Genomic DNA, 61680 nt, shown 5'->3' with positions numbered 1-61680 from the left:
TCGGAAAATCATTCTTTACGACATACTCAATACATCAAACATTTAAGTGCTGTTCCTACGAGTAGAAAGTAAACTCGCGTATAGAAAAAGGAAAACTAAAAATGAAACTATAGTTTAGTGACTACATTAAGAAACTGAAACTGCAAATGCCACAATAGTAATTGTTAGAGGTAGTCTGGATCTGTGAGTCCGAGAAACATGTTGGAAGAAAAGTAAGTAAGTAAAAAAAAGTAAGAAAAGAGTAGAAATAGGTAACAACTTTTCTGTAACAAGTAAATATTGTGAAATAAAGTGTAAAACTTTGGTTGGTCCACTAACCATAGTTGACACAACTTCCGAAGAACCGTGTGTAAGAGTAATAAAAGAAATCGCCAAAATACTGGAATGTTCTCTTGCGTTTTCGAGACTTCGGCTCAGAGTGGTGGAAAAATTGGTGTAGCAACAAAACACCACGCGTATGAATGGTTGAAGTTCGTGTGCCTGTTTGCCAATTTACTTTTCAATGAATGAGAAACATCCACACACAACTGCACACACACACACGCCCGCACACAAACCCATGTATCACACGAATCAAAACAAGCCCAAAACACAAATGTAAACCTTCGCAAGGCAAGTGGAGTTCGGAAAAAGTTGGTGTAGGCTTTCCGGTGCCGCCGGTGCTGTGAAGGAAAAGCCATAATGAAAAGCCGTTCCCTCCCCGAATGGAAACGCTCGTCGGCCACTCGTCGAATGGAAAATGGGTAGCCATTCGATTCCAAAAAAGGTACACGATGTGTCGATGTGTTCGGGCAACAATTCCTCCGAGAATTGTCGGCTTTTCGGCTGCGACGCTGCGTGCAACCAGTGTGAAAGTCAAAGCTTTTCCGGAGCGCAAAGCAGAGGGCAAAGTGTGGGAAATGTTTTTTTCCACTCATAAACACATACACACACACACACACACACACATACTAGCAGACAATAATGTTCTCGTCAATTGAGAGGAGCAGGACGAGGAGTGGAAAGGTAATAACAATACCGAGCTTTTGCTTACGTCAAACGAAGGAAACGAAGTCGAGCGATACCTCCAAAGCTTTCTTCCGTTCTTCCTCGCACCGCTCGGTTCATTCTAACCCTCCCTTCCCCTTTCCCATGGGGTTTTTTTTCACCGGTTCTATTGTCTTCCCCTAAATCGCATCAAAGACTCTCACCGACCCGCGACTGTATCACTCATATTTATTACTTGGCTGGTTTTTCCATTTTTCCTTGTTTTTCTTGCGTGAGCGAGAGGAAAGCTTCTGGCTGCCCGTGGGCAAGGAGGGGGAGGAAAATGGTGGGTTTTCAGAACGTACGTCACTTGATGACTCGCGCTGGCGGAAAACAGTCCGAAGGCTTGCGTGGGTGTCAAAATGAAGCAAGCAAGAGCAGAGAACAACATGTTCGAAAAACCCGCTCACCCTGTTAGGTGTTGATTCATGTTTTACGATAGCTGGAAGGGGCAGCTTGCAGCGAGTGAGTGGACGATTTTCCCTAACCGAGGGAACATGGGGAAAAGCTGTAAGCTCATTTCGTAAACGTTGAACCCATTTGGTGGAGTTGAGTTACTCCCTCCTGTATCGATGTGTGGCTTTCTGTGTGGTAAGTACACGCTTCTAATCCAACTCCTTCACAGCTCCCTGTTTTCCCTCCGTTCCCTTACCTGGGTTTTCTCTCTCCCATTTTCTCGCCATTTGTTCGGTCAAGGAATGAAAAAGGTTGAATGGAGCGGAATCGAGCTTCTTCTTCTTCGGTCGCGGAACTCACGGGCAACGCGCCTTAATTTCCTTCTTTTCCTTTCACCGAAGCTTTCACCCATCTCTCTACAAGTACGGTTTCATTTTCCTTAAATCACTCCATCTCCCTTCTGCCAGCATGTTATGCCTCGAATATCCCATCATCGCCGAAGAAAACAAAAACATCGGAACAATGGACAATGTAAATTGTGCAAAACAAAGGCCAACGCGTGGTATGGATGCGATAGGTGTGGAACATAGAATGGATCAACCGGAGGCCAGCATTATCCCCTCGCAGTAACAAAACAAAAACACGCCCGCCAACAGCGCCAAAGAATATTCAAATGAAAATGGTATTTTTGGCTGGCTACAGCGAATTTTCACTTCGTTGTCCGAGGTTCACTCACATGTCCGTCTTTGTCAAATTTGCTACGAAAATATTCTTGTCAATTTGCTACGAACCTTTTCATCAGGTTGCAATGTGTTTTAATTTAAGCCGCTAAGTAGCTTACCAGAAAAAGAGAAATAGAAAAATGTAACAATTACATTTCTCAATTCCAGTAAGAAGCAGCAAAATGGGGTGTGTTTTACTTAGCATGACGCAGTAATATAAACACGTTAACAGTAAATGTTTGGAACGTAGAAAATGCGTCCTTTCAAATTCATCCGTGTCTTGTAGGACGCATCATAAATTGAATAATTGAATAAGAAGCTAATTTACGGCACTATATCGAGATGATACAAATTGTTGTCCCACATGGAGGGAGGAAGCACTGTTTGCGTACGCAATATCAGTCCGCAGTTTACGTCATTCAGTTTTATCACTCCGGCCACAAAATGGCTAATGAGTTTGTGCCAAACGACACTAAACCGGAGATAGTGACCATAAATTGGTAAACGCTATTTATATGATGCGCTACGGTGCGCTCCACGGCTCCTTTTCTCCCTTTACGATATAAAAATGTCTATTTTTACTTTTACTTTGCACATCCATTCTTTCGTTCGCTTTTCCTCAAGCAATTGCAACGATTGGGATCTATTTTTAAGTGCGTAAATATTCAAACACTGTTTTGTTTGCCCCTTTGATTGAGCAACGAAGCGCGGTTTCATCTTCTTTAAATGTTAATGAAGTGTTGTTGCGGGAGACGATCCTTTAGTTTTTTCGACACAAAAACCCGGCCCCTGATGGAGGCGCCTGGTGTTTTTCTCCTCTTGCTGGTAAATATATTCTCAACTAAGAGTTGGTCATTCTTGGAGTTGGTTCTCACCTTTGTCACACGAGGAGGAGGAGGAGGAGGAGGAGGAGAGGGGGAGAAAGGGAAGGAGGAAAGCGCGGAAAAACAAACCACCGTACAAACACATCCAGCGGCAGCGGTGAGCAAACATCATCGTTGAGTGTACACGAATGAATTCGAAGGGATGGAAAATTCCATGGCATCGACGATGAAGAAGGGAGGGGAGGTGGGTATAGAGAGGAGGGTAGAGGGAGAGAGGGAGAGAGAGTAGGAGAGGGATGAAACCTGCTGGTCCGGGTCTGGGCCCGTCGGAAGACAGGAAGCCCGCTTGGTGCTGCTGAGAACAGCCGATGACGATGACGACACGACATAACGTCGCGAAAAACACGCCACACCCCAGCCCACCGTTCCACCCGCCAAGCCCACCCTCGGCGGAGCACGTGCAAAAAGAACCGTTGCCCAGCGGGCGAGACCTTCCTGAATGGACCTGTCCCTCGCGGGTTTTGCGCAGGCGCGTACCACCGAGAACATCGTATGCGCTTTTGCTTCTGCCTACGCTCGGAGTCCACTCCGGGTCTTTACCCACCCTCACCCTCACCCATTCCTGGCCGCGTGCGAGGGGGAAAAAGCTCCCGAGCCCGAACGCAACGGGCGCTCATGTTTCGTTCGTTTTTTTTCCCCTGGGGGTTCGTCGTCGGGTGAGTGTTGAAAGCCGAAAACAACGACCACGCGTTTGGTTCCCTCCGACTCGGATGGCTATACGGCCCTGGCTGTGAGTGCCTCGGTGCCCGAGCTGGAAGTCGCCGCCAATCGCGCGAGCCGCCGGACGATGAGAGCTGCTAAAAACCGAACGGAGCTACGTTCGCGTCCGTTCATTCGCGTTCCATCCCTTGACGAGGCTAGTAGCGTGTTCACGGTTCCGGCAAGCGCGCGTCATGGCCAAAGCGGCCTCCAAGGGTGGTCACACTTACCCCCTACTCCGTAGTACCGCCAGCAGCGGTGAGCGCAGAGTGGAAGCACCAGCGACGACCGCCACTCCAGCAGCAGTCCAGCAGTGAGGGAGCCACCTCTCAAGCGCAAGCCAAGGATAAACTACAAACCCGTGAAGTGTGCGAAGTGTGCTGGTTTGTTACAGTTGTTCCCGTTCGTTGTTGTTGTTATTGGGTAGGAAAAGTCCCAAAATCCCTAGCTGGTGACCCGCTTCTCCGGCTGCCAGCAGAACAGACAGACCGACAGACAGCTACAGTTCCCCCCAACAAACGGTAGTGCAGGAATTCACAAGCGATTCACAACTAACAGAGTGTCGGACTGGTGGATCGATTCCGTAAATAAAAGGAAAAAAACGAGCACACAAACACACAAATACCGCAAGGATACGCTGCCACGACTTGGCAGCTTACACATAATCTGTAATTATCTGGTCCCGTGCTCCCGTGGTTGGTGCCTGTGTTCCGTTCCTTTCCGTGACAATTCCGCGTGTGTCTGTGTGTGTACGTGTGCGTGTTGTGTGTGTGTGTGTGTCGGTCGGTGGGAGTGTGTGCGGGATGTTCGCAGCGGTGGCAGTGAACAACGGCGTGCAGTTCGTGTGCGATGTTGGGCAGAGGCTCGCAGTTGCGACATCAGACGAAATCCCATAAAAACGGAAGGTGAAAGTCCTCGCGCAGGATAGCGCCGGGCCATCGTCTCGCGGTGTGGGTACAAAACTACATTGTACGTGCTGGTGCGAAAGCCAATCGACGAAAGGTGTCCACCAGCCTGTTTGAGCTCGGGAACGGAAAGCAAACAAGTAGACAAGTGTCTTCTTCCAAGCGGAGTTGCTAAAGTTTGTTCGTAGAACCTCCCGGACCTGTGACTAGAGGAACTTGTGCTGGGAAGGGGTGTCCGTGTTGCGTGATGTACGAACCTGCCCGGGTCAGGATAGTCGTTGCCTACCGACGGCCGAGAAGCGGTGAGCGCTGAGCGTGAACGTGTTCAATTAGTTAGACAAGTTGGCGTTGCTATTTCCGGAGACCGACCGACTGACTACCGTTGTTTGACTCAGCAAAAGCGTCCGGAGTACTTGAGCGCGTGTCGAGATCCCACAAATGGGATGCATCCCATACGAACCGAGTCACCACCAGTGTAGCGTTCCTCCTTTCTTACCTAGAAACCCGCAACCCCGGCGGAAGCAGTGAAAGTTTTTGGAAAGAAAGCGTGTAGTACTTACCTTGTCGAAATTAGATCCACTCCCTAGGAACCTTCCCGCGGTGTTGACCTTCGAGCGTACCGAACGTCCGTGCAAAGTCGGAACCGCTTCATTCCTACGCCTATTCCAGGGCTCAAGGTTGAAGGCCCATCTTCGTCAATCCCGAAGGAGACGGGTCACGAACCCGGGAACTTGTAGTCTCGGCCGGAGCCGGAGAACCTGTTGAATTCGGACGGACGGACGCGACCGACAGGAGGACAGGGGACAGGGTCGGTTTGGGCTTCTGGAGTCCGGAGTTCGCCCACGCGCAGATACACGCCAGAGGTCCGCAGAAGTCCCAGAGGGAGCGTCAAAGCGATTTGCCCGACAGCGCGCGCGTGTGTGCGAGTGTAAGTCGGTGTGTGCTCGTGTGTGTGTGTGTGTGTGTAGTACGGGTTGCGTGCGTACGTTCGTTGGTGCGTGCGTGCGTGCGTGCGTGCGAGTGGCAGAGGTGAAAAATGATGCGAGAAATTCTACCGATCCTGGCGTACATGAGCGTGCTCTCGAGTACGTACTCGCTGCATATGGCACGCGATGCCTACATCAAGCCACCGCCCCCGCCGCCGCCCGCACAGCTCCTGGACGACCTGGACGACATGTCGGAGCTGCTGGCCGCCGAGAACAGCGTCGACCTGATGCGACCCGGGGCGGGCGGTGGCGTGCGCGCCATGATGGGTTCGGTCCACCAGAAGCTGGGCGCTCATCTGGCGCACGGAGGAGGAGGAGGAGGCACAGCAGGTGGCAGCAGTAGCGGTAGCAACGGCATCGGAGGCAACGCCGTCCTGACCTCCGCCGACAGCGTCCGAGAGGGGATGCTCCGTCACTCCGGAGGCGGTGGAGTCGAAGCGGCGGGCATCATCCACGGAATGACAAGCAATGAGCTGCCAGAGCTGAGTCCTCCGCCGGCGCACCTGTCGTCGGCGGGGATGCGCCACGGTCCGATCGGTCCCCTCGTCGGCCAGCCGCCCCGGGGTCTTCAGGAGCTATTCGGGGTCCAAACCAACTTCGACATCCGCGCGGCGCAGCAGCAACTCTCGCGTGAAGGTGCCCACGTCAGTGCGCCCTCGTACGGCATCGCCAGCCAATCGGCCGCCTCCGGCAGCGGCACGTCCAGTGGCGGCTCATCCAGCATGGACGACCGGGACGACGACGACAACGGGGGCGAGGTGGACGACGGCCTGAGTGGCGCCGCGGGAGACGGCAGCCAGCAGCAACAGCAGCAGCAGCAGCAGCAGCAGCGGTCGGCGACGAGCAGCAAGCGCGCGTCACCTACCGGCGCCCGCAACAAGATGATGGCCGACTCGGCGCAGGACTCCGGCGCCGGCAGCAGTCTGCCCTCGATCCCACACGGCATCGCCAACCAGCTGATGCTGCGCAGTACCCGCGGCCAGCGGCAGTACGACGTTCCACAGATCGGTAAGTACCTGATACCTGATGAGTTCTAAGCCATTCGCTTGGTATATTGGGAGGAACTCCAATGCCTCTGATTTTCAATTGTAGAGCTTCTGAAACTGTAAGTGTATAGTTCTGAACCTGTAAATATATAAATCCCAGCCTAATACCAAAGACTGTTGGTAGTCAGAATATCTGACATTAACTTTTGAGAATTTCGCTTTGAACTGTTAAAACATAGCATCAAGTTTTCATTGCTCTCGGTTTACCTTGTCTAAGTAGCTTCTGACGATGTGAGTGATCCACTTTGCGTTGCAAATCGAATTTTTTGGCACTCCTACTTGGATCCCCGGGTGGGTTTTTCCATGAGGCCATCTTCATCAAAGCAGGTAAAGTTCTTATGTGCAGAGACTGTGGGTGAAATGCCAAGTTCTTGTCGCTAAGCAAATTCTGGGGAACGCTGCCATTTGGGGACTGTGGAAATTATTTGCTAAAGGAAGAACTTTCCGGAAAAGTCTGCTGTCGGCACGATTCTTTCTATACGACGGAACGCTTTGGGGGAAGACGAACCAGTGATCACTTCAGAGCAGGGATAAGTTTCTGGTAATTCAGATAAAGACATCTGCTCTTGGTTCTGGTTCCGGAAAGCCAAATTTGAAAAGCGTGTGCAGTTACCCAACAAGTTTATGAAAAGCCCTCCCTCATTCGCCATTCCGTTTGTGCAGGAGTTGGGAATTAAATCAAATTACGTACTAAAAATGGTTACGACAATCAAATCAAAATGGATGCCATCGTTCATGGTGACCGTTTGTTGCACCGACGCTTCCTTCCGGAGGGATGTCACATCACACGGTCGTGCCACAAATCCGTGGCTAATCCCAAACTCAGGGTCCCGATCCTCGTCGACGTCGACGGATGTCGGTGGAACTGACAAAAAAGAAAGGGTACGGCAAGTCGTCTCCCTCTCGTTTACCGACGACTTCTATGATGATGGATGGATAAAGTGCCCGATGAGGAATGCCAAGCGTTTGCCGCGAATCCGACGATTTTTCTTTACGACGGGACGACGAATGTCACGTCGCAAGTGCGGAGTCGGACACAAACGAGAAAAAAGAGAACTTTGTGAAAAGCAAACATGTGGAAAACGGTTCCGTCAGCTATGTACCGATCAGCTGGAGATCATTATACATGCACACACACACACACACAGCCCCGAAGGGCGATCGTGGAAAAGGCAAAGAAAGACGTGTGCTCAACGTCAAAGGCAGCCGTGGTCGGCATCGTAAATTGGCATGCTCGTTTGTCGCCCGCACACAGTCAAATAAAAGGGAAAACCGAAAATACCCCAAAGAGCATCCGGCCCGTTCCACGACGACGGATGGCGGCGCGTGGGTGTGTGCGCGCGCGCTCGGTGGACGAGGTGATATTTTATTTCCACATTTAATGATCTGCCGGAGGCTTTCGTTTGCCAATTTTTCTCGCGCTGCGTTTCTTTTTTCTGTTTCGTCGTCGTGCTAGCGAAAATTCACCAGATCCACTCGACGTCGCGAACGTTCCCGGCCCGGTGCCTTTTTCCAACAATTTAATGCCACACTGCCTAGGGTTCGGCGCTCTTTCTTGGTCTGGATCGGGTGAATGTATGGACGGGTATTTTTGACAACATGGATAATAAAGATTCTCGGTTCGGTGCAATGAGAAGCGGTGGGGTTGTTTCGCTATTCCACGCCGTTTGCGTCGCGGATAATGTCGGGCTTACCTGTACCTGCAATAATGGTGTTCAGTTTAGCCATCCCGCAACTACGGGAGCCTCAGATCTCGGTCGGTACACGATCCAGGCTTATCGGCGACATGCCGGGAGCAATGAGACGCCGTTATGGTTTCTGCATTCCGATGAACTGGCGGGGCGTTTTTGTGTCCGCTGTACAACCGGTTGGACGTACGTGACGGGATTCATGTTCGATGGAAAATCTCCCACCGCGTAAGCCGGTGGAAAAAGCATGCTCCACCTGTGTGTTTTAGGATAAACGGTTGTGGTTGAACAAAGTTGATTGTGGTGGCGGCTTTTTCTGAGACAATGCAAGGAATACTTATTGGACTTTGCTGTCTTTCTAGTTCGTTCTTCTGTGACTGGAGTAAAGTTACTTTACATTGTCATTTTCTTAATGATAAATTATTGAAAGTCTGTCAAGCATTGATTGTAGTTGTCAATGTTGGAAAACAACGTAGAGTAAATAAATAGATGAGCAGATTTCATAAAACCTAGTTTATGCTTAGAGAAATTACTCAAGTCAAAAGACTTCGCTATCTTTCTAGTTACTTTTCCTGTGGATGGAGTGAAGTTACTTTACATTGTCGTTTTCTTCAAAATAAATTATTGAAAGTCTGTCAAGCATTGATTGAACTTGTCAATGTTGGAAAATAATTAAGAATAAAAGCATAGATGAGCAGATTTCGTACAAAAAAGTTTAAGCTTAGAGAAGCTACTCAAGTTTTCAACTAAATCGATCGATACCTTCACCATAATACCTCTGTGTTTAAGCCAAGTTAGTTTTATTGATGTGCCATTTATGATCATACATATTTGTGTATGTTTTTGCTGATATTAGTGAAAGTTCTTGGGTTGTCTATATATAATATACCGTCTTTCGGTCTCAATTCATGGGGAAAATGATTTACAAAGGTTAAGGAAATGGCAAAAGAAATGTGAATCGATATTTTGATAACAATATTTTTCTGAGTTAAACACTTAACCATTCCACGGAAATAGTTAAGCGTTCCTTTTTATTTGTGTGCTCTCTGAAGGAAACGAAAACATTAGGAGGAACCAAGCTGTGCGTCTTTACGCTCCAAATTGTCAATTTTCCCTAATGGCGTACCTGTGATGCCTTTCACATATCATTTTCCGATAATCTTCGTCACGATAGCATCGCTCACCAGGAGGGTTAGCCCGTGGAATGAGTGAGAAGGAGAGAGAGAGAGAGAACTAGATCTAGATAATTCCTACATTTCTAGGAGGAATTACTTCCCGCTGCTCGTCCCGTGGTTTAGCGCTCATCATTTTATTCCTCGTTCATTGTTTGGTGTGGTGAGCATAACCTAACCTTTGGTGCGAGTCGTCGTCGAACCTTCGAGGCAGCATCGTTTCGGCAAATTCACACACATTCCCAGCAGGAGCAGGATGATTTGCATTATTTGGCCTTGCCGAATTCACCAATTCCCGGTGCGATAGCCCTTAGCGCACGCATACCATCGCACAAAACCGGGGAGCAGCAACCGGGAGTGCCCATAAAGCGAGTGGCAGCTACGCCGGGGAAAAGCGGAAAACGCTCACCTGTTGCGCAATTTCCTTCTATCTGTCGGTGATGCTTGTCACACGGCCGAAACAAAGGAAAACATCGGGAAAACGCCTACTGGTGGGGATGGTAGCGGATGGGGGGGAGGGTGCGGAAATGCGGAACTCTCTGATGGGAATTGCTTCCTCTTTCCTTGGTCCACCTCGCCAACCCGAGGGCCATTCTCTATTGTCCAGGGTCGGCCGGTTTTCCGGGGGGTTTTCTTCCCGTGAAAAATGAGAGACGGGACTGTGCTAATGCGGGTGGGTAACAATATTCATAAAACGCCTCATCTAGCAGCAACTGTAACGGAGAGGTGGAAAAAAAAGATCGGCACGAGCGATTCTGAGAAGCCCACAGATACACACACACTAACAGATCGGCACATTTGTGGGAGGTTTTATCGAACACCTGTAAAAGCGGGCGCTTTTTTATGCTTTTTCCCCGCTACGCAAGATAAAAGCAACGTCTTGCGTTTGCATGAGATACATATCCGGCATACACTGACATGACCTGTCATTTTTTTCTCCATTCTATTATCGTTGTGTGCGTGTGATCCCGCTTCCTTCCTGTTTATGGTTCCGACGTATTCGATTTCATGGCAGGAGAAATAAAGTATCATTTGATTCCGAGTAGTTTACCGGGAAAATGATGTCTATTTCTTCTTGCGATACGAATTTTCCTCGATTCCGGAAATGGAGCATCAAACAAATTATATGCACAATGAATAGGTTTTCCGATGACGACAAATGTTTAAAGCAGTCTTTTCTCAGAAGCTGCAGAATGCCGTTATTTAAGCCATTTTCCAAATTACATCACGTGCGCGCGATAAGGCAGCGGGAAAACCCCCCACGATAATGTGCCAACGCTTCACATTCCGACACGTTAAACTTTCCCAGAGTTCGGCAAATTATTAGCTCATCCAACCAGCTTTGTCAGAAACTGTGGGGGGAAAACTTTGTGGCCTTGTCCGGAATCTCGCAAAATGTGGAGTGCATTTTCTCGGGCACTAGTTTCCCCCAACCGGGACCGAAATTAGTAAGAGTATCCGAAACTCGCGCCCAAGGAAATTCCTGCCCAGGGTCGGCTGCGCTAGCGTTCGCCCGCACATGTTGAGGGACAACTTTTCCCGGGGGGGAAAGTTTCCACCAGCGTACGGTGCGATAAAAGGTCGCACGTCAAACGCGCCGAGAGTACGACACTGTCAAGTTTTTCCATACCGCGAAAGCGAGAACCGCTGTTTTCCACTTATGCACAAGTTCGTCGAGGAAACGGGAGTTGCCACATTCGGGTAACTGTTGGAAACTGAAAGCCGTAGTAGAACTAGCCTGTGTAGAAACGCTTAAGTAACTTCATCTGGCTGAAGGAATTTATAACTTTCCCGTTTGAGATAATGAAACTGAAGGATTACCCGAAACAATGTTCATGATATCACCAATTGTCTAATCAAATTATGAGGTGGACCAAAATTAAACCGGGAGACTAATCTCTGTGGTTTTCCATAAATTTCCGTTCGGTAATAAAAATATCATGGTGTGATTTGAAAATCCTACCGTATTGTAATTTTTCTGTGTGTACAGATTATTACGATAATTGTTTTCATTAAACGTTGTCCAGCTTAAACCTGCTAGTCAGCCGGGGCTATTTCGGGAAACGCTCGACTCGACCGAATCCCTTGATTTCCATTCTCGAGCCACTAAGGGGGGAAAACTTCACCGTATTTTCCACGTGCTCGCCTTCGCGCGGTTAACATTTTAGAATGCGATCGAAAGCTGGAAACATATCAATCTTGATTAAAATATTAATTCCATAATCCTTCCCCATGGGCTTAGCAGCCAAAACCCTTGCGGCATCCACCCCGGCTTCCCGGCAGTTTCCCGAGCAGCGCCATCTGGCGAGGCCAACCCCAGGGGAGGCGGGGACTGAGATTAGCAAACGACGACCACGAAGACGACGACGACGACGGTTAATTAAGGATAATGGGGTAGATGAGTTAGGAAGCTGCTGCTGCTGTGGTGGTAGTGAGAGAGAAAAAGGTTTCCCGTTTTCCACGAGCCTAACAACGGACCCGGGGCTGGTATGAATTTATTGCAAAGACTTACCACCGATCTGCCGGGGATTTTCCACCTGGCTTTGGCTAATGTAATTGAAGATGATTGATTGAAGCCGAAGGAAAGTCGGTCGGTTCCGTGGCGATTGTTTTGCGATTTTCTGTCACAAAGATGCGCTTTCCTCGATTTTGTTTGTAATGTCTAGGCAATTATTGCTCCAAGGATACGTTACAAGAAAAAAAAACAAGAGGCCAAAACATTCAAGTTTCTTTCAACTCCGCAGACAGAAGGTAAACAATAAAGCCTACCAGTCTCTACCTCAAACCCTTGCTCCAGGAACGCTTTCCCGCCTTGCTCTATCTTTTTCTTGTCATTAGGGAAAGGTTCACGAAAATTGGGTCCACACACATACACATCTGGTCCCGGTATCCTCCGCTTGATATCATATGTGGGTGGCTTCCGTCCGGTTCATTTGTTTACCCCCACGTGTGTGTGTGTGTGTGTGTGTGTGTTTGTGCCAGGCGCCGGTTGACAGGACGATAAAAATTCGGACAAGTGGCAGAGGCCTTTCCCGGACGTGGCTAGAAAACTACTGCGTGTCCCGTCCCGGGGCTTTTTCTGCTATCGGTGAAAATTTATGGCCCACGCCAACTTTCATTACATTCCACACACACACACACACACACACAGACACATTCGCACACACCAATATGGTTTGTCGCTAGAAAAGGATAACGCCGGAGAAAATACGGTATGCCGAAGCCGAATGGATATATATATATATATTGCCGGTTTCACGAAAATGCCACGCGAGAAAGTTACGTCAAATGGTTTCTGTTACAAGGGAGTCAGGCTGGAGAGAAGGAAGAAAGTGGGGAGGAGAAGGTGATAAGTGAACAGGTCACTTTTCATGATGCCAGCCCATCATGGGCATTCGAACGAGGGAAGGAAAACGGAGGATGCTGCCTAATGCCGTCGATGACTGGAAACGATGGTAATGAAAGCGATCCGAGCACAGTGAAGGGGGTAGACGGTCTGTATGTGTGTGCGTGTGTGTGTGTATGGTTAGGGAAAAGCCATCTGATCGCGTTGACAGTGAAGGTAACCTTAATCTCACGTCTTGGACTTAACTCGAGTCGTTTGAAACAATGTTCCCAAACCTGCTCGTGGACAAACGCTGTTGACCTGTTCGGCTGAGATGAACACATAAGCGTCGGATCGGATATTTCACACGTGTCCAAGTGTGTTCACTATCAACAACAACACTCGAACATGCGATCCGTAAAATGTCGACAGTAAGATAAAACGATTTTTATGGAGTGCGTTTCCAAAACGGCTTTCAATTTATTTTCCACTCAAGTTGGCTCTCATTTCTCTCTTCTCGTTTTATTGCAAAGTCGTCTGCCATAAATCATCCCTTAGAAATGACGTCCAAAAAAAAACGGCCCTATGCTTACCAACATCATGACGTGAAGTGTTCGGAGGAAAATGTTGCAATAAATATTATTGCTCGAATGAATTCGGTGTCCACCCCGCAACGACTAATGTGCAGGAGTCGAAATAAAAATGGTACTTAAAATCCGCCCACTCGAAATTATAAATCTCAGCCATATGACCCCCCCCCCCCTTCCAACCCCCCTCTCACCCACCAACTCACTTACAAGACGTTCCTTTCACCGAATGATGCACATTTTCTTAGGCCGTTATTCATCAGCTTCCGATCGGGCACTATAGGCATATGTGTGTGTGTGCCTTTGCAGGTCAAGTTTCCGCGGGGAAAGTGGGTGGCAGAACCGGCACTCCCCCGTCCATCCACGGCTGTGGGTGGCATAATGTGTCTGTGTTTGCTTTTCCGTTCGCCTCGCGAACCGGAAGCGGTCTGTCATAAAAATGACTTGCCACTGAATGGCTACACACACACACACATGCACTCGCCTACTGGAAGATGATGGGCGCAACTCGACGAAAACTGTACGAAGGGCTGGCCTCGGGCAAAGGCAGGCAGTTTGTCAACTTCAGTGCACTTTCGTCCACCCACGCCGGTAGTGGGTCGAGGGGGATGCAATTTGTCGCAAACAAGCAGCTGTGCACATGCTTTCCATCTCCGCCCACACCCGCCCCGTTCGAGCCGACCATTTTGTATAAAATACCAATAACTCCGTCTGCGCGCAATAAAATAGCGTTCGCCAATTCGCAATGTGCAATTCGTTTTAGCAACCGGTTTTAGCACTTGGTGCTCGCGACTGTTGATGCATTGATTTGCACCCCTCCCCCCGCTTGGGAAAATGCGAGAAAAACCCCCTCGGTCGCGCCGGGTAGTTTAGCGCACGTTCCCGATTTCGTCGCGTTCCAGATTTGTTCGTCGACATTGGCTTACGGTTCGCTTCCACTTCAACAATAATCTGGACGGTGCCCAGATTTTCCGCCTGCTCGCGGCCGGGAAATGTGTTGAGCTCCAGCCGTCGAAACCATGCCAACTTTAGCCTCTGCGTGTGAGTGTGTGTGTGTGCGTTTGTTATCGCAATCTGTCTGGAGCCACCCTCGCATGCGACTAGGAAGGAAAAGCGTAAAGGTACGCGGTTCGAGGGGGAACAATGGGGTGGGGGGGGGATGGAGTTCGCGAGGGTTCGCAGGGTTTCCAGTCCATTCATACGCGCTTGCCAAAAACGATCAATCGTGTGCGAGTGCGAGTCCGGGGAAAGTTTTCCAACAACGCTTCCCGAGGACTTCCGAGGCCCGGAAAAACAACTTGCCGGAGCCTGCTTGGTTAGGTGGACTGGTTTCGAGAGGCAGGTATATGCCGGGGTTTTTGCTTATTCACCCCGAGCTCGGATTTGTCGGTAGCTGTTTTTCTTCCACGGTGGAAAGCGAACGGAGGAAAACACCTTTCGGGCGAGTTTCGCGTTCGAGCTCGAGCTCAACCCACATACCACACTCGGACCTGGAGCGTGTGCATATGTATAGGAGTCACTCGACGGAAAAAAGGAAAATCCCTTTCTCCCCCCTCCTCCCTTTGCTTTTCATTGGGTCTCGCGGTTGTGTGGGGTTCGCTTTATCGTCCATTGCCCCGAGGGAAAGACATCGACATTTATCGATTGTAAGCACGAGACCTAGCACGAGTCCCAACACACACACACACACACGTAGCAGGGAAACGCGTTTCAATTTGCTTCTGCCAGCAAGTGCTCGGGATTGTGTCCGGAGGTGCACGATGCAACTCGCGGGGGCATGAACCTGCGCGAAGGTAATCCGTCGCTTGAATAAAACATGCAACGCTTTTCCTTGCCACAATGGCATTAATTTTTATCGTTGCAGATTTCCTTTCCTTCTGTACGAGCCGTTTCTATTTCCACCATGACATTTAAATATGTTGACGGCACAATTTAACAGCATTTTGTCTGTTCTGGTAAACTCTTAGGTGAGAATAGTGTTAATCGTTAGGCCTGTTTATTTTTATAAGAATTTGAAATTTGAAACTGATTTCGTTATGTCATAATTTTAATGAAACAAACGGTTTAGTTTTTATTCATAAAATCCATTTTCACATGTACATAAATACATTTGAATCTTACTTTGTAAAACATCACAAACACCCTTATTAGACGAGGACTTTATCTGTCATATTTTCCCAGAAGTTTTCTGCCATACGCGACTGACAGATACATTCCTTCCTCAAAATCGGAATCGGGCACGACCGATTTATGTGTCAAAGTGGCGATTTGTTTACTTTTTGCTCTGATGTTTGCAACAGATTTTGTTCATTACTCTAGGATGAACAATACGCTAAATTCAAACAAGAAAATGATCAAATAACTGCAAACCCCATTTTGTAGAACTTTTCGTTAGTACTCGAGCGGACTTCATTTTTATGTCAAACGACCTGTCAAAGCCTACTTTGATAGTAAAAGTTGACAGATAAAATCCTTGTCTAATAAGGGCAAAAAGCTGAGGAAAATTGTCCTCATTTTTGTCTGCCTTTGAGAGAGTTCCCGGAATTTCAATAAAAATCGCGATCCTTAACAAAATAAAGACATCCTGACATACATGGAAAAACTGACCTCAAGGTAAAATGATTTCATTATATGGTAAAAAACACTCCTTTCATTGTTATACTTTTGTCATGTAACGGTATTTTTGAGTTTCCTGCTAGAGCGTCCTATTTTTTTTATTACATTTCGATGCCAAAAGGCGTTACGCATAGTCATGGTTGGCGCGTGGTTATTGCAGCTTCTTTGTGTACCTTCCCCGGTACCGGTCAAGGCCACCATGAAAATTCGTGAAAATCGCTCACTAACGACCGGGGGAAAAAAAGAACTCACCGATTCAAAGGATCTCCTTTTCTCTTTTCATATCGACACATGCATAACATGCGGTTGGTTTGGTATTGATTGGCTCGAACCGGTATTCATCAACGGTATAATTCAGTGATTGTGCAAACGGACGGATGGATGTCGATAACTATTGGCCAACGTGATTGAACAGGAACGCCTCACTTTTTTTTTAATTACACACCGATGAATATGAACATCGGGAATATGAAGCGAATAAAAAAACGGACACTCACCGGCTTTTATCTTTTCATACCCCACGGGACGTCGGTGTGGGTTTTTGTTTTTGCGCCGTTGAGTGTAATTATTGCGAAATGCAACGATCGGTGTTGCACTTCATTTGACACTTTTATTGAAATCCGGCTTGATTGCAGAAACGCGAGGCGCAAAGGCTTTCCAATTTCCACTGATTTAATGACATAGTACGGGGGGGAAAAGGAAATGATGTGCTCCATCCGGTAGAGTTGATACAAACGTAGGGTGCATATGATAATTACGAAAAGTTAGCATCCTTCTTTATTGTGCTTCGGTTCTCGTCTCTGCCCCTTTCAACCGGTTGCGGTGAAAAGCGTACGGGAAGGTCAGGTTGGCAACTACTGACGTTTCGAAAAGTGACAACTACACCGGAAACTCCAACCACCAATCATTCTTTGTAAGCGAACCTGGTATTGTATATAACCTGGTATTGTATATATATGGAGTGAGCGAATGATGCTGGGTATCGCACCGGGTTTCTCGCAACACAGCTGTCAAAACGACTCAAACAAAATCCCTGGAAGAGGGAGACGGGTGCCGAAAAAGCGAAGTGTGCCAGTTCTCGATTTCACAGGAACTCCAACCAACACCCGCATCGAGCGACTCCGATGATGAAATACATATTTATAGATGAGCGCACGTGTGCACACATTTGCCCATCGCCACTTCCAGTTTCGGCAATGTTAAATATGTTACTTCATCCATTTTTATCACCTCAACCGACCCGAACGCTCGGCGTGTGTTACCTTTTTTTCAAGGATGCAGACATCCTGAGGAAACATTTATCTTGAACCGCAAACCCTTGAACACGAGTTTCAAAGTGGCTTCTCGGAACTTTGGGGTACCTCGCGTTCGGTAAGGATCGTTTATCGTAATTAAAATCATTGGAACGACTCGAGCAGTCATACTTACTCCACTTCGCAAGTTGGTTGTGGAGTAGATACTTCACAATTTAATTATAATCTGATTAGTGTACCCCGCTCTTAGCGTCTAAGATGTGGTCGACTTGAATGGGGTTAAGTATGCACAACCTTTAAATTATCTAATGAAATGTGCAGTCGAGGGCTTGCACAAAGCCATCCTTTGTTGTGTTATGTACAAAAATCTATCAGATGCTTGAAACTAGTGTTGAAAATAACAACTCTTTTTAAAGATTTTCATCAGAGCGAACAATCAGCATGATGATTCGACTCTTTAAGCCACTCTTTTGTGATTTAAAATGAGGAAAATGATTTATTAATCTTCGAGGAGACTTGAATCCCTAAACTGGGATTCGAATCCCAAAAGAATGAACGAGTGGGTAAAAGAGTTGCTAGTCGCCATAGAGATCCCAAGAGTGATTCGAATCCCAAGAGTGATTAAAAGAGTTGCTAGTCGCCATAGAGAGTCGAATCCCAAATTGGGATTCGAATCACAAAATCAAGTTGATTCGAATCCTAATTTGTTATTCTATGGTGACTGGCAGCTCTTTTACTCACTTTTGGGATTCAAATCGCTACTTGAGATTCGAATCTCTATGACGACTAGCAACACTTTTACCCACTCGTTCATTCTTTTGGGATTCGAATCCCAGTTAAGGATTCAAATAAAAATTAGTAACAAAAACTATCCTTTAGGATTTCAATCAATCATTCATTAGTAAGATTTAACTCAATCATTCATTTTCACTAATTTCGCACATCACTACTTTATTAGTGTTGTGTTTCATGAATCTTTTTGCGAGATTGAATCATATGAATCTTTCACCTAAGATTCATTCAGATGGATTCATGAATCTTTGCGGATTCGAATCTACAAAGCTTAATGAATCTTTCGAAACCATAATGAATCTTCTTGAATCTTTCATGGATCTGTCACGAATCTCCCCGATTCTTGCATAGGCGTTGGTGTGTCTTCAGGATTCACGCAAATCTCTCGACGAAATCAGAGATTCATTCCGATTCATGAATCTGAGTCAGATTTACACAACTCTATACTTTATACATCTCTATTCCAACATTATGTAAGACTCATTACTTTGTTTCATTCCTGGATTCGAATCTGTGAAACTCGAGCCCATAAAACACCGAGACATCGAGAGAAGAAGCTGCATCAATTCCTCGCGGTCACGTTGTTCCCTTGAAGCTTGTTCCGCTCGAATAGCCTGCTGCAGTCCCGGATGGCTGGACATAATTTTCCAAGGAAACACCATCCCACCCCAGGTGCCCAGGGTTGATTTTACACTTGCATCCGAACCGGTTGCGGTTTGTGCGACATACAATGTCCGGTGGTGGAACATTGTCTGCCTCCGATGGGAGGCGATCCGATTGATTGGTCGCTCACGCTTTCCACCTCCCACAGGTGGCCTCCGGTGGTTTGCGGTTTGGTGCCATCGTCCTCGTGTCCGTAACCGGACATGGTCGTTTCGGGTCGCTGAACCGGACGTTCGGTGATTGATTCGCTGTGGCCGGCTTCGGTGGCGTCCGCAACCGGTTCTCTCCTCTCGGGGGAATTGGACGACCATTGATTGTCCATCCCCTGATTCGCCGGTTACGATCTGATTATGGTGGCGATACATCCGATTGAGGACGATAGAAAGGCAGGTTGTTCAAGAGAAACGCGGAAGCAAAAACTCACGCAATTCTTGATCGTTTCGGAAGCAAGAATTCAAGAAAACATAACCCTCCACGGTCGTAAACCGTGCACAATCTCTGCTCAAACCATCTCCGGCCGAAATGAGTCTACGTCAATCGGATACCGAAAATGCGGCGCTAAATATTCAGGAACGAAGTGGGGAGGGCAGAGGAGGAAACCACTCGAACAGGGGGGGCCAAGACACAACATGTCATTCGTACCGAAAATAGTATCCACCCCAAAGCGAAGCACGGAAAAAGAAAGAAAAAAACGCTGGACCGACGACATTGCGACACACTTTCGTCATTAATCCTATATTTAGTGCGAACAGCGTCGGGTGTGTGTGTGTGTGTTTTCAGAACGCTCCACCTATTTGTTGGCCCTTTTCTTTCCTTTCCTTTTGTGGGTTCGGTGTCGAATTGCAAAAATCACGCCCGAGCTCGAGGAACTTACCCACGATAAATTTTCGTTCACCACCCCCCAGGGTGGCGGAGCGGAATTTTCCTCGGGTGGGAAATGGGTGCGCCGAAACATTTCCTTCCCATTTGTGGTCAATCGCAAATGTCTTGTGTGATATGGCCACACGACACCGAACTCCCACGACCGGTTTCGAGGTTGGCGGTGGCATAATTTCCCATTTAGATTCGGTTCGCGACGCGAAGTGAAAGAAACGGCAAAGAAAAAAGCCGAGCGGTTCTTTTGGGAGACGGGGGGGGAGGGAAACTAGCGCTCGCTCTCCAGCCGCACTCGAGCATAATCGCATCGACAACAGGCCGAGCATAAAATCTAATCTCCCGACCAGATATTAATAAGATTAAGCATTATTATTTAGCTGTATTACGGTGTGCGTGTGGAAAAGCGTGCTCCTTCGAGCGCTGGAAATAAATCGCCTTTCAAAAGTGGTACGCTCTCCGGCTAGCGGGTGGTTGGTTTTCCTTAGTACGTCGTACGCTTTTCCGTTTGCCTTTTTTTTCTTTTCTTCTATGTCCTTCCGTCGGAATCGAGCTTGCGGTTACGGTTTCCGGCTCGCGTATGATTTCCACCGGTGGTCGGCAAAATGACGCAAATCCACCGACCGGCGGAGGCCACCGAACTTGCCCTCCAGCAAGGGTGAGCTTTTCTTTTTTTCCCCCCATCCCCAAATTAAGGTGAAACACATCGGGGGTTGTCACGTTTTTTGCCACGCTCCGGCGAAAGGGGCGGGAAAATGGGGTCTCGCTTGAGATGGTCGCAGATAATTTAACAACAAATTTCCCTTATAATTTACCCCGCGCCGATTCACGCCCACGGACCAGGCCAGGGGGGTCGGCTGCAGAAAGTGCAGAAGCAGGTTTGTGCTTGTGACGTCGGCGAAACGGAGGAGCTAATTTTGGAGTTAAATGGCGTCGGCAAGGCACCGGGTAAATTCGTGTCGTTTCGTGTCAGCCTCAGTTATAATGTATTTTCTTTCTTCGTACAACGAGCGAGTTGATCGTATCAGTGAAGCAGAAAGCAGTTCCCAGCATTTAAAACGGCTCTCCGACGGAAACTTGATGATTGTTGGAAAGGGTTTTCCAATTTGAGAGGTTTCTTTGAGACGTTCGCATTAAAGCTTTATTGGAACATTGACATGGATTCCGTGGAAAGCGGCAAGAAAAACACACACTCTCCCAGCCATGAGCATCCATTTCCCAAGCAGATGCGCGCGATTCACGGCTCAATTACTCCCGAACTTTCCTCGCTTTTCGGATAAATGATAAAATAAACCTCCGCTTCTGCGGATCCTGGTGACTTTCAAAAATACGACAATACCAACGACCAATCGAGCTACCTTGCTGTAAACCTCAAGTTGCCCCCGCTTTTACACACCCCTTCTCTCGCTGGATGGAAAAACCCGACCAGTATCAAAAACTTTTCCAATCCTACGAAGCCGGTAATTTGCCAAAGTTCACCCGCCCTTTATCTGCCGGGGCTGTGCCACAATAATAGCAATATCGGCCTCGCACTACCCCCCCCCCTCCCTCCTATCCTCCCCCCCACCGGCCCACTCCATCGCCGTGGAAAATGTGCCGTTTAAATGTCGCCACACGCAATCCCGTTACCGTTTTTTCGGAAACGGGGTTTCTTATTTCGTAATTTAATATCTCCCACTACAGCTTCCCTCCACATTCCCACCCTCCCCACTTTTGACTCACCTTCCTCGGATGAACGGACGAACGAACGGATGTCACTTGTTGTACCCTTTTTTAATTTCACCGAAAGCCTGCAACGGAAAGGCAACATCGATGTGCTTTCGTAGATATTACACCTTAACGGGAAAAGTTGGCCAGCTTCGACGACGACGACGACGGCGCAAGGCAATTCATCACCACGGGGATGCAAGACGGGCTTGGGAATATCCGGTCGAAGTGGGGTATGCAATTTCCCTTAAACTACTGAGCCTCATGGAAAGGCTTTCGAAAAGTTTGTTCTACTCGCTCACAGCTTTCCTAACATAATCAAACTTTAGTTGACATAGTCTGCTTCAGAAGGATTTGAACACAACACACACACGCCTTCAAACACAAAAAGTCTGTTGTGATATGGTGCAAGTTTTCAAGGTTATTCTTTTAAGAGTAGTCAAAAAGGAAAGGAGTATGACTGCATACTAAACCCAATAATACAAGACACCAAAGTAAGGTGGTTTGTAAGTCGGAAAAACTGATACGTGTTTGTCCGAAAGGGGGAAACAAATTGCAAAAAAAGCCCCCCCGCCGTTCGGAGGCATGCATGCGGTGGCGAGGATAATGGGGTATTATCATACACTAATCGTATTAATGTGCCCTTTTCCCGAAGATGCCCATGCCCAGCGAACATACGTGCTGCATTCGCGTCGGAACCAACACCTCCAAACGTGGCGTCGTCCGGGTGGATCGTCATCCGTTTGGTTCATCCGTTTGGTTGGTGGGCGATGATATGGTCACGAACCTCGAACGCTCGGCCCTTTTTCCAGCAGCAGCACGTACACACTGGATGTCAGTCAATCCCGGTGAGGGGGCGGGGTGGAGGGGGGAGGGGAAGGGAAAATACTGGACTAGATTAGAACATTTTCACTGCGTGTATGTCAGTCAATCATGCTGGCGTGTCAGCTCGGCCTGGTCAGCGAGTGATAAATGAGCAACTTGATGAATAATTTATTACCCTGCGTGCATTTTCGCCCTACCCCTCCCCCCTTCCCCACCCACTCCCCCTCACATGAAATGATGTTTTTACTTGCGTTTCCATCCCCAGTGCGAAACAACTCTCGGTCGTCCTTCGAATGACGTTAGTTCGTTCCCAACTGTGTGTATGATATTCCCGGGCGAAACTGATACACCACGGAAACTCACCACGATGAAAATTCGACCGAAAGTAGTTCTACCTCCCCCTTCCCCTACTCCCACTTAGTTTCGACGGTGATTGTTAATGAAATTTTGCAAAAGTGTGGCTAAATAAGGGCTGGACGTAGCCACCACTAATTAGTTCATTAGCGCAGAGGGTTTATCCACAGTTTGACATTTTGTTAAAACCAAACTTCGTTTTGCAGACCGTGGAATATATGAATGGTCAACTACGATGGGTCCGTTTTCAATTATTCGTCGGAAGTAGTGATGAGTTCTCGGAACCGCACCCACCGCCCGGAACCGCTTCCGATCGGAATCGCTTAGTAAAACCTACGATTCCGTCCAGAGCCGTCCGGAGTCATCCGGAATCCTCCGACAGCTCCGGCTCCGGACGGCTCCGAGCCCGAAGTATTTTTTTTTTTTATATGATCGACCTCTAAGGCGACCTCTCTGACCCTTTGTCCCCATCCCGCATGTGCACCAATAAGGTAGAGCTAGGATGGGAGGGTTTCGGAAGGACAAAAATCTCCTTTTACGGACGTTGTGGCACGCGACGATCCCCTGAAGGGGGAAAGCGAATGTCGCCGAGAGGCTTCTAGACAACCTTTGGATCAACAGACCAAAGTTATCCTGCTCTCGACGATGGACTCAAACGGGATACAATTGACATGGTTGCCCACCAATTGAATTACTCCCGTTTACTACCCCCTAAAAACCTTCCCGAAGCACTCGCTGGAAGCTCCCAGCATTTTCCCTCCCGACTTATCTCGGAGTTGGAGGAAGGACCTGTTCAGGTTGACGCCTCACATGGTTGCGTCGTCGCGAGCGGTTCCTCTGCGCCGGTTGTGGTGGCACTAGCTGAGCATTTGCAGTAGCGAGGTCGCGTCTGGCATCCTCCAGCTCCTGCTCATTGACCGCCTCGAGCACGCGTAGCATCGCCTCGTTTCTACGCTCGAGCACTTCATGGTTTCTTCGTCGGACCGTCCTGTTCCGCAGCCGCCTCATACGTTGGAGTAGATTCCGATGTTCTCTGTTCCAGGCTACTCTTGCATTAGGCGCCATTGCATGAAGCCGGGCAGCCAGAGCCGGTCGATGTCTCGGGATGCCCCCAATCCGCCTGGGCCGACTCTGTCCCCGTCTCCCCGCCGCTTCCGCTGCGTCTCCTCTTGTCGCTGCTGCTGCTGCAGTAGCTCGTTGTTGCTGCTCGACTCGCCATTCGTGCTGTAGCACCCTGGTTATTTCCGAAGCTGCTGTTGCGACACGATTCCACGACTCGCGACTATGAAGCATATACGCTTGCAGGTTGTCCGCTGAGACGGGGATCAACCCGAACCCACACAGCAAACGGTTGCGAACCTCGTCAAACCTTGGGCATTCGAATAGCACGTGCTCTGCCGATTCGACGACCCCTGTACACCTGATGCAGTCCGGGGATTGAGCAAACCCCTTCACGAACAAAAATTCGTGAAAGAATCCGTGACCCGTGAGTACCTGGGACAGGTGAAAGTTAACCAGCCCATGACTCCGGGTTGCCCATGGCTCTATTTCGGGTAGAAGACGATGCGCCCACTTTACGAACCGGCTAGCTGACGTCTGCATGGCGATGTCATCCCACTCAAGTTGCCACCTCGAGTATGTGACAGTTCGTTGCTCCTTTCGTATATCTTTTGCCGCTCTTCCTGTTTGACTTCTGGCTTCGTAGCACCGGTGGTCCTCGTCGATCAACAAGCATATAGGTGGCATGCTTGCTACAACGCTGGCAACCTCATACCTCACACTCCGGAAACAGCTAGCGACCATCTTAGTTGACATGCGGTCCACACGGTTTAATAATCTGCGGTTACTTTGGATATTCAGCGCTGAGTACCAAGCTGGCGCCGCATACCGCATTATGGAGGAAGCAACGCTCGCCAATGTTCGCCTTCGGGTACTAGATGGGCCTCCGTGGTTTTTCAGTAGATACTGAAGAACCCTGTTCACTTTGGTGGCTTTCTCCGTGACGTGTATAATATGCGGTGTCCACAGGAGATGGTCCTCGATCTTGACTCCCAGGTATCGAATACTGCGCTGCGAACTGATGACGACGTCCCCGACACGAACAGGAATGCGCGGATGTCCACGCCGCAGGCTACTCACCATCACAATCTCGGTCTTGTCAACCGCCAGTGATAACGAGTGATCCTGTATCCACCGCTGCACCGAGGTGATAGCACGACTAGCTTCATTGGCTGCTTCCTCTGGTGTGCGACCAGCGACGGTCAGCACAAGGTCGTCGGCAAATCCCACGATGGATGATCCCGCTGGCAGCTCCACGTCCAGCACACCGTCGTACATTGCGTTCCACAGCGTCGGACCCAATATCGAGCCCTGTGGCACCCCAGCTGTGACTGCGCGCGATCTGGTCCCCGTATCAGTGGCGTAATGGAGCACTCTGTTTTCGAAGTAACTTCGGAGGATCCGCATCAAGAAGTCGGGTGTCTGCTTGTTGTGAAGAGCCTCTCCGATCACGCTCCAACTAGCCGAGTTGAATGCACCGAGCCCGAAGTATTGCACCTACCTTACGGACCCGCTTCCGAAATTGGTGGAGTCATTCGGAAGCGGTTCCGGTTTTCTGTCAAATTTACCCATCACTAGTTTTGCAAAGCGTATGTTTGCACAAACACTGCACTTTGGTTACACTCCGACATTCTGGAAGGGAAATCTCCGAGAGAAATAGTTTTCGATGCGCAAACTTCATCTAATAATAAATCCTTTGGCAAATCGCTTGTTTGAAGTCTACACATGATACGGACAGCTTGAAGAGTTCTACCCCTTTCCGGTGCAGCCAGTGCATGCAAAGTGTGCCGATGCCCAAAGTAAACAGACATCACTACCGACTCTCCTAACCGCTCCTGAAGTCCTGGCGCCATGAGCTTTCACACGCACTGAAAACATGCGACGATCCTAGCTTCCCGGCCTCAGCCTGGGTTGACAAAATGTCATAAGTAAACCGGCCAACCACGCGCCGAAGGTCGAGTGTGTGTGTGTGTGTGTGTGTGTTTGTCCTGGTACCGGATGCACGTACACTCACACTCCAGAGTGTTTGCATTCCGTTGCAGGGAAATTTTTCCTTCCGTAAAATGCGACCGGATTGCATCGAGCGAGTCCTTTAAATTGAATCTGAACCGAGTCAGCTCGTCACCCTCCTGACTGCTGGCTTCTTTTCATCGGCTTAGTGGGCTTTATTGGCTTACTCGGGATGCTGGTACCGACGCTCGTGCTCGTGAGCTGAGGTTTCACCGAAGACTGTTTCATAAAGGTCACACTCCACTCGGAAACACTGAACACTGAACACGAACACTGCTAACCCAATTCCGGGGTGGGTTTAAAATTTAATTCAAAACTAGAACGACTTATCTGTCACCCCACTCCCGTACGTTGGTGACGTTCCCCTCCCCACCAAAGCTGCAATCTCTATATGCAAACCATTCGTAAACGAACTCTTCCCTTTGCGAAACCACTTCTCGTTCGTTGAAGGATACGTGCAGGATGCACCTCGCCGGCATCCCGTGGTCCCTAAATGGCACTCTAGGAGTCTCCTCAGGGACCGTAAAACCTGCATGTTTCTCTTCTGAAGAGGTCTCTTTCCACGGGATAATGTTCAGTACTTAAGCCAGCTTTCAGTATCGCAAACATGAACAGAGGGGATTCGAATACACATTCTTCCAACGGATTGGTGCCCTATCCATACTTTACTTTTTACTAAATCACAACTGAAGCCAGAGGCGGATTAAAGTTGGTACAGCTGTATTTTGATATTGCTTAACCATTGTTAGTTTTCACCCAAAACCTTGCCAGAATATGTTTTCATGAATATTTTTTCTCATCTAATCATGTCCGTTTGACTTAAAATGCTCCCAATTTATGGTCCATTTTTTGTTACCTTTTTACATTATTTTAGTCATCGCTTTTAAAATTGATAAAAAACATTTTACATTTCAAGAACGATTTAAAAACCCCTATTGCGATTTAGCACACTTTAAAAACATCTGTGAGCAGTAATCTACATTTGCATTTATTTAAAAAAAGAAAAACATTACATTTATTGTAGAAAAGGATTAGTAAGGAGAAAAGATTAGTTTTCAATAGATCTGGTCGGTTTTGGATGTGGAGGTCATAATTAAGATGAACGAAAGGAATTTTATTAACTTGTTCAGATTGCTTAATTCAGCGTACTTATTTTCAAATAATTAAGATCAAATATCTGATTCCATAAAATAAGGAAATGTAAGTTACCTACCACATTATATTGTTGAGTTTATTAACTTCTTTTCGATTCTTTGAATTAATATTTACTATAAGATAATGTGGTGAAGTTATGGATAGTAACGAAAAGATGCGTAGAATTTACACCTATCAAAAATCATGGAGACTATATGCTGAAAATATGTATAAAGGATTGCAAGCTGTTGTAAAAACTAAGTCCAATTTTGCCCATAGGTATAGAAATATTTAGAGCAATGGAAATGTCTGGAGGGCCCCGTTTATCCCGTGGTTCTTATAGCACACTTTGGGTCTAACAGCTATTCCATCCTTACAACACACAAATTAAACATTTAGCTCTTACTACATTGTGTTAAATAATTTTGTTCGGTTAAACCCACCGTGTATCGTGTTTTACTCTACTGGCTCCGTAAATTATAAACAAATCTTGTTTGTGAAATTTCCCGGCTCCTCGAACAGAGAGAGAGAGAGAGAGAGTGCTCCATTTCACGAAGTGTTGAGTATTGTTCGAAAGGAACGCGACGGAACGCCGGTTGCGTTTTGCGCGAAATACAATAAACCTCTCGATAATGTCCAGCCCATAAATCAGTGCATTTTGTGAAGGTTTGGGCTGGGTGTGTGTGTGTGTGTGGGCCAAACCTGCACTCCTCGTGCACCACTCCCCTCGATTCCCACCGTACGCATCCTTTTTTTTTATTTTTTGGTCGTGGTCAGGAAGCTACGGTTCGGTCTGTTGGGCGCCGTTCGTTTTATCGCACCGGAGTTTCTCACGCCCGACCGCGCCCCCCCCCCCCCCCCTCCTAACCCACTACCTCCCCCCTCTATCGAAGGGGGTGTTCCGTTACTTTCGGAGCGTGCAGTTTGACCCCCGCGGACGGATTGGGGTGGGTGGGTGGAAAATTGTTTGAACTAAAAATAACTTCGACGTTCGGCGCTCGTTAAGCCAGACCGACGACGACGACCGACGACGACGCTGGTGACGGGAAACAACGTCACCGGGACACAAGTGCGCCACAGCGGGACGCCGGTCCGTTCGGGTTATTTACCGGAGTTTGCTCGAAATTGTGCCACAGCACATATATTGGTGTGGTGGGGAGAGAAAAACCCTAGTATTGATCTCAAAGACCGATTCATCGTCGATTGTTTTCCTCCCTTTTCTGTTGTGGAGGAATTGATTGCGATGAACCCGCTCGGGTTTTACTACGCTCCCACAAAGTTATTACCGAACGCGATAAAAATCGGTATCGATATGCAAAAGGCAGTCGATTGAACACTTCCCTTACTGAAACTACCTTTTTGTTACCTCTTTTCTGCTGGATTTTCCATCGATTGAATTGTCTTTGCGACGGCGATGCATCCGCTTCCACCCGCCAGAAAGTGATTATGAAACGTGAAAATGCATTTTCTTGCTTTACAACGGTTCCATTTTATCGCTCATTATAGAGTTTTTGCATAACATTTTCCACAAACCCGTTTGCGCAATCTCTCATGAGTAGATGAACAAGATAATAAAAATTCCACGCAAATGCCATCGCTAACGCCATTAACTGAGTTCATCAGAGAGGAAATAATAAGAGATGATGGCAGCTATTTATGATCCGCGCGGCACAATGGGCTATTTATGTCGCTTCGTTTCCTATTTCCCGGAAGCATTCGGTGTGTGGCAACCACTGGGGCATTATTTATGCATAACTATTGTATGAATGATATTAGTTTGGATAACAAAAAAAAAACTGAAGGTGAAAATGGAAAGGGTCATGTTTGTTTGAATTTCATTTGATCCAGTTTACGTTGATTAAAAGATTTTTTGAAAATGCATTTATGTTTCATGGCCAAGATTGCACCAAACGTCCTGTCAGGCGACGGCATCCTCGCGTGATACAATGCACGCCCTTGCACGTTCACCTCTTTGCCATTTGTTTTTCGCCCATTCCTACTCTCCACGCCGCGAACAACTAGTTCAAAATTTAATTAAAAATACATTAACAGTTTCCAAAACCGTGTTTTCACTTTCCCCCGGCCCAAGGGTTGGGAAATCGTTTCACACGCTTGCCTCCGCGTTCCGGTGTGAAATGTTTCCGTTGGCGAAACTTTCCCCTCTCTCCGCGCGGAAACTTTTAGTTTCATTCAGCAGCAAACAGAGAGTGCACTGCTGATTGCATTCGGTGCATTGCAGGGAGGGGGAGGGTGGAAAGAGAAAAAACGATCCTTCACAATTCGACACCAAAGTTGTCGATCCATTAGCCGAAGGTTGGAACGGTTTTTGGGGCGGGAGGTGTTCTCGATTTAAATGATGCACGGTCCAACACCAGACACCATGGCGTTCTCGTGGGAAAATGGGTGCATATATACCGCAATGCACACACCGAAACCCGTTCTTCTTCTCGTCGTGTCTCTACTGGTCAGCTTTTAATGTTTGTTTATCGAATTTGTCGGTAAAAGCTTTTGCAACTTAGCTTAGAAGTGCTTAGAAGGATGAACCACTATTCGGCAGAAGTATTTTGATAGGAGTAATTAAGGTAGCTGGCAGCCACTTGCAGTTTTCTAAAAAAGAGTGAATTTATTTCAGGAATGGAAAAAAAACCCGGAGCGAAAAGAAATCCTAATTAAAGCAACAATAAAAACCACTTTTAGGAAAAAACAAAGTACCCTTTAAACAACGTCGTCCACAATCTTTACGAGCCGGCTTAAACGGTGTGTCGCAACGGCAACACAACAATGGACGGGCATAAACCTTCGGCACTTTGTGCACTGGACGTCGGGCTTTTCCCTCCCTCCCATCCCTCCGGTCAAATCTTATCGTTCGGTTTTATGGTAATTTGAAAATGAGCGAAAAGCTGACCGAACAACTCCAACTCGCAAACCGCCGATTGCTCTTATCCTTTCCGTAATGTTATTTTCCACTCCCACCCCTTTCGTTGGGAAAATATGCTAAACTAGAGTAGCATGAAAGAGGGCGGGGGGGGGGAGAGGAGAAAAGGAAAAACCACCCTACCGTGTGAGCGTATGACGTAAAGCGCGGAAAAACGGCCCCGGACTTCTTAACACGTTTCGCCGGGCCACGGGACACGCGAGCTTTCGGAAAAGGTTGGAAAAGCAGTTCACGCCGCACTGGGGGGAGCGGAAAGGGAGGAAAGAGTTAACGGAAATGAAGGGTGGAGTGGAAAGAAAACTTTCCCCACGAAACACTTGTTGCCCGTGAACGTTGGGGGGTGGGAAGGGTGGCGTTGTGCCGCGAAGCAACTCTCGTGACCTTGCCGCACTCTAATTAAACTTTACCGTCAGCATTTTCCGCCCAACCGCGCTCGGGACGAAGATATATTTAGCACACGCTGCACACACATTAAGCGCCGAAGAAAAACGGTGGCGCTGGTGAAGATGTGTTCAATCTCTTCCGACCCGATCCGTCCAACCGCGACGACCCGGGGAAGGGCTTGGACTTGGGCGCTCCAAATTAATCCCATGCGGAAAATTGGCCTCCCCCCCAAGCGGAGGGTTTCACGCGAGCCAAGACATTCGGATGGAAAGCTTTCGCTCCGTTTTGTTCGGCCCTGCGAGAAAACCCCGTTCACTTTTTCTTTGTTTTCCCAAGACTTTTCCAACCCCCCTTCCCGCGGCGGGCCGGCACCGGGGGGTGCTGTAAATTTCGAAACACAGACGAACGGAATCGTTTTTCCGTTGCCTTTTGCGAAAATGTGAGACTTTTTTTGTTCGCTCTAGCACACTTGAGTGAGGAGTCTGCCTTTTGCTGACGTCAGCAGCCAAGGGTTCGCTTGGGAGGGCACGACGTGGGAAAGAACCAAACCCGAACCACGGGCTCGGCACAAACGCACACCCCCTCCTCCCCCTTTCCTTCAGCCCGCATGATTATTTATTCATTCTTGTTTCTTAAGCTCCGCCGGGTTCGGAAGAAGCGCCGGCCTGTTTTTTTGTGCTATAAAAAGGAAATCCGAATCCACAGTCATCACCCGTCGACACCAATCGACGTCGCACCCGGAGTCCTTAACCTAGAGCGTAAGTGCGAACGCGGAATGCGAGCCTCTGCCTCGCTTGGGTCGCGTTTTGTGCGGTGGATAATAAATGCAACTCACCTTTGGCGTCCAAACCCAAAAGGAACGCAGAAGGCAACGTTAAATCGTTAAGAAAAAGTAGTCAATGCCACTCGGGACGCTAGTAAGAATGATACATGTAGCACCTTCTCTCTGTGAGGGTGTAAATGTGCAAAACAAACGAAACATTTGGAGAACAGACTCGTATAGCAAATAAAAACAAACCCTCCCGGGGAAAACCATTGGATTATTGAGAATGGAAAACAGCGTCAGGATCGCTGATGATTTCCAATAACTGTGGCTACCCAATTCCCTTCTCTAACAAGCTATTTTTAACTTACAGTGTTACAACATCGATCGAAACCTATCTCCTCCTTTCATTTGAATTTTTGTTTTACATTTTGAATCCCTTTTCAATGGAACAGTGTTTCGAATTGTAATCCCTCAGGACTAATAAATGCACGCGGAACCGATAAACTATCTAAGAAAACTTATACTAAAACTAAAACAGAAAAAGTTCAAAGATTTAAAATTAGAAACTCATGTTATAAATGGTGTTAATGAAGTTTGGAACAACTTGAACTGTTTTAGCCTCTCAAGCTCGTGGTTTCCTTTTGGTTTCATGAAAACCATAAATTGTTAGTGTTGGGGTATAGTTTCTACTGGCAACATGGCCACGGTCAACTAGCGTTTAGCTTGGTTCGACTTCGAGTAGCGTTCGAGGGTTAAGACATTAAATTATGAACGAAGTGAATTTCACCGAACGGGCCTTCGTTCGAGCGGGAGAGAGAGAGAGAGTGGAAAAAGAAAACCAACATCGAGGGCAGCAAAATGGTGGTAAAAATAACCATCGACCATTTCCCACAAAAACGCCACCCTCCTCCTTTCCCCACTTATCTCCACCCGGCGGTTCGTTCTTCTTTCCTACGATTTTCCCGATAGAGAATCAAAATCGAAACCGTTCGCGTTCCAACCGGTAAACAACGCGAACGCGATGCAGGCACGACCAAAACAAGCCAATAATTTTCCCGACAACTGCGCCGCGAGCTTCGGGGGCCTGGTGTGCTACACACCAACCGGGCACACACACACAGCGAAACAGAGGGTAATGCGAATTATGGCCGCAAAGTGGCCCGAGAAATCGTTCCGTTTCGTAGTGTGTTTGTTGCTTTGAGAGCCGGAACAATCAATGCTTTCGCTTTTACAGTTTAATGCTTTATTCAGCGGGACCGGGCCGAAAATAGAATCATATACAAACGAGATCCCACCACCCTTCCGCCGACACCGCCTCCCTGGACTTCAGCAAGAATTAAAGAGGGCCGCGAGTCCTTCCGTTCGGTTTTTCCCTTTCCCTTCGGTACAAAGTGAGTTTATATCCGTTTGTGTTTAGTTTTATGTTCTCTAACTTTCAGGAAGGGAAGGGAACGTTTTTTATCATCACACACAAATACACGCGTAAAATGTTTAATTGTTTGGTGGAGTGAGCAAAGAGACAATATTTCCATTCCGAGTTTGAAACAACCAAGCTTGGAGAAGGAATTTATTCGAGACGAAAACATTCTAGAAAGGCAAAGAAAATCATCTTCATAAATTCAGGTGGGAAATCTACAAAATAGTTGTTACCTTTATGGTGTTTATTTTAAGACTTAACATGTATACGTGTCCGAAGTAATACAATTGCAGTTCAGATATATGTTTTTTCGGTTTCAAAAGCTTTTTGGTTACGTATTTCATGTTGCAAAATTCTGTTTAAATACTTTTCTTAGCAAGCAAAAGTTTATTTAGTTTAGTCCTAAGTTATGAATAAAATCCGACAGTTTTCTTCAGACTTATTATTGCAATATGGCCTTTCCTCTTCGTGTTTGTAAATGATGAAGCACCTCGTTAGAGAAAATTGTAAACGATAAAATTATTTCAACCCTTCGAACCCCACCCATCTTCTTCTTCTTTTGTAACCGAAAACGAACGAAATTCGTACAACAGAAGACAACCCGAACCTGCAAAACCCCATTACAATCTTGGGCCGGGAAAGTTCCCGGAATTTAAGCTCAATTGATTTCCTTTCGGTCGACGAGAGATTGTTGGTTTTGCCGGTTAAATGAAAATCACGCACACCGACACACACACACACAAGAAAAACCCCGGGACCTTCTTCGACGCCATCCCTCATTGAGTTTGAGAACGCCCCGAAAAAGGTAGTTCGCGCTTCGAGCGGAGATTGCAGGCACTTGCCAAAAGCGGGGTTTTGCTTCGGTTCGGAAAAAGTCAACTTTACATTGTGCAAATACTACATCGCTACCCCCCCCCCTCCTTCCTTCCCTTCCTTCTCCACTGTTTAGAGCGCAATGGGATTCCCTGGGGGGGGGAGACCGCCTATTTTAATCCCATCCCAACGCCGTGCGAGCTTAGCGTTGGGACACAAAGGGATCGACGGAAAACCGTGGAAAAAGGGACCTTTGCACAATACTTCGGGGGGGCTCCGGCGCTCGCCGGGATGAGAGGGGAAATGTCTTTGAGATTTTACGCAAATTTGACCCCGATCCAATGGGTGTTGTTAGAAAAAAAAAACGGCGACCACGATTCGGTCGATTAACTCCAAAGTTCGGCACTTGGGAACCGGCACTGTCTAGCGTTTTTCCGCCGTCCGCGTGTGGGTGTTGCATTCCGGTTGACAACCTTCTTTCTCGAAAGAAAAAAAAAACGAAGTAGAAGAACGAAAAATACTCCCCCGACGCTAGGAGTACCGCTGTGGGACTCCGAGCGACTTTTCCGACCGGGCTGGCTAATGGCCCGAAGAGAGTGGGACGTCCCTCTGTTTACCGGAGACCCGGTGGCCCGAAGTCTGCTGCCTGCCTCGGAGGAAAGTTAATGAGGCACCCGACGGTTAATGGACTCCCACTGAGCCATCGGCTAAAATGTTCCTCTGATGATGCTCCACCGCACCCTCCCGGATTTTCCTTTTCCATGAGGGCTTTCTTAAGAAAAACATCCCTTCGAACAACAGGAGCTGTTTTGTGGAAAACATCCATGCTCGGGAAAGCGCACATAACAGTTTGCGTGTAGGAAAACAAACCTAAATGCTCCACAAATTGCAAGCATTTTGCTGCAAATATGGATCGTCTTGCAAGATACGCTTCCCTTTGCGAACGCTGGATCAATATGCTCCACAAAGAATTATCCCCTAACCTCTTACTTGTCCCCCCTTGTGGGAGGGAAAAGTAGTATCAGAAATCAATTTGTCTGGATGGCAACCCTTTATGCAAATCGTTCCATTGATCCCGTTTTATCCTTCCTATAAGAGGAGTCTTGAAGCTTGGGCCCGGAAAACCGTGTCGTTCCATTTGAAAACCACCCCCCATCACTTCGATCGATCCAATAAGTGCATCCCGAAAGGTCCTTGGAGTTCGCCCTAAGCTCAGCATGGTGAAGCTTCGTTTCCTTCACGTTTCGAGTTGAGAAAAACGGAACACACCTATTCCTTGGCTGTCGGAGAGTTTCCACTTTTCCTTCGTCCAAGGGAACGAAAGTGGTCCATTCCTTCTTCAGCTGAGACACGATCGAACGACACCTGGGTTGAAACGTCCGTTTATTCTACCACTTCGGGTTGAGAGGGCGCTTTTCCGTCGAACGATATTAATTTTCATTTGCGCTGAACAAAAACGCATCACGATGCACAAGTAAAACATAAATCAAATCGCATTCCGAAACCCATCTCCAAACCCGCACACCACGGGACATCGAAATGTCCAACTGGGAAAGTGGGGAAAACTCCAACTCCGGTGGTGGTCCTCCGTGCAAAAATGTCGTTAGCTTTTGCTTCATTCCGGACGATCCATCGTTTCACGGAGTGACACTTGACCTTCGGTGTGGGATGAAAATTTATCGGCAGAACAAATATATGGACCGGGGGCACCGGATCGTTGTGGTGTACGTACCTGCCTATTTTCCTCCCGAGAGCCACGTGTCGCACGGTTTTTTTTTCCCCTAAACCGGGGGGGAAATTAGGTGGGAGAGGAGGGTGCGTGTGAGGCTGAGCATATCCAGGGCTGTTACGCCATCCTTCCATCGCGGTGCGCATCGGTGCGCCTCGAGTGGCGAATGGTGCGAGAGCATGGCAGGAAAATCGTTTCATCAAACGGAAAAATTGTTACTACGGTTCGGGTTCGGAAAAAAGGCGACAACCGACGAACCGAACGAGATCAGGGCATCCTCACGCTCTGGCGATGACGCGTGCTAGGAAGCCGTTTGCGGACGACACGAGCATCCCAAAATCCAACGACACACGCACACAAATAAACACACACACATACGCCGGTCGGAAAAGCTCCTGCATGGGGGAAATGGTGATGAAGCTCGTGACGCCGTTTGTCACGGAATTGCGTGTGGGAGGCGAAAATTGGCAAACCCCGGAATGGCTTTTGGGTGCCCCCTCCCCGGATCGGTATCGAGTTCCACTTCCGGGAAGGATTTCCCACCGAGCTTTTCTCCTCCGGTTCCGGGTGGACCGGGGTTTTCCTTTTTCTTCTTTTCTCGCCAGGTGTACGTTGCTTCACATTTTTGCTCTAGGCTGGATGTGGGAAAATTGGGCGTAGTTACCATGCGAACGGCGAAGTACGCAGACATTTTCCACCTTTCCACCGTACATGATTTACGAGCGCAAATGCATCACACAACTGCATCCTGTTGAAACGTGCTGACCAAACCGGACCGCGCGGTTGTTTGTTCGGTTGGGAAAACTTTCTCCCACAGAGGGGGGGGACACAACCAAACAGGATGCGCTCGTTGCGTTTGAAGCGCAGGAAGCGGGAAAAACAAGTCCACCACGCGATGCAGTAACAAAACTCGAACCGATAAATTCTTGCACGCAGACAAACAACAACAACAACATCGATTCATCCCACTCAAAGTAAACACATTGTTGTCTCGGGGTTTAGATGTGGAGGGTGGGGAAATATGAGTATTCTATTTTCCCACAAAAATGGTCCATAGTCGGCTGGCGTGTTTTTTGTTCTACACAAAATACACAGGAAAAACTAGTGAAAATTCACAGTCTTTACAAACTTGTCAATTGTTTGAATAAATCTTGATTAGATTACAACTGTCCTTGCGTCATGTTAAAAATCAGTAAGTGTGGTGCCTAAAACATATAACGAAGAATTTCTTCAGAGAAGCGTTGAAGTTTTTCTTACATTTTATGGTAAAAAGTTTGTTAATATTATTAAAACAAACTAACTAATCATTAAATCTTTAAAATGATTCAGAGAAGTTGTTATCTCTGGTTCAATTTTCAAACCACAACAATCAATACACTAACAAACTAAACGCGTAATTCGTCCCATTCTTCGTACGGAGACGTATTTTCATGCTTCTTCCGTAAAATAGAACAAAACGTCATACGCAACGCTATCATCTTTTGCCCGTCTTTCCTATTGTAAACTCTTCTGACGTGCTGCGCATTCGTTCGAACATGTGAAACAACAACTTTCCAATCCGCCACACTCGTGGGTGGTTGTTTTCCTCGTTCTTTGTCCACCCGTCGAACGTATTTTCGCAAACCTTTAAGCGGGTACGTTCTGGCGAGGGATGATTCATAATTGTTGATTTGCGGAAAAGATGTTAAACATTTGGAATCTATTGGAGGAATTTTCTTATCTGAATTATTTTGTTAGAAGATGAACTCAACATGTGGAAATAGAGTACAGCTCAAGCAGAGACCAACTACAAAAGTACTTTCCCAGAAAGGGTTCTTATCTTTTAGACTCCACTTTGTCATTTTTCTTTCTCTCTTCGATTACTAAACCTAGCAAATCATAGCAATCTATTGCTGCTCTGCTAGTTTTGCTACTCCAGAAAAATTCTCACGAGGTCTTTGACTTCCCAACAAAAAAAAAAATCATGTGCAAAAGTTGTGGGTGGCTTTTCCACCCAGTGGAGTTCGGTGGAGTTTTCCACAAAATGGAACAAATCTTCTCGATGCAGCCTCCCGAAACGCCCGGAAAAGCACCTGACATCGTGGCCACTACTTTACGACACATCTTTACGACGCCGGCGACGGTGCGAAAAGGTAACTAACCGATGGCGACAACGAGGCAACTAGGGGGGAAGGGGGGGGGGGGGGAGAAGTGGAGTGGAAAAAAGAAAAACTTCAAACATCTCACTTGAGGCGCCACGATGGTTCGAGTCGTTGGGACGGACCGGCTCACCTTCGTCACCTGCCGCGTCGCTTCTGGCTTCGCTGCCACAACTAATGCCAAAGAAAAACAACCTTCACTCACACACACACGCGCGTGCACACTCGTGTGATGCGTTTTCCCAAGCAAGGATGCAACGAAACGATGACGAAACGATGCAGCAATAGAATGGCATAAAAATCGCGGCAGCACACCGAACGGCAGCGACGGGTTACGTAAACATAAAAACACACTACCACAAGCACACGCACACACACACACGTAGTGGCGTTGTCGCGATGGTTGAGATTTTATGAAAATCCCGGCCCACCGCACGAAAAACCCGAAAACCCGAAAACCCATCCGCCATCCAGAATCGAACGGAATAATCGTGTGACGAGAGGGGAGGGGGAGGGAGGCAAGGAAAGAAAGAGCCAGGAATCGAATATCTTCCACCACGACGACAAACGGTGACGACAAACGACCGCGATGATGACGACAACCAAACGCCAACCGAATCCGGCGAGGAAATAGCGGAGGGAGGAAAAGCGGAAAACGCGAACCACGACGATCCCTTTCGCACAAATCCCGGATGCAATGCCAATGCGAACGATATTTGAAGGAGCTCCAACAACACATACACACAGACACGGCTATCAGAACCCGAAGAAGCAGAGATCAACTCCGACTCTTCGTCGTGGCGCCACACGGTCCAGACAAATTGGGGTGGTTGGTGTATCATTTGATTTGTTTTTTTTTTGCTTCTCGCCCTTTTTGCGCCACCCCCACCCCGCCCGAAAGTCCCACGCTGCGTTCCACCCCCTTCCTCACCCTCACACTGGGCAGTGAAAAAGTGCGGACGCTTGGCACCGATATATATTTTGCGAACCGCACACTTTGGTGCTTTGAAGTCCGCCCCCTCCCCTTGAGTTTTCCCACCCTTCCTCGCTCCCCAGTGAGGGCGAAGAGTGTGGGTGAGACACAACCAAAACGGGATCGTGAGTGCACGTTTCTGGTACGTGTTTTCTAGCGTTTCTTATTGATTCAAAATCCTATCGCCTACACAAACATCGTCGCAAAGACGATCCTTTCAAGAGGAAGGGGAGGACAGGGAAAACCAAACCAGTGTGTAGGAAAGGGAGGGGTGTAGCCGCCTGTTTTTCCTTGTATTGTTTTGAAAGAAGCAATAGAAGGGAAGTTCACATGAGAAAGTAAGCTATACGCTACGATTGGTGACTCACGATATTTCCACCGGAGTGTTCCGACGAGGGGACGAGACGTAGGAGGGGATGGGGGAACGAGGTACCACTTCCTGGATTTCGGAATTGCACGCGGAAAATTCTTCCCAGATTTATAATCCCCATCGCCCAGCTTCCTGCCATCGGAGTCCGTACTCCTACGCTCGGTGTGCTTTTCTGTCTCTATTTTCTCACGCCGTTTCACCAGCACCCCCCCCCCCCTCTCCCCACCAACCCAATGTGTGGGTAGTACGAGGCGGTATATTTAAAGAACATTCCCAGTGCAATTTTATCATCGTTGTTTGTGAGCCAAACTTTTCCGAAAGAAGCAGCAAGACCCCACGCCCGCACCCGAGTCATTCCTCTTCCCATCACCATCGGACCCTTTGGGAAAGGTCCGTTCGTTGCAAATGTTTGCTCCTTGCGTCTCGGAGATTTTTTATTCACACATAAATATTGCAAAATATCGCTGCTTCACACCCGTGAACGATAGCGTTGGACAACTGGGCGCAGTGGAGTTTCCATCACGACGGTTTAAGTTTTCGGGGTAACGGAGCTGATAAATCGAACGTTCGGAGTCCGCTCTCGGGAGTGAGAAAGAGAGAGAGATATTAAGAGCTGCCGTGCGTGGGAAAAGAATTTCAGTGACGCGTTCGAGTTTTTTTTACGGGAAAAAAAAGGTCCGTGGGAGTCTGCCGGATTCGGAACGGGTATCGTTTATCCATCCCGCTCGTTTTGTGAGAAGAAGCGATGGTACGAAAAGAACTCTTGTCCCGAATTTCCAACTCTCATCCTCCGGCAGCTGTAAGTTGAGGTAGTTCCACTTCACTCCACCGTCCTTCGTGTGCAACGCTTCGATGCAACGAGCAAACACGGCTGACATGGCAACAGGGAAGTGTGCACCCACAGAGTTATGTTTCCTGGCAACCACAAATCATAATACCATTGACATAGTTTTGATAAAAGTGCTTATTGAAGCTCAGCGTTTTTTCATCCGCCGCTAAACAATTTAGTTCGTTCAAGTGACACGATGGTTTTTCCGTCCGCAAGTTTGAGGTGAGATTATTTATCAGATTTGAGAAATCCGAAAACGGTTTGTCAAGTTGTATTTTATCAGCAGTTTTCCACACGACCAATCACCGGATTGCTTGAAACACCAGGCGCCTCCATCGGAATTTAATTTGAAGCCGGCCACCGGGCGCCTCCACCGCCAATTGAATAGATGATCCTATTTATGTATCAATGTGTATCGAAATCCAAAATCAATGTTTTTATGACGTTATGATGGAGCACAATCTCTGCCTACTCATCCCAATTAATATTACTGCCGAGCGCAAAAAGAACTCATCATAACCGAATAGATCAATCATGACTGAGTGGTTAGCAACAAATGGGAAATTTGAATCTTTCCCGACGGCCTCCAAAAGCTACGTTGGTCATTCGAGAAAGTTTCCTCGGCGAATGTTCACTTCAAACAAAGAAACCCCGCAAGTGATTTTATTGGATTTGACAAGCAAACACGCACACAAACGCATACTGGTGGCGATCGAAAAGAAATTACGCTCAGACGCATCGAATTAGATGACGTATCAGTTTCATTAGCAGCCCACGTCCTGCTGGGAAAGGCCTAAAAATACGCTCGACGTCATTCGCCCGTCGCTTGACGAACAATCGACACACCTTTCTTCGTTCTTTACCTCGCAAAACAGGGCACTTTTACTTCGGGGGGGATGCAAAAGCATACACACGCGACCCTCGTCACACAAACGGTCTGGGGCGACTTGTGTCCGGTATCAGGTTTCGGGTGACATGAACCTATGTCACAAATATGTGGTCCGATCCCGTTGATTTATGGCATTAAGCTCCTAAATCATCCAAATTATGTGACGTCATTATCCAACGCCTGCTTTTGATGGAATGTTTGCACAAAAAACCCACTTGTCTCGTATTTAACTGATCCAAGCAATCATACAAATGCACATCTTCAACCGAAGACACTAAACACTTCGGAGAAAACGCAAAAATCCCTTCTAAGGTTCTGGCGATTAATTAAACTGACGTGAGAAAATGTGTTACGCGAAAAACTCCGGTGTAAGTTAATATGGTGGTTTTATGGGAAATTTTCTCAACCACTCCTATACACACATACACACTCTAATTTCAGCACGTGGCTGATTAGCGCCAACACCACACGCTAATTAATGTATGATGCGGTTTTCCACAGAATCCCCTCGATTCCTCGAAGGTAGAATTCAACAACCCCCCGTCGAAGGGTCTATAGGGTCGACGAGTGCAGCTAAGCGAACTTTAAACGCTACACTCACTCTCGAATGTCACCCGACCTCGACCTCCCGCTTTCCAACCCGTCGCTTCATAGAAAATGATGCAATTAGTTTGCTTTCTTTGTGTTGGACACGATGTGGTGCAACGGTGCTTTTAATAGACGAAGAGAAATTACATCGGGATAAAAAAATTAAACATCTCGAATGGGGGGGAAAAAAGAGTCTTAAAGCTCACCATGCGAGCTCTCATCAAGCCCGCATGAATTTCGAAACTGTCGCAGGCGGTGTACATTTCCTGGAAGTGAAGAGGAAAAGTGCTTCTCCACGAAAAAAAAACCACGCAGTACCAGGAAAGCAGGCAGGTGACGGTTTCCCCGAAGAAACGAGTCACTTGCCAGCCAGCCCCCTATTCATTAGAATGCAGGGGAAAATCCGTGGGGCGCATCTGAAAAAAGGTGCGGTTTAATTGGTAATTGTTGCAACTTTTGTTCTTCGCTCCTTCCTTGTTCTGCTCCGGTTTGTTGCTGTCCGACATCGACTGACTTTTAATTGCCCCGGTTCCAAACGACGGTGACGCCTAGCGTCAGGCACTTTATGGCGGTAATCGTCCCCCCTGGCTTCGGGGACTGCAAATGAATTCGTTTTCTCCGAAACTATCAACGGTGCCAGCTTAATACATTTAATGGACGCTCGCCGGTCCGTCGATCGGAGTTCGTGGGAGTTCCGGAAAAACCGTGCAGAACGAAGGACGCAACGATGGCCGGCCTCGGCGAGCTGACCGATATATACACACACACGCTGGTGGGAAAAATGGCGTCCCAAATGGCCCTCAACCCAGGGGCGACGTACACCGGAGCGAACATTGCTGACATAATGGCGAAAAGTGAAATGGACTGCGAAGATGGATGCATCGTAGACGACGCCACGCTGCTCGGCGCTGCCACCCGGAACTGGGACATGCACCACACTAGTGTGTGTGAGTGTGTGTTAAGAAAATATGTGCCAAACCGGGGAGAGCAACACATGGAAAAGAGTTGTCATTGCAATCCATCGACGAGTTTCTTGTTCAGGAAGTGTTCCATTTTTTCGAGGTTCGCAACTTTTGAGCATTTAATTCCCGCCTGCTCGGCCAAACCCTCCCCCCTATCTGGGAGCCTCCTGGCTTGGAAAACCATATTGCAGACAGTCTGTTTTCCTTGGAGGGGATGGGAAGATCATGCGAAGATACTTCCACTGATGGGGGACAAAGTTTCCTCTCGAGGACGATAAATTAGAAACTATCGCCGTATCGCCCTCGCAATGTGACAACCGGGATAGTCCACTAAGACCATTGCGGCCGGCAGGGATATATGCTGTTTGTCACTGTAAATGTTTCTCACCATAAATCGCCCTTTGACCGGTCGGTTTCCCCCCACCTCCCCAGACCGTATGGGGAAGCTTTTAATCTGATTTACGACGAAGGCGGAGGTCTACGTGGAGTCGACCGATTTGATGACATCGGTCCCGATGCTGTCTCTTCGGTTCATTTAAGACGATCGGAAGCAAATTGAAAAGCACACGAACACCCGGGCAAGTAAACAACCACAACGCCAGCAACCGATACGTCCAATGGAACCGAGGGAAAATCGTAGGATCCAAAGTGAAAACTGACGCCGTAGGCCATCGATTATGCAAACACTCAAAATCAAGCCTCGCCCTGAAGGAGTGGATCATTTCAGCACAACCCAGTACCACCTACAAGGAAGCTTGGCGGTATTCATTACTTTCATATTTAAATATCAATAAAATATGCAAATAAATTTTCCACGTGCGGCGAGCCTCGGGGAAAGCGGCTGGCCTGCGGACGTCCAATCGTTTTGTGCCGATCGGCTGGATATTGCTGAATCGGAAAACTCGCCCAAGGCTTTTGGCGAAAAGTCGAATTAATATGTATAGCCATGTGTAGGCTTCACTGATGTTGATTATAGTCAAACACACCGTAAGATGAGTTGTTTCATTTTCCCTTCTTTTTAGTACGATGACAACCTCTGTCTACTGTCTGATTAGTTTTCCACCGGTTTCCAACATAAATCAAGCCACTTGCAACAGTCTCCTTGCAATTCAATCAGACGACGGGGAATATTGCTTTCTTTTTCCCAGTGTCCACCAACCACCTTTCCACACGGAAAAGTCCCTTGCTTGGTAGCAAAACTCTTGTTGTTTTTTGTGAGAATAAAAATGGAATTTTGCCAACGGAAAAATCGTCGCGTCGTGGCATAAATACTGGTTCGGTTTTTCGGTTGGCATCATTCAGCAACGACGGCCAAATGAATGAACCGTCTCGGAGAACCCTCGGCCTCACCGGCTCACCTTCTTCCGGTTCTCACCCCCAGGGCCTGGGTTCGGTGCCCCTTTCGAGGCCGCCCACAGTCGGTTTGCTTATCTTGCGCGTCTGATCGGGCACATTTAGAGGCACAATTGAATCCGAGCACCCGCCTCGGGCTCGCCCGGGTTTTGCACGGAGCGTCTTTTACGGCGTTCGAAACAATTTGCATAATAATCAACCCATTCGTGCCGAATGCTCGTGGTTGTCTTCGAAGATATTTTTTTATTGCTTCTTGCTACAATTCTGATTTGTAATACGTGTTGTCTGGTTGCATCGAGAAATCATTTAAAAAAATAAACAGATTGAGTAGCGTTGTTCAAAAATATCCTTTGAGTAAAGTTCTTAAAATAATTCTTTGAAATTAATTCTACCAAAAATATTCACTTTAATTCTGAAACATATACCAAAGCTAAACCATTTACTTCTCTCTTTCACTTCCAGAGTGTCCACCGGCCATGGATGGGATGGAGCGTTTCGCTTGTCCCACGCCGGACCGACAGGGACGGTATCGATGTATAGACGACCACGTGCTGTGCGACGGGTTTATCGACTGTCCCGAGGGTGAGGACGAGGACAGGCAAGCGTGTATGTTCTACAAGACGGTGAGTAGAGCCAGCTCAAGCCCAAATCATTAGTAGTAGTGTCTTAGAGCGTTGTTCACTATTATTGTATCGTGATCGATGGAGACGCCTGGTGGTTTACCATTAGGTACAGTTTGAGTTTGATCTCGTGTGCACCATGAATCCCTTAATCATATCGATCCATCACCTTGTATGAAAAATATGACACCGATAAGCTCTTCAAATTAGGTGTATATAAATTTTGTCAAACCATACTGAAAAGAGTAAAGCATTAAAAAAAAAGCGGTTCTTCCTCATCATATTCAATATTATTACTTGCTAACTCTTGCTCGCATCTAATCGAGAAAATATTTCTGCTTCCCTTTTACAGACAAAAGCTCATCTCGATGTCTTAGCGGACGCCTTGTTGAGATGGGCTCGCGGCCGTTAAGTTGTACAGTTCAGTCAAATGCCGGCGCAAACGGTGATGTAGTTCTAAATCTAGGGCAAAAGCAAAGACAACAACAAGTGCAAAAACAACAACACAGCGACAGGAAGAAAATCGAAATCCATCGGATCCAAGTGAAAAATTGTTACACTTTCACCACACGAACAAACAAACACCCAACATTCCACCAGAAATGAAACGAAAAAACCCGAATCGGTCGAGAAACAAAACTAGCGAAATATGACAAGTAAGTAAGCAAAAAGAGAGAGAAAGAGAGAGAGAGAGAGAATGAGAACGCGAAAAAGAGGGATAGATGAGAATTGAAAATAAAATAATAAGAGTAACAACAGCAGAGAAAACGAATAAATGCAATTCACTATTGAAAGTCCTCAGAACACAAACAATGTTGGCGAGAAATGGAAGAAGAAAGTAAGATGTAAAAATAGGCACGAGAAACTCTGTACATATAAACTGATGGAGATGGAACCATTCCGAAGGGAAAGGCAAAGTGGCTCTCAGCCGATGAAGCGACATCAGCAGCGTCGCTCTGAAGAATCGAATGGGTCAAAACTAACAAAAGAAAAAACCATAGAGAAGTCTAGCTATGTCTCTGTACACATCCATGTTTGCGTTACCAAATGCATGCATCCGTGTGTACAGGCATGCAAAGATATATATACAAACTTATATATTTACCTACTAAGCACTAGGTGTAAACAAAGAAAGGAAGCGGAAGCGCACGTGGCACATTGGAAAACCGACGGAACCGAGCGAATCTAATTCGAAATGGACTGTTGATCTGCCTGAGAATGAATCAGCTGACACCCATGCCCATTGCCACGATTCAGGGGGAAAAGCAGGCATGTAGTCAATAGGAAAGAAAGATACTTACTAGGACGAAACAAAAAGTACAGCGATGAGGCGAGAAAAGTGTTAGCTGTTGAAGAGTATACAAGGGATCTTGGACGAGGAGACTGGGAGACGGGGAAAAATGTCCAAATGCATAAGAAAAAGGTACTCTACAGCACATCGTTAATCTCTAAGATGAAAGCATTGCATTCCTCACGAAATAACATGCACCATGAACACAAGACACACGAACGAACAAGACGCTACACGAACCAACCAACCAACCCATCTGTAAGTAACCATGTGTATGAAATCAATGTGAATTGTTTATCACTCATTGTAACCAGCATGTTTTGATGCGTTGGCGATTCAGTCCTTATTTTGTCTCAGAAAACAAGTACTACACCATTTTATTTCATACCAAAATTGTTTATCACATTCCCGAGCAATATGTAAATGTGGAGCTAATAGAAATTAGCAAACAAATCTTACCAACAACTGATCTAGCGACGCAGAATGAAATTCTGTAAACAGCCGTGAGGCTGGCGGGAAGGCATGAATGCCATCGCGCAGAGACATTCCAACACACATCCCGCACACTAACATCTTCTACACTAACAAATCAACTCAACACCTAGACACGAGCATTGAGGAGGAAAACTATTCTCATGGAAATGGCAGCTATATTGTATAGATAAGTCACAGTATAAGAAAAAAAAACAAAACAAACCAAAGTCTTTAACGAAATCTCAAAAGATTGATGCAAAACAAAACATCAACAAAACTGAAATGCCCACGTGGCTTGAGGCAGCTAGCGGCTCGTGCAAGAAGCCATTTAAAGTCAACTAGAGAGCGTAGGAAATAAATAAAAACGACTGATGTTATCAACGCCTCACTTGCGACCATCCACAGCAAACAAGAAAAGAAAAATAACGGCGAGTTACGAAGACAAAACATGAATGCCTATGATGATATGTGGCAGAAAACAAAGGGGTATTATTTAGCCTAGTCGTGCTTGAAGTGTTTCGTTAAGTTACCTACCGAATAAGAAGAAAACCCCCTTTATTTGTGATACCTGTACATAGTGTGAATCAGTAATTATTTGGTCTCAACAGTCGATCGCTCGTAGCATGATGGTGCGTTCTGTTTGTCAAAGTCCCAGAAACGTGCGGTTGGATGCGAGAAAACCTATTCGCTCCTCATTTCACATTATGCTACGAGATACTCAGTGTCATTGAGCCTTGTTGATTTACAAATCATAAAGCTGTGTAAACTCGCTAGTCAGCTCATTTGATTATGCTCGAATTCCAATTGTAAATGTGAAGCATGGTGTAGAATGCAATGAGGTAGTGAGGTAAAGAAGTTTAGCGGATATACAGAAACAAAACAAATCCATCATACACACGCAAGCCCATCGTTATTAGATTTTGTTTCAGATCGTAGTGAAAAACCTTTATTTTTCCTGCACGAAAACCATTCCAAACAGCATGTACATGAGCGCTATTAACACATATACACACCCACACACACACACATACACACACGCATTTTCATCTTAACCCACAACAGATCATGTCAAAATGAGTAGAAGATGGAAGAGGAAACACAAGTGCACGATGAAAATCTTGGAAGTAATAAATAATGAATCAAATCAAACGTCAAAAGCACATAAAAGACATCAGAGATATTTTCTTACGTTTCTACAAAACTCAAACGAAAACAACAAACACGCCAATACACACAATTTGATACATCCCAGCAACAAAACCAAACCAGTACCGCGAACCATAAAAAAAAGCATAGAAATGAAACCTACGGACACAGTAACACTAACGCTAGTTTCCAAGGCAAGGCAAACGAAAATAAAAAACTCAAACACACACAACATACTTATAAATGTCTATTTGCACAATATTATCTACAAAAAAAATTAAACAAAAGCATGATAAAGAGACAGCAGAGATTAAATTCGAGGAGAAATGAAGAGAAAAAGGCCATTCAATGGCAATCCAAGAAACTTACCGCCTGAGAAGCAAATGAGGAAAGTAGGCGTGCGACAAGGCAATGACATAAAACATCTTTCTCTCTCTCTTACTAGAAGATTCAAACAAAAGGACTGAGAAGGTAGTTAACGTTTCCGAGGCAAACCCAGCCTACTGTTCTGTAAACGACAAGCGCACAAGCTAACATCGCCCCATGCCGAAGAGACAAGATTAAGCAAATGGCGGCAGTGTATCTCAACGACCAAGGCCTTGCAGCGAATACCGCGACGAAAGTTGCTAGCAATCAGCTACTAATGCGTCAGATACACCTGCAAAGGTAATAATGACACGTTCAGTATTTCGTTCTTTTTGTTTCGTTTCAAAACTTAATGAGTAAAAAGCTGCCAGAACGAAGATGAAACGTCAAATGTAACGAGTTGATATATGCAATACGAAAACAAACTACATCTGAACAAAGATGGAGTTATAAATTATTTTAAATTACCAGACAGATTTTCATTGAACAAAAGCTGACACGTTGGGTCACACAAACACACATCTCCGTGCAAGATCCAAAGTTTGAAGTTGCTTGTAATACCAAAGCATCCCCATTCATTCAGAATCACAGCTCGAACCATGTCATCCAACACCTCTCATCTGTTTGTGAGGAACTTCTTAGCTTTTCTGATTTGATTTTCCGATTTATTTGATTCTTTTCTTCCTCTTGTTTTGCAACAAATACCCCCTTTTCTACCCTTACTTTCATCCGCGCACTCGATGTACACATTTATTTCACCATCAACGCATCTTTCTTCGGTGTTCTGCAGCTCGTCTTCTTTGCTGTTATCGATGTTGTTACTGTTGGTTGCATGGTGGGTAGGAATGAATAGTTTAGCGAATTAATGAGCGACATCTCCGTCATAGTGATAGTTGTGCGAATCTATTTCAAGCAAAAAAAGGGCTCTATTCACAACTTTGCGATTAGGTTTTACTATTTTGTGATCAATTAGTCACCCTAAGATGTCCTCCAGTCAATTATCTGTTGTATCGTTGCCGACATGGATGATGTTTAATGTTTCCTCCAGTGGTCCCTTGCTTGAATCCAATTGTTTTACTCAGCTAAACGGGTAATGGTTTTATCTGAGTACAACTCAACCAGCATAAGGTATGTGCATTGTTTCTTGTCCCTCTTAAAAAGCAGTGTGAGAGAGAGAAAGATATTTTCATCGTTTGGGAGCCCATTTTTTGCCGGTCACAAGTGACTTTTGGTGTTTCAAGTTCGGGCGGCTGTACGTAGTACATATTTTAAGGAATACAATGGCCATACATGCGCTTGATTCTATTGTTTCGAGCCACGAACTAACAGCACACCCGTAGTTCATATGCTGTGTATGTGCTCCGTCGCCCAGATAAATGTTTAAAAATAAATTATAATGAAAAGACTGACTTAGTAGACCGAAGTTGAAACTAAACAAACCAAAAAAAAACTATGAGCAAACAAAGTCACACAAACAAATTGTAGCTAGCCAGTGAATACGAATTAAGCTTGGATTAAGGAGTTGGTTATTTTAGGTTTATCACATGTCAGCGTACAAAATGCCGGTCGAACAAATGCGTCGACGTCGGTTATTTCCGCACGGCCTTTGGCACAATACCGGATATTTTTTCTTTTACGCTTGAGAGCCCGCCGCCTACGTTGATTGACGTGGCGTGCAAATGGCGAATCATCAATCGAATCTCTTGCATCCCACAGCGTTTAGCAATACATTTTGATGCTTTTTATTTCGTTTAGTGTAATGGATATATTTTACTTTTCCACCGTCAGTGGAGAAGTGATCGTAAGATCATTTTCCTTCTCTGACACAAACTCTGCCGATTTAACACTCTTGGAAGAAGAAGCGAATCGTATTGTTTCAAGGCACCGAAGCTCTAACCATGATGGGACGTTAGAGCTTCATCTGAACCTTGCTAAACAAAGGAAATCAATTACTCGCGATTAAACTGCACTGGGAACGCCCAAGGACGTTGTGCGCTAGAAGATCTAGACATTTTCTCCGAAAACAGAAAGGAGAAAGTAAAGCATTGACGGACACGTTTCGCTCTCGTGGGTTTTTCACGGTGGGCTCCCAAACAATGAAACGGAGTAGGAAGCAAACATGGCAACAGAACTAGCAAATAAAACACGGGAAATATATAAATTCGCTAGAGAAGAAAAAAAAACGTTGCAGAAATGAAAACTCGATGCAAAACCGTAACAGGTGAAAACATTGCTAAAGGTGTCGTGGGAGAAGCGTCGTTACTATTTGTCATCATCGAATGGAAATATTTGTTATGTATATTGGCGTACGAAGAAGCACCGATACGGCAAAGACATGCATTGAGGTAAACCAAGCATTAGAGACAATGTCTGCGCGAGGCAACCAACAATCATCGGTTCAAAAGTAGCTCTCAAAGACGACACAAGAGGAGGTCAACATCGAAAAACTCACACGTAACGCGTAAATCCATAATACGGAACATGCATAAACACGCAATTAATTAGCAGACATCTTAAACATGAGAGGGAGTCACGTTTTCAATGTCCAACACAAAAAGATGTGCAAAGTGCAGCACAAGGAGAGGCCTAAGCGGACATGCATTGCACATTGTACACTCAAAGCTTTTACAACAGAGAGCTCCCCTTGCGAAAGGTGAAAGAAAAACAATGGCTACAATCATTTCAAAGGCCATTTCCAGTTCAGTTGTGGAGAGCGTGAGGAGCGTAGCTACGAAATCGAATGAGCCAGGGAAAGTAAAAAAACATTTGAAACGGTAGGAGTACGTGCAACAAGTGCATAAAACAGTGATGGAAAAGAAAGCCCAACTGGAAAACATAAATTAATTTAGATATAATAAATATATTAAAATAAAAATACAAAAAAAAACATTACTTTCGATGGTTTAATTATGTCTTTCGTTTTCGTTTGGTTTGCTGGGCGGGAAATAATTTCATGAGAACTGGAGAACGGGAATGTGTTGAGTTTTCCCATTCCTGGGGACGCAACCTTTTCATGCCGAGAAGGAGGGTGGGGACGATGATTATTCGAGCTGGTTTTTCCATTTGCTTTCCTTATGTTTCCGTTTCGAACAACGAACCAAGGCCAATAGTAGCAACGCATACAGTATGCACCTCTTCCTCCATGTATTCATAATGCACCGCACCGCATGCCCAAAGACAATCGCACGCATAAGCATATGTTTACTGTCACATTTTTTGCATTTTCACCACCATCTACGGTTGCACCGCATTTTCGCACTGAAACGAGCCATCTGCAGAGTATCCTTTTACGAGCAAAAGACAAAGCAAGGTATCCTTTTTTCCGAACTGAGAAGAGTACGATCGAAATGCGAGAAGACCGATACGTTGAGCAATGAGAACAGAAGTACGGGTTAGCTGTAACTTTTCCCAATTCCTAGTACCTCGATGTATTTCCCAAGCGCACACACACGCTCTTTGCTACACGCGTAGGAACGAAAACATGCAATAGTTTACACCACAACCCAATTCGAATAAAATCTCTCGAGTAGTGGGAGCGAAAGTACGGCGGGTTTAGAGGAAAAACTTTACCCGAATCCCAAAACACGATAGTGGCAAAAATGCACAAGAGTGGCACGCGGGAAGAGGAGCATGCATAACAGTGTAAACATAGCAACATAACTGGCCAGTGCACGACACAACATGCCTTCAACATCCTTTGGGGCTGGTGGTTGACAGCGTTCCGGACTTCTTAGGAAGGTAAGTCATACATACAAACACTTATAATATATAATACTTTATTGACAGCTACGGTATTCTGTTTATAAATGAGGAATATTTCACGTCCTTAGTATTGTGTGTAAGGGGCATATGTAAAGGACACCCGCCTCGAAGGAGTTCTAAGAAACACAAAAATATGCTACGACTTTTCTGTTTACTGTGTTGCTCGGAATTGTGTGTTCGTTTTTCCTTCAGCTGACGCGCAGCTCATAGCAAACTTTCTCTATTTTGGGAAGGACCTGTGTTCCCTAACGAATGCTTTTCATCCTCTACTTCTCGAATGTAATTGATATCTACAATGTTTGGGTAAAGTTTTCTTTTCGCTGATGTTTTCCCTTTTTTCCCCCATTTGTCTAAGATATCGACCATGTGCAATGCTCGAGGGACACGTGTTTCTCGTGTGAATAGTTTGTTTTATATTGTTCCTGCTTTTCCTAGCAGATTAAGGAGAGGAGGGGGAAGGTATTTTTGGCTGACTCTGTACGTACGTGCGTGCGTACGAATTTCCCCGAGCTTCGTAAGCATAAAACGAAATAGGAATGCGAAACAAATGTTTGGGGCATTTAAGGATGCAAAGAAAGCAACTTTAACTGAAAGATATGAAGAAATATTTTCCATTCGAGTCCTTGGGCCAACCCTCCAGGTCACTTGATGTATGTTTAAACCCAGCCCGTAGTGGAAAATGTACAAAAATGGTACATAATTTTACAGGAGACTTACGCCAAACTAAAGGGATCCTTTATTTTCCTAGCCCAACTCAACCTCAATCGAGGCCCTTACTGTTCTACCATGACGTCAACAGGTTTAATTGATTCAATTAGTTTTCCACCCCACACCCTCCACCACACCTTCCGCTTCCTTGCCGGGGCGGGTTAGAACATTCCTTTCGCCGTTTTCCGCCTCTACCGTCTTCCTTTTTCTTTCGTCAGATTTCGCGTCAAACAAATTGCTCCATCAAGCTCGGCTCAGGCACGTTCGGAGACCCGAAGATTCGCCCTCCCTAGGTCCTCATCAAGCACTCATCCCTCCTCCTCCCCATCCCCTCCCCCACGCTCCTTCCCGTATGATGGTGTGTGGTATTTTTACTGGCGCTTTTTGCGTTGCAAGTAATTCCGCAAACTTGGCATATTCCATCAGGCGGAGGGTCACGAAAACATTCTCTGCCCTATCTCTCACACTCACTACCCATACACCTACCGCTTATTTTTCTGATTGTGAGTTCAGCGAAAACCCAGTGGCCGGCGCAAGGAGCCGCTTGAAAGACGAAAAACTTTTACCCTGGGAAGAAAAAAGCGGGAAAGGTAAGCCAGGGAAGAAAAGCCACCCTCAAAAGGGTCCCCGGCCGTCCGGGGCGCTGGAGGCGCGGGACCACGGTTTGTGGTCTAAAAATAACTCCAACTCACCTCACATTTTCATGCCGCAAGCTGCCCCGCCCACCGTCCCTTCCCCGTGGGTGGATTTTCCCACCCCAAAAACCCCCGTCGAACGGGAGGATGGTCTCGATTCTCGTTTACCGCACGGTGGATTGCCCTTTTTTCATGTATTCATTTGAGCATTTTTAAGGAGAGTGAGAGAAATAGAGAGAAGAAGAGAGAGAAAAGGGAGAAAGAGAAATCGTAGGCCTGCAGAACGGTCGGTGGAATTGTTTGTTGATTCGGTTGCTCGGGAAAGCCCGTTCGAGATTTCACACAACCTTTTCACTGGAGCGCCGGCACTATCCTTTCCTCCCACCCACCCCCACCTACTCCTTTATGCTCGCCCCCACCTACTCCTTTATGAAGCAAAAAAGCACAAAGAGGGCAACCATTTCGATTAATCTTTAACTAAGCCCTCAGTCCGTGGCGTGTCCTTTCCCCGCGTCCGCGGGCCGGGAATTGCGCTTTTTCTTTCCGTTCCTTTTATTTTCCTTTTCCCAAAACCAAGGAGGGTAAGGTAAAGTTGTCCCTCGGTACGATTGACTCCCGGTTGAATGGCGTGTCTTGGTCGGCGTGATGGCAAAAGCGGGACCACTTCCTTCCATTCGGCAAGACCGATTCGGGTACGCAGATAATCGCGGGCCACACTGCTTTGTTATGTTAGTGCTCGTGCATATTTGAGAAGGCAAACCTCCATCCCGATGTCAAGGAGCAGGAAGAGTCGGACGGTACCGACTGTTGACTTGATAAAATATTTGAGTGTTTGCCCCTCGCATCCGCCAAAGCGGGGGTGCTAAAAATATCCCGGAGCTATTTCTGGCCCCCGGGGGCCATAAGCGATCAAACCCGCACCGTCCGTGCGCATCCATCGATCGATCATACCCTTTTTTTCTCGTCCCACTGAAGGGGGGTTTTCCGGGACATAATGAATTCGACACGCCGCCAAGCGAGCGCAACTCGATGACGAGCCACTATAAAACTAAAACACACACTCGCGCCACGACACAATTTGCGCAGTATCCGAAAAAGCTCCGGCCCGTTGCGTCAATCCGAGTGGCTACCGTTTAAAAACTGTTTAGGAGAACGGGAGGGAGGGTAGAAGGGGGCGATGCCAAAATGGCCACCGGACACGCGATGCCATGACGGAGCGCGGTTCGTCTTGCAGCGGGTGAAAATAGTGTGCCGGTCGAAGATAATCGCATTTACCCCTCGAAAGGCACGCACTCGTCAGGTTTCCACCGATCCGATTCCCGGGAACCGATCTTGATCTTGAGACGCCAGAGTCGTCAAGCACGAAATAAAAATATAGGAACCAAATCGTCTGGTTTGCCAAGAAGGTCTTCCAAAAAAAATGGTGGTATTTTACTCTTTTTGTCAGCTATCGGAAGGATAAAAATAATTCCTTTATATCGCAAGGATGATCAAATCATTTGAAAACCTTCAACAGTCCAACATCCAAAACCGATAGCCGTTTTCTCCTTCAAATGTTACATATTGATTGGGGCGAAATTTCACCTCAACCAAGGTAAATAATTAGATGATTAATATAGTGTGATTACCTTTGGCTACTTGTCATCATTGTTTACGTTTGGCTACTAAGTTTGTTTACAATTAAACGCAGCGTGATCCGGCGGATAGTGCGCTTTGAAATAGAGCTGAAAAAGACGATGTGACGAAGTAATCGACTCCGAAGGCATTAAAACTGGCCAACACTACCAAGCATATTACCCACCGGTGCGTTCGCAATTTTCATTAACACATCCGCACGTCAGCTAATGGATTAACTTTGAGTGGCGGAAAACGCACACTGCGTTGTGTGTTTTTCTTTCTTCATCTCACTTGTGGAATATCTTTTCCCGACACGTTGACCCTTCCTCCCCCCACGGTGGAGGTTAGAACATGTCTGCCGAAAATGTACTACATCATCATTGCCGTTGTTTAATACGTCCCCGGTGGCTCATTTGGCGGAGTGGGAAAAATGCCATGAACCCGCTTTCCCCCCACGCTCCGCTTGTATGTCGCTTGTTTCGTACGCACGTGGAACAACGGCCCGGAAAAAGGCAAGCCTTCCCGAGCCAGCAACACTGTCCTTCCCCCACGCCGGACGAAATGGAACAAAAGTGAAATTTTGGCAGAAATTTACGACCCTTGCGGCGCGGCTAAGACGAACAAGTTGTAAGAGAACGTGCGGCTCACGAAACAATCCGTGGGATGCTGCTCCGGAGGGCCCTCAACCATCCCTAGAAAAAGCAAGCGGGACACGTCCGACAGCAAGGTTGTTGGCGACGTTCGAAAGATATACGGTCGTGAAAACCCGATGCCCCAAAGCCAACGAGCAGCGTCTTCTTTGCTTCACGTGTTTCGAATTACTTTCCAACATTAGCTAACCTATTGTTGCGAGCCTCAAAAGAAAGTTTTCTAAACCGGGGATTTCAAGACAGATCCATCCCATCCAACAATGGCGGCTTCTTCGCTGCGAGTCAAAGCTTAATGATAAGACATGTCACAAATCGTATAATATACTCTGGTTGTATCGAACTCGGTTTATTCAATCCACTCGCACGCCGACTCCCAGCGAGCCGTGGACGAGGTGAGAATTTCAAACGGTTTCATGGATGCTCGCAGACAATTTTCTTTTCCTTCTCACCCGCCCCACCCCGCTGGTCGTTTGCACGTGCTCGGAAACTTTGCACGGCGATAAAAGCAAAACTTGCAGCAAATTTTCCAACAACCACCATACATAATGAACGCAACGGGTATATTTTTATCCCTAACGTTCGGTTGGGTGGATGAAACACACCACCGAGCTGTATGTTTCCCTTTCTGCTAGGACGCTTCCTTCTTTGTTTTCATGTTGAACGACAAAAAAGCGAGCTGGAAAATAAACGAAAGTACGAGCAAGACTCTTTGAGGTTTCAATGGACGTGAGATGAATGCAGCGCATTTGGCTGGTGAAAATTCACCAGTTTACTTATCGTTGAAGAAATTAATTATTTAGGAAAGTCGAAGTATTATTTACACACTTGGGTGGTAAGTTATGTAAGAACATTCACAAAAAAGCGAGCAACCTTGAGATTGAGACGTATTCTAGTGGTGACGCTTCAGCCGGAAAAATCCTTCAGACGCAGACGAAAAGAAACTTTTTAACCGGTTCAGGGTTAAATTTCCCTCGACGGTGGATATAAATCTTGCGGTCAAACACAACGAAAATCAAACACGGTGCTCGAAAGTCGCATCCATCCATTGTGAGATCTCTATAAGTGCAAGGCGTCAAGTTGATCGGATTTCCCGTTCGCCGGTGTGGTGATATTTTCCAGCAACAAACTCAAGCGAGAATCTTTCCTCTTATCGCACCGGAGATGATGGCGAGAAGAGAGTTGGGCCCTCAAGGAAAATCCCCGTAGGACGAAGCGATCAAAGACAGTCTAATCTTCCTTCCACGAAAGAAGGATGGAAAAGCTTCAGACAAGGGAAAGAGAATGACAAACGATGGGGGGCGGTGCGCGGATGCCGGGAGTCGGAAAGTCTGCTCATTCGTATCGCACCCACACATTCACACACACGTGAGACGGAGACGTACCGGAAATGAGGATCTGAAAATCACAATGAATAACACAAACGTCTCCATTCGCAGGCTTTTCCTTTTCCCGGCAGCGAGTTTTCCACCGGTGCCGCGTGCACATGGCCTTGGGTTGACTCGGTGGAAAGCTCGAAACACTCACTGCCAATGCCAGGATGGTTTTCCCTCCCCCAACTCCGCTCGTTTTCCCTCCTCCCGCTCCCCTTAAACCCAAGGACGGAGCGAGTAATTTTCGCGAGTCAGACGAACGGTCGCGAAAAAAGGTGGACAAACTAGCCAGGATCCAGCTGCCCCTGCAAGGCAGAGTTACCACACAGCTACAGACACACGCACACAGACACGAGATGAGAGAACTGTGTGTGCTTTTCAGGGGGAAAGGGCCCGGGTATCCTTCTCCTGTTCGGCTTTTTCACTGCTCGTGCTTTCGCAGTTTATACTCGTTCACCGGGTTCACCTTCCCCCCTTTCCCATCCCTCAAGCAGCATGAAATAATTTACATGACGTCATATTGACGTCATAGCACAACAAACTCCGCAAAGATCGGGACGGTGGCGCTGGTACTGATATAAATTTATGGCCGTAATGGGCTGTCTCCGCTCCGCATTTCCTCTCTCAACACTCTGCGTTTCGTTTCTCGCTCGCTCTCACACTCATTTCCACGCGTTCGTTCCTTTTCCCTCCGAAAAGGATTGCGTGGAAAACTTTCCGCTGTCGCTCGCTGTTTTCCCACTCGCTCGCACTCGGTCGCATATTGTTGACCGGTTTTTACGGTTACCGCTCAGCGTAGGCTTCTCGAGTCTGGGGCCGCGCAAATACAAAAAAAGAAAACCAACCCCGGGCCAGGTGAAGCTGAAGGAAAAGCGAACCCGAAAGCGATAAAAACATGCCGGATACACACCGGGCCAGGTTGGCGTACAAGAAGGAAAGAGCGCGACTTTATCGTTTCCGAATTCGTGCAACACTAAATAATGTGTTTCCACGCTTATCAACAGATAAATTGTTCATTCAATCAAAATTAATGGGTTTCTCGCACATTTTCACGCGAGCGTTCGAGAATTTAGAGCTGTAAATAGTTGCGAGTGGGTATGCTTTTGACCCGAAACAAAGAACCAATGTTCCTTTGCACCTGGGATGCATGAGAAAAACATGTTAGTAAAATAATTGTAAGCAGCTAAGGTTAACAGTAGATGCCTAAAATAGACATGCAAAGTGCTCAAACCCTCCATGCGAATTTCATGCCTTCCAAAGTGACAACTCGATGACATTTTAGATCGAAAAGGGAAGGACGCGCATTTGAGGGAAGCTTTTCCGCTTCGGGCCCACGGAGAATATATAACTTTACACTCAACTCGAAGGAAACAACACATCCTTTACCGCAACAGGGAAATGGAACCAACCATGGAGGGACGGGTTTCATTCATCGCAATCGGGAAACTCTTGTGAATGTAAAAAGGGGGGAAAACCTCCCACAACCCTTTCTTGAGCTCGCAGAACCCCCCAATCATGGATACGAGGGTTTGTCTGAAATACAAATATATGTGTGTCTGTATGTGCGTCGAACGATTGTGGTAGGAACACATTCCTCCGGTGTCGAGGATATCGTTTTTCCTCGTTTCGTGCACGATCGATGAAACCACTCGCTTCCCCAACGCCCCTCTTTTCGACGTTTCGCGACGTTTCGCGTTCGTTTCGGCAGCGACGACACCGCCGGGATTTGTTTGCTTTCATTTTTGTCGCCTCCCACACTCTTGTTGATGTTAATGTGGATGTCATTTGATTTTATGAACATTGTTTTGCCCTTCTGCCCCCTGCCCCGCTCCGAGCCGATCCACTTCGTTACCGCAAATGTGTTTTCTTTGGTGAATCGCTCACTTACGGACGCGTAACATCCCTCCGAACGTAAGGACCAAATTTGTCCTACTTCCATCCAAGAGGAAAGTGCACCGTTTTCTTATTTGACGTAAGGAAAACAACACGCAAACAAATCTACAAATCTAGTTTAGCTTTCCTTTCTCAGTTTGCTAACATACAAAACTATCTCTCTTAAAGGCACTTTTGAAGAGACATTTCAAAGCTGGTTGATAAATACATAAAAATAAACCAACAAATCATTATTTCAACGTTTGAAACATTGACAACAAAAAATGGGAAATCTCCAATCAATCCAAATGCGAATGAAAATGACTGCTACTTGATTGCGATTCCATTTGTTTTTCATCGAGCATTCGGAACGGCTTGTCTCTAGTGTATTACCATCATGCCATCACTCAACTTTCCCTCCCAACCATCGATGCTGTCGATAAATTGATGCTCTATGCAATAACCAACCCCACACTGACCCGCGCGACCGGAAGTAGGTTGCAAACTTCAAAAGCGCACCTTGAAAGGCGCAAAAACAGTTGTGGAAAACCTCCCCCCACGCCGAAATGGCGCAAAACGATGTGGTGCGTTTTTCGATTTTCCCAAGTTTTTCTCTTTCCGTGTGCATAATTTATTCATTTATCACTTCCAACGACCTGGTGTTTTAGCAGTCATGAAAGAAAGGAGATAAGGAAAGGAAGAGAAGGCGTTCGAAAGAAAGAGCGATGTGAAAAGTGGGCTTACATAACGACAGGTGTTGAGTGGAAAATTGTGCTACCGCTTGCAGGTTTTCCGATGAGCAATCTTTTCCGAACCGCCTCCATTTTTCCCACGCATCCACGGTTCGGTTGACTTCGTTCGATGGGGAGGGAAGAAAAGCAAACAGCAAAAGAGAAATTTTTCACAGTAAGAAAAGTTTTCGGCATGGCGATGAGTTCCCGTCAAGATATGTCAAAGTTATTTGTCGTATGCCTACGTTTATTTTGATATTTAACGGCAGAATAACAAATGGATCTTTTTTATTAGCTACCTTCAATTTTGTAAGGTGTAAAAACATAAACCTGAAAGATCAACGGTTGTTTCTTGTGAAAAACACCAATCATTTCCTTCAATTGAACACTAAAGTAAATTTAAAAATAAAACTAGTTAGTAGTAAAATTAAAAAAATAAATACTATTAAAGCTCAAACCCTTTACAAGGCACATTTTCAAAGCTAAAAAAGAAAGCTTGAAAGAGGAACAAAACTTCTTGGAATATGGAAACAATGATTTCCCAACGCCACCATAAACCATCCCGACATTATACACCAGACTAGCAAGCCCATTTCCATTGCCTAACCGACGGAGAACTTCATTCAATTTCAGATACATTTCACACGAATGATCGATCAATACCCACCACAATTTATCTTTACCGTACGGGTCGCATGTTGATTCAGTTTGTCCCTGAACCCGCCCTTCAAAGATTGCGCTTCCCTTTGAGCCACGTGATCGTGTTCCGGGGGGCCGCCCCGTGGATCGCGAAACTAACGAGCAATCTTTCAATCAAACGCGACTCGGGAAGATGGAGGAGCGAATCCGGTTCAATAAATTCGTTGTTCGTTGTTTCATCTTTCGCGTTCGCGTTTCCTGCGGCCCAAGGAAAGCGTTTCCCCGAAACCAAACATCAATCATTTCCTTTGATTTCATCCATTCGTGATTTCTGCCCTCCGGCCCCCTGCCAGGCGCGCAAAGACGAACAACGCCTCGCAGACATACCTCCGGCTCTAAACTCAAGCTCGACGGTTCAAGTAAATAAGAACCGCGATTCTACCGGTACCGGGCGTCTCCAGAGTCTACTGCAGAGTTTATTTTGCCGATGGCTCCAATTTACACCAGTCTCTCGAGTCTGCCTACAATACCGGTTTGCCAGCACACAGATATTTTTAGAGCCGAGCCTGCCGAAGCAGACACGACCGAAGCCGACGCCTACTACCAAGTGGCTGCAGTTCGCGAAACTTTTATTATTATTTTCGCGGCAATTTGCGAGATCGAAAAACTTTTCCCGAGCCTCAGCGCTAGCCCATAATTAATCATTACGCGGGCCTTCCCACCTTTGCGAAGCACCGAGGGCGCACTTCAAACGTGCGGCAAAATTGAAGTGAAAGCAATTTGAACGGAGGACCTCGAGTAATACGACGCTTCGACGCTTTGAACTTATTTCCACAAAGTTCCGCTAAACAGATGCACGGTAAGAATTCGCAACGAAAATGAAAATTATACCGAACGGGCAGAGAGATGATTCTTCTACAGGTAACGCGCAACCAAGATTATTAGAGTCAGGATGGGGGGAAAAAAGAAGATTGCGTCCGTGAATTATAGCGCCATCACAAATCATAAAGGTCGTTGAGTGAGGTTCGGCCGAAGACACTCGAACAAATCGACCATAAACATAATCCTTAGCGTAACAAGATTTGCGTGTCCGACCGATAACAATATCCTTCTCCCTCAGGGTCGAAAACACACACACACACACACACATTCAACACACACTTCTTCAAGTACAAGTTGAGGAAGTCAGCAACAGTGATGGGTTACATGTTGAGTCGCTTGCTGACAAACTCCGGGTCGAATAATGAAAAGGTCAACAGTTTTCCCAGGTCAGTTAGGAAAAGGGGGGAGGGGGAAAGGAGAAAGGAAAACCCGGGTTGATAGCTTTTGGCCGAACACACGGTTTTGGGGCTGACAGGCCGGCGCGCAACCTTCATCATCGGCCAAGCAGGTTACTTCCTGTCCGAGGAACCGAACGGCTTCCCACCGTCTTCCCAGACATCATACACTTCCCTGGCAGTAACTTTTCCCCTTCGAAGCAGAAGAAGCAGAAAATTGTGGGACGCGTAACGGCGAGGATGTTCTATTTCTTTCTTTATCTCTCCCCGGCAGACATCGCAAAGGGAGTGGGGCGGCTCGGGAACGCAAACATCCCCCGGCTAGACTTTGAGAAATGATGGGAGGGAAAATCATCACAACAACAGCATGTGAGGAACCCACGGCGGGGGGGTTGACAAGAGTTAAGAAGACGGACGAAAAAGACTACGAGCAACAACCCTGGGACGAAAGTGCCACCGATAAGGGAAAGCGAACAAACCTTCACTCAATTTTCTCGCCCCGCTTTCCCGAAGCCTGATGAACTCGAAAGGACACGCTTTCGGGATGGCCAAAGAAAACACAATTGGAAGAGTGGAACGGCTTCTTTTTTTCCTTCCCGCTTCAGACATCGTTTTCGATCAATAAAAATTGGTGGAAGCGGTTATGCCTTTTTCTCCCCAATATCGATCGGGAAAAAGTTGATGCCGATTTGTACCACACCACGCACACATCGATTCGTCGGACACTTGCCAAAGGACACTTTCGACGGCACGAAACCTTTCGCGTTCGGAATAAACTCATTACCGCATCGGAAGGAAAAAATAATCACCTTCGTTTTGGGAAAGTTTCCACCAGCGATCGTCTGCAATTGGCAGCGCCTTTTCTTTGGCCGCAAGTCGCAAAAGATTATTAACTTGGCGTTAACTTGTTGACAAGTTTGTCGGACAATTTCTGCCCAAAAACTATAAGTAGATAAATGTCCTCGGTGCTTCGTCAAAGTGTGGTGATTATTTTGGCAGACTTTGGCCAGTGTTTCCGATTACGAGGTAAGAATTTCCCGGGTAATCAGACAGACTCGTATAATTTCATAACCTCGCAGCGAAACGAACCAAATCAACATTATATTCCTACGAGTCGGGCGGACGCCAGGGAACGCCAGACGGACGGGGGACTTGATTACCCTTACGGCCAGGGAAAACCTGCCCCCCAATCGTTGCCCCCGTGTTTTTCTCAGCCTTGTTTGTCACATCTTAACCGGAGGTCCAAAAGGCGAATGGAAGAAGGTGACAAAGGTTGAAAGTTTTCTGACAACTCTTCTCCACCCAAGGGTAACGAATTGTTCGTGCACTCCGTGTCGAGTTTTCCGAGCACGAGGAAGGTCCTCGAGCGAGTATCAAAATGGCGAACTTCGTGTTGTGGGAGTTGAAATTGGGGTTTGGGAGAACAACAAGAGTCGTTTCCCATCAGGCATGCAGATGCGCACCGTCTTTGTTTCCCCGTGTGCCGGCTAGTAGCTTTCCATTATCTTCGTTAACTATTGACTCACAATTTCCCTACCCGAAACCCCGCGTTCGGTTCAAGTGAACTGGAAAGCTCCCGGTCGCTTCCACCAATCACCGATTATTCCGGTGATTTTACGGTCAATTACGGAGAAAGAATATTACCCACCTTCTT

The 61680-nt window shown here is 46.7% G+C and overlaps 1 protein-coding gene across 1 annotated transcript; it reads left to right on the top strand.

Moving 5' to 3' along the window:
- Window positions 1-5445: 5445 nt before the first annotated feature.
- On the top strand, window positions 5446-45542 carry LOC131258606 (uncharacterized). The gene is made up of 3 exons (XM_058259958.1): window positions 5446-6626; window positions 43331-43491; window positions 43841-45542. The coding sequence occupies exons 1-3, from the start codon at window positions 5669-5671 to the stop codon at window positions 43898-43900; spliced, it is 1179 nt and encodes a 392-aa protein (XP_058115941.1). The 5' UTR covers window positions 5446-5668; the 3' UTR covers window positions 43901-45542.
- The last annotated feature ends 16138 nt before the right edge of the window (window positions 45543-61680 follow it).

The sequence above is a fragment of the Anopheles coustani genome, chromosome 3, assembly GCF_943734705.1.
Source record: "Anopheles coustani chromosome 3, idAnoCousDA_361_x.2, whole genome shotgun sequence".
Classification (NCBI taxonomy): domain Eukaryota; kingdom Metazoa; phylum Arthropoda; class Insecta; order Diptera; family Culicidae; genus Anopheles; species Anopheles coustani.
This window is presented reverse-complemented; position numbering and strand designations above follow the sequence as displayed.

What these genes read in the sequence shown, in the direction of transcription:
- LOC131258606 (XM_058259958.1), top strand. Translation starts at nt 5,669, where the DNA reads ATGATGCGAGAAATTCTACCGATCCTGGCGTACATGAGCGTGCTCTCG. An exon ending in GTACGACGTTCCACAGATCG is followed by an intron (nt 6,627 to 43,330) that starts GTAAGTACCTGA and finishes TTTCACTTCCAG; the next exon opens with AGTGTCCACCGGCCATGGAT. An exon ending in CGTGTATGTTCTACAAGACG is followed by an intron (nt 43,492 to 43,840) that starts GTGAGTAGAGCC and finishes TCCCTTTTACAG; the next exon opens with ACAAAAGCTCATCTCGATGT.